The sequence below is a fragment of the Cupressus sempervirens genome, chromosome 3 (genome assembly GCF_028749045.1).
Source record: "Cupressus sempervirens isolate cs-2001-9-10 chromosome 3, ASM2874904v1, whole genome shotgun sequence".
Lineage (NCBI taxonomy): Eukaryota > Viridiplantae > Streptophyta > Pinopsida > Cupressales > Cupressaceae > Cupressus > Cupressus sempervirens.
In genome coordinates, this window is record NC_143120.1 from 572,711,892 (window position 1) to 572,783,980 (window position 72,089).

At 36.3% G+C, this 72,089-nt stretch overlaps 1 protein-coding gene across 1 annotated transcript; it reads right to left on the minus strand.

Annotated features, from left to right (window-relative positions):
* Positions 1–22,056: 22,056 nt before the first annotated feature.
* LOC149567718 (erythroid differentiation factor-like protein) lies at positions 22,057–41,155 on the minus strand. Its single transcript, XM_089820975.1, has 9 exons — positions 40,759–41,155; positions 40,557–40,648; positions 27,936–28,158; positions 27,235–27,838; positions 26,807–27,058; positions 26,453–26,644; positions 26,252–26,326; positions 23,533–26,100; positions 22,057–22,732 (listed from the first exon to the last, which is right to left on the minus strand). Exons 1-9 carry the CDS (start codon positions 40,953–40,955, stop codon positions 22,370–22,372), a joined length of 4,566 nt encoding a protein of 1,521 aa, XP_089677101.1. The 5' UTR covers positions 40,956–41,155; the 3' UTR covers positions 22,057–22,369.
* Positions 41,156–72,089: the final 30,934 nt, after the last annotated feature.

The following is a 72,089-nucleotide window of genomic DNA, read 5'->3' on the forward strand; positions in this document are numbered from 1 at the left end:
TCTTTTAAAATTCTACTTTCTTCTGAGCAGGTAGTTGACCTTTTGAGGTCTAATCTCTGAATCATCATTGGAATATCTTCATTTCTTCATGTCTTCATCATTTTGATACTTCATATCTACTTCAATTCATTTTTTCATGTCTAAAATCACCTTTCTACTCATTTTGACCTAATTTTTATGCTATATCCTTCAAGGTCAACTCTAGTCAAACTAAGTCATTTTATCAATTTCTTATAGTCATTCTTGGGTTCTAATCATCTATCTGTCATCTTGGACATTGCTTTATTCTATTTTTCTCATGTCTAGCCAGTTTTTGCATCCCCTTACCTCATTTCAATTTCGATCTCGATGGGGCAGAAATACTCTATTGCTGATTGTTGCAGCTATCTATTTCTTAGGAGCATTTGTTTGACCTTATCACTTGCTCTTGATCTATTCACTTTGCTAGGTGTTAAAATTCTTTTTGGATCCTAATATCATCTTCCTAATGTTCAGTACTACTGCTATCAAGCTGTGCATTTAGGACTTGCTATCTATTTCTGCATTTCATTCTTTAGAATCAGACGTCTATATCTATCATCGCCTACTTGGCTTTCTATTTTCTTTGACATAATGTGTTCCCAGATCGATCACGCATTAGTCAAAGAGGGGCAAATGTAATCACCTAAAAATGGTCATCTAGACTATTAGCCCTCTTTTCAACATTTTGGCTAAATTAATTTAATCATTTACCTAGACCAAATTGCTAATAATCAATTTATTTGATTATAACCTATAGTTTGACTATGCTATCCTAAGTTCATTATTTGATTAAAAGAACATGTCCCCTTTTAATTAAATAAAAGACCCCATTCTTCTAACCCACTTAAAGTGCACACATAAAGTCCTTTTTCTATTTTGCAATTAAAAGAAAAGGCTTTGTGACTTTTGTCTTATATGACAAGTCAACTTATATTCTATTGGTTGACTTGTGTGTGCACATGGATCACTCCTCTTTTTGAATTGCACCGTTGATCATCCACCATCTTCATCTTGATCTCTACCGTCCATACATCTTTAAAAGGGAGAGAGCTTTCTCCCTCAATCAATCCATATTTTGAATATTGTTATGCTGCAGGTTTTCTACCAGGTTTCTTTGGAGCTTTGTGGAGAACTTCTATTTCTTGTCTACATTCTCTCATACCATAGCATTTTAGCTTAGATTCATGTTGCATGTTAGTTTAGCTTCTATTTTGCAATAATCTATCTCACATAGCTTAATATTTGGATTGTAACACTCTCATCCATGCTTAGAATAGTTGCACTTTTCATATTCATTCTAGTTAAATCTTTAGTTGCATTTCATTCTTGAAGAATTCCTTGGGACATTTGCATTCTTGCATCTTGTCTTTGGAACCTCCCATTGCATGGCTTACTAGCAAGGAGAGTATCTCTAAGGCTCATCTGAGAGCCTTCTTATTCTTGAAATATACTCTCTTGCACTCCATGGATAGGGAGCTCTAAGCCGGCATCCAAACATTCCAACTCATGGAATCGTTTGGATAGAAGGGTTTAGAGTGTGACACAAATCAAGTGTACACCTATAAGCCCATTTATTCTATAAATCCCTTTTACCTGCAGGCAATTTGCATAAATCTCATGTTTGATTTTCTAGCGAATCCATTTCATCTTTCATTGCACACTCCCACTAAATCTTTGTATCCACTTGCACAACTTCATCATAACATTTAGGTTCACTAGCATTTGTTAATAAAATAGAATACAGAGAGGGAGAAAATATTTCTAGAGGTCTACTTAGCCTTGTTGATCGTCTAACATTCACTAGGATGTGTGGTATTTGTTTTTGCAATTGTTGCAGAGCATGAGGGACTGCTGGAGCATCTTCCTTTTGAGTATCATCCAACACTACATAAAAAAATTCTTTCTTCTCATGCTACTACAATAGGTCTTTGTACAAAATTTTCTCATTGAATATGACATCCTTGCTTCTTATAATTTTACAATTTTCAAAATCTCAAAGCTTGTAACCAAATAAATCAATGTCATATCCAACAAATACGTATTTCTTTGACTTAGCTTCCAACTTGGCTCTATTTTTAGAATCAATATGTGCAAATGGTTCACAACCAAAGGTTCTAAGAAAAGAATAACTCACCTTCTTACTAGTTCATGCCTCCTCTAAAATGCCATAGCCCAAAGGAGGAGAGGGATCTCAATTGATCAAATAGAAAGAAAAATTGATAGCCTCAACCCACATGTTTAAGGGCAACCCATCATGTAACCTCATGTTCCTTGCATGCTCCATTATTATCATGTTTGTGCGTTTAGCCACTCAATTTTCTTGTGGAGTCCTTGGAACAATTTTCTACCTATGAATACCATTAGTGAAGTAATAATCTTCAAATTCATAACTATAGTACTCACCATCATTATCAGATCTGAGAAACTTTAATCTCTTACCAGTCTCATTTTCAACCAAGCATTTCCATTTCTTAAAATTTTGAAATACACCAAATTTTTGTCTAAGAAAATAATCCCATACTTTTATAGTTGCATCATCAATAAATGTAACATAATAATGAGAGTCACCAAGGGAAGATACTTGAGTTGTTCTCCATACATCTGTATCGACAAGATCTAATTTCTCATTTTTCTTTTCCTTCCCACTCTTCACAAAAATAACTCTCTTTTGTTTTCGATATGCACAACTTTCACATAAATCTATATTGACACATTTTAGACTTGGTAAAACTTTCTTTGAATAAATTTATTTCATACCTTCCTCACTCATTTTCCCAAGTCTCTTGTGTCATAACGATGTATCAGAATCTACATCAATTATTTGTTATGCTTGCTCAACTGTAGAAATTATTGTTGAACATTCATTTTTCTCTAAAACAATTAAAGTAGAAGGAATAGTATGACCTATGCAAAGATATAAGGTGCCTACTTTCACACCTTTTGCTACTACAAGAGAAACTTTTGAAACCTTTCAATTTTTATTATTAAAAGTAACTACGCAACCCTCATCATTGAGTTGACCTACTAAAATTAAATTTCTACTTAGCCTTGGAACATGTCTTGCCTCATGTAGTAGCCAATAATTCTCATTCTACAACTTAATCTTAACTTTTCCCTTTCTAAAAATATGACAAGGTTCATTATCCCCAAATAAACAAACCAAAAATCCTCTTATATAAAATCAATTAAATAACCTCTATGGGGTGTAGCATGAAATGAAGCCCCAAAATCTAAAACCCAAGAATCATCCACACTTTCTAAAGAAAGAAGCAAAGCATCCTCTTCAGATTTGTTACTTACCACATTTGCCTCCTTTTTTCCATCTTGTTTGTCTCCTTCATTATTCTTTCGAGTCCACCAATCTTTCGTCTTATGCCCTGGTTTCCCATTGTACGAGCAATTTATTGGTCCTCTAGATTGAGACCTCTTCCCCTTTGATTTTCCTCTTGATTTCTCACAATTTCTCGAATTGTTTCCTCTCTTAGTCATTTTGCCTCTAATTTTTTAATTCAAAACACTTCCTATTGTAGATCCACCTAAGGTTTTCATACGAATTTCCTCACTCAAAATAACACCAATCTGATGAAGGGTGCTTTCCTTAATACCATAAACCATAACAAAAAATAAAGAAACAACAACAAATGTGAGAACAAAATATAGACTTCTTATTTGTGCCGCAAATGTAGAATTAAAAAAATTCACAAGTACAATATGCTAACCCACATGTGCACCTTTATTACAATAATGTACAAGACAAGCTACTAACTATCACCCAAAGTTGTTCTAGACAATGTTTGTGTCTTTCTTAAATAGGCAATTTTATGTCACCTGAGAAGTTTCTAGATAATGAAATTTAATACGTAGGGCCAATAGACCCTAACAATACATATAGAGTTGAACAATTACATCTTTGATAATTATTTTAGATATTTTCGGTAGCCCAACTTTGGAAGGCCATAACTCTCGAACCATTACTCTGATTGGCTATTATAACCACTTTTTGGAAATGTCAACTTCTGATCTATAGGCTCAATACCATGTGACCGCCCTTCCATAGATTTTTTGGACCTCATCCGGGCACTCTAAGGCCTCCAACAGTGAGCCTAAATTTTTTTCTACAAATTTTTCCACCAAAAATCTGTAATAACTTCTTTGATACTTAAGATGGAGAAATGAGATTTTTATGGTAGGCTTATAACTCTAAAATGAACCTTCATGTAGAAAATGAGAACATTCTAAGCTCGTATGACAAACTTACTAAAAATAGAAAGCTCCCATAAATAGTAACCACCCTATCTATTAGTCCTTATTAAACTAGAAAAGATTAAAAAGAAAATATTTTTGGGTGATGCAAGATTGCTCTTACACCCAGGATGCTCCTGCATCAGACACCCAAGGTAATTAGAGAAGTGACTCTATCACATCTTAGGTGTTCAGAGAAAAACCAAGACGGTTAACCTCTTCCCTTGCCAACCATGATGAATCCTCTACTAGCCTCCCTTTCCATTTGACTAGGTATTCCTCATAAGTTATATTTCTTTTACTTTTTCCAATACAATTGTCCAATATCTCCTCAATCTCCTTTGTAGCCAAACTAGCTATTGGAATACTCTACTACGCTTCTGCAACTTCATCTTCATCACCTCCTTCATAATACTCTATCAAATCTAAAATATTAAATAATGGTGAAATATTCAATTGAGTAGGAAACTCCACTTCATAAGAATTTCCAAAATCATGCCTTTTCATGATCTTGCATAGTCCAAACTTCTTCATCTTAAGCTTATTATATGTACCCACTAGAAAACACTCCTTTCTCAAATGAACCATGACTTTATCTCCAATCTAAAATTCCTTATACCTCCTTTTTCACATCTACCTTATCCTTGTAGTATTCATCTTTATGATGTGCTTCCTCACCTTCTCATGGATGTTCTTCAAATATTTAGCAAATTCTTCTACTTCAGCACTACTTATCTCTCCTTTATCCAACTGCCATTATTCAGAAACATTTCTGGGACTACTCTCATATACAATATAGAATGGTGATTTACTAGTACTCCTATTGATAGAATTATTATATGAAAATTTTGTCTGTGGTAAAATCAGATCCCATCCTTTTGGCTTGTCTCCAACCAAACATCTTAGGAAGTTTTCCAAACTGCGATTCACAACTTATGTATGTCCATCAATCTGTGGATGATGTGATGAACTGAACTTCAACTCTATTTTCAAATTCTTCCACAATCTATGCCAAAAATTCCCAACAAATTTAGTATCTCAATCTAAAACTATACTCTTGGGCAGACCATGTAGTCTCACCACTTCCCTGAAAAATAATTTTGCACATGAATAGCATCACTAGTTTTCTTGCAAGGAATAAAATGTGGCATCTTTGGAAACTTGTCAACCACCACAAAAATAGAATCATGCCCTCATTGTGTCCTCGATAATCCAAGAACAAAATCCATGCTGATATCCTCCCACAGTTTCTTTGGTACAGGTAATGGATGATACAACCTTGTATTCTGCTTCACTCCTTTTTCCATCTGACATACTCTAAAAATTTGTATAAAATTCTTCATATCTTGATGCAACTGTGACCAGTAATAATTCTCAACAACGAAAGCTATGGTTTTATCTCTACCAAAATATCTAGCTAATCCTCCATTATGCTTCTCCTTGATGAGATTCTCTCTCATTGAACTTCTGGGAATGCACAATTGGCTTCCTTTGAACAACATACTATCCTAGATCATGAAATCCAACCACTTTTTCCTATCATGTCTAACAAGTTCTATACAAGTCTTCCACGCTTCACCAAAATCAGGATCATCTGGATACAAAGTACTAAGTTCGTTGAACACAACCACCTCTATTTGCATTTCTGTCAACAAAATTTGTCTTCTACTAAGAGCATCTGCAACTTTGTTAGACTTTCCACTCTTGCATTTCAAAAAAAATGTATAACTCTACAAAAACTCAACCCACTTCAAATGCTTTTAGTTTAATTTTCCTTGACTAGTCAAATATTGCAAAGCTTGATGATCAGTATAAAAAAAAAACTCCTTAGGAAGAAGATAGTGTCTTCATTTCTTCAATGCTTGAACTATAGCATAAAATTCTTGATCATAAACAAAACATTTTCTTTTTGCATCATTCAACTTCTCACTGAAATAAGCAATAAATCTACCTTCTTGGCTTAAAACAACTCCTATTGTAGTACCACTAGCATCATAGTCCACTTGAAAAACCTTGTTAAAATCAGGAAGTGCTAAAATAGGTTGCTCAGTAACTTTATATTTCAGCATATTAAAACTCTTATCTGCTCCTACAGTCCACTTAAATTCTTTTATATCTCCTCTCATTGTTTTAGTCAAAGGTCCACAAATATTGCTAAAACCTCTTATGAACTTTTTGTAAAACTAGTTGGTTCATGAAAAGATCTTACCTTTTTCAAACTCCTTAGATTAGGCCATTCAATGATAGCTTTCACTTTCTATGGGTCCATTTTTAGACCTTCTTTTGAGGCTACAAATCCCAAGTACACCAACTCCTATACAAAATTACATTTCTTCAGGTTTATCAACAACTTTTCTTCCCTCAACTTATCAAACACCTTGCAAATATGGATTAAATTCTCCTCCAATGTCTTAATAAAGATCAAAATATCATCTAAGTAAACAATGACAAACTTACCCAAAAACTCCTTCAATACCTCATTCATAAGCCTTATAAAAGTGCTCGATGCATTGGTTAGCCCAAAAGGCATGACTAATGACTCATACAGTCATTCCCTTGTCTTGAAAGCAGTCTTCTACTCATCACCTTCTCTGATACGAACCTAATGGAACCTAATCTTTAGATCTATCTTTGTGAAATATTCAACTCTTCTCAAACAGTCTATAATATCATCCATACCTGGTAATGGAAATTTGTACTTGATTGTGATCTTATTGATAGCGCAAGAATCTATGCATGTCCTCCATTCTCCATTATTCTTTGGTGCTAATACAACTGGTACTACACATGGACTCAGACTCTCTCAAATCAACCCCTTCGGCAACAACTCATGAACTTGTCTATTCAACTCTTCACTTTCTGTTGATGTCTTTCTGTGCACTACCTTGTTTGGAAAACTAGCTCCAAGAACCAAAAACTAGGACCTCTCCTCTTTCAATATCTTCAAGATGAGATGATTTGGCATCTTTTTCAACATGTGCAACTCTAACTTGGCCTTTTGTTCTTTGATCTCCCCTTCTTTCATGTTGGGTACATTCAAGTACATTATTTGATACAATATCAAAAAACTCTCCCAACATATCTACAACTTTTGTAGGCACCTCCTCTACTTCTTCTTTACTATATTTTGGAATTATAGCAAAACACATATGCTCATACTTCATACCTTTGAGAAACTCTTTTACATCAACAAAACATATTATGGTAGCACTACATACATTTTCTTCTTTATACTTCAAAAGCTTCAACTTATCACTCCATCCTTGGTCAGAGTCTAGGTATTTTCTTGCCCATCATGTATAGCATGCATGTCAAACTTCCACAACCTACCCAACAACATATGAAAAATATAGGTATGCTATCACATAATATCTCATCCTGGTAGCTTCCAATCTTGAACTTCACTATGCACTACTCACTAACCATGACCTTATTGTCATCTTCCACCCAAGCAATACAGTATGGACGTGGGTGTTTCTATCTCTTCAGCTTCACTTTCATGACCATCATTTTTGACACTAGATTTCCAGTACTTCCACCATCAATTATTACATCATAGCACTTATCTTCACATCTACACCTTGTGTGAAACAAGCTCCTTCTTTGATCAAGTTCATGCTCACCACTCAGCAGGACTGTTCTATTAACTAGGACCTCTCCTCTTTTAATATCTTCAAGATGAGATGATTTGGCATCTTTGTCAACATGTGCAACTCTAACTTGGCCTTTTGTTCTTCGATCTCTCCTTCTTTCATGTTGGATACATTCAAATGTTCTATTCCCTTCTTCATAGTGAAATCATTTCCCACAAAAGCCTCCTCTTCTAGATCCTTGTCCTCTGCCCCTTCCTCTCTGATCTCTATTATTCTGATCATGGAAACAGTTGAAATTTTTTCCCCTCTACTTCTGATTACTGCTTCTAGCCTCATCCTTGTTCTTTTGATCATCATTACAACCTCCATAAGATCATCCACCAAATCTTTCACCGTGACCTCTTCCATTATTCTTGTTATCAAACTTCTTGCTTAGTTTCTCCTCAACCCTTAGGGAAAACTGGTATGCCTCTTCAATACTGTTCACTTGAACAAGACTCATCTCATATTAAATGCTTGGCCATAACCCATTAAGATAATGAGCAACTTTCTCCTTATCAACTTCTGCATGGACGGTTCTAATGAGAACTTGGTAGACCTCTTCAGTATACTCTTGAACAGATTTTCCTTCTTGCTTCAACCCTTGCATTTTCTTCAATAGATCAAGCTCATAATCTACAAGAATGAACTGTCGCTTCATTTTAGCTACTATTTGATCCCATCTAGTGATTTTGTCCTTCCCTCTTTTATTTCGATCCAATTGGATTTCCTGCCACTAGATCTTTGCAGGACCCTTCAGTTTGGCCTTCGCAAACTTGACCCTATCTAGATCTTCAATATCTTCATATTCAAAGTACTCTTCCAATTTATTGATCCAGTCAATCAATTCCTCTAAGTTGAAATTTCTCCAAAATGTGGGAACATCAAACTTAGGTCTTTTTCCAATACTAAAAATGGCCCTAAAAAGCTTAGCCTCCTCTTAGTTAAGAACTTCCTCTACTACGTCTGGGTCCACATTTCCTTCTTCTTCTCTTTCATCCTCACTTTCATCATCTCCTATGGAAAGATTCATTCCTGTGTGAATTTTTTCTTGCATTGCTTACATTTTCCTCTAGAGGGTTCTAAAATCTTCAAGTGTAACACCATCAACTCTTCCACCACACTCTCTTCGTGGAGACATTTCTGCGCTTCTACTAAAACCTTAGTGTAAACTACCTAACAATTAGTTATCAGTCTACACGCTCATCCCAAACCACGATCTTGGTGCAAACTGCCTCATAGTCAACGATCTATCCACACACTTAGGAACTCTATCTCTAATACCACTTGATGAAGGGAACTCCCCTTAATACCATAAACCATAATAGAAAATAAAGAAACAACAGAAAATGTGAACAAAATATGGACTTCCTATTTGTGTCACAAATGTGAAATTACAGAATTCACAAGTACAATATGCTAACCCACATGGGCACCTTCATTACAATAATCTGTAAGACAAACTGCGAACTATCACCTAGAGCTATTCTAGATAATGTTTGGGCCTTTCTTAAATAGGCAACTTTATGCCACCCGAGAAGGTTGTAGACAATGAAACTTAAAACCTAGGGCCGACAGACCCTAACAATACATATAAAGTCAGCCAAATACATCTTTGATGATTATTTTAGATATTTCAGGTAACCCAACTTTGGAAGGTTGTAACTCTCAAACTGTTACTCTGATTGGCTATTTAACCACTTTCTAGAAATGCCAGCTTCTAATCTACAGGCTTGGAACCATGCAAGTGCCCTTTCATCAAGTTTTCAAACCTCATCCAAACACTCTAAGGCCTCCAATGGTGAGCTTAGAGATTTTCTACAAAAAATTTCATTGAAAAATTGCAATAACTTCTTTGATACTTAAGGTGGAGAAATGAGATTTTTATAGTAGGCTTATAACTCAAATGAATCTTCATGTAGAAAATGAGAACATTCCAAACTCATATGACAAACTTACTAAAAATAGCAAGCTCCCATAAATAGTAACCACCCTATCTACTAGTCCTTATTAAAATAAAAAAGACTAACAAGAAAATATTTTTGGGTGATGCAAGATTGCTCTTACACCTAGGATGCTCCTGCATCACAATCACATCATCAAATTTTAGAGCATTAGATCCAGAAACATAATTACTCATAGTCATTACCAAGTCATTCTAGTTTTTTGACAAAGAACACAAAATTAAGAGAGCCCTAATTTCTTCATCAAAATTGACATTCACAGAAAATAATTGACTAATAATTGTATTAAATCCATTTAAATTATCTACAATAGATCCACCTTCTATCATCTTCATATTTAATAAATGCTTCATAAGAAATACCTTATTTGAAGCGGAGGGCTTTTCATACAATTTCACTAGGGTTTGCATCGACTCTTTCATCATCTTCACTTTTGTAATGTTAAATGTCATTGATGATACCAAACATAATCGAATACTTCCGAGTGTCTTTCTGTCTAAAATCTCCCAGACCTCATCTATCATAGTTCCTTATTTCTTGGCTTTTCCTTCCAATGGCTTCCATAAATCTTTTTGATAAAGAAAGTCCTCCATTTGCATTTTCTATAACTGAAAATTCTTCCCATTAAACTTCTCAACCTTCAACTTATCCTCGTCTGACATTGCTCCCACTGAACCATGAGACTCTCACTCAACCATGAGACCTTCCTGTAAAGGATAGCTGAAAAAATGATAGCCTGGGCTTAAAAAAATTACGACCGTCTAGCTTTGATACCACTTGTGAGGATTAACCATGGATAAAAATAACAGTTACATGAAAATATAACCAATATTAGAAAATAATAAATTGAATAGAATGAGAACATAAGGATTTAACGTGGTTCACCCAATCTTTGGGCTGCGTCCACCAACAACAAATCCAATATTATTATTATCCAATGATTACAATCTGCAATCCCTTACAGCTCAATACTGTTGCAAGAAACTACAATATAATCATACATTGTGAAATCCCTGACCCTAAGCCATTTTATACAAACTTTTTCAGCTTACAAAATTAGGGCTAGAATAAGTCATCCAATAGAAAAATAGCGGTCGATGCCTTTTACAACATGGAGCACATGATGCTACCCCTTGACCCTAGCTTAGGGGCATTGCCCCCAAACCCCCACAGAAATAATATAGGGGGGAAATTACATTGAATAAACCTTTAAGTTTGATTAGGCTCCACTTCACAACATCTAATGGTGCAAGTGTCACATGTTAGTGCTCCTATGTTTTGCCTTCAACTTCCAAAGGTTGTAGCTTTTGCATAGACTATTTGATTGACCTTGTTAAATCGTGTTAGAAAGATCTCGATTAGCTCAAAAACATGGAGAACCTTTCATCAACAATTGACACCATCAATTTCAATCAATTTTTGTAATCCGCATAAGTCAGGGTTTAAGGCTTAGCATTCATCACTATTATTTTCATCCATCAATTTTAGCACTTACTATTAAAGGCTTATAACCTACAACTCAAGATGTGAGGATTGAAACTAATTATATGGTTCAAGGCCTAATCTTCAAGGTCTAGGGTTCACAACTCATGATTAATGTTTATCATTCAACCTTTAGTATCCAAAGTGAACATTCAAGATTTAGTGTCAAGGTTCAACATTTTCAATTCAATGTTTATAATTGAATACCCAAATTACAAGGTTTAATGTTAGTTTTCAAAGGTTCGGGTTTCAGGTTCAACTCAAGATTAGCAAGGGCTCAACATTCAATATTTACCATTTGGTTTTATGTTTCATGCTAATCATAGAATGTTCCAATTAAATTGTTTTTTTGTGTAGTGTGTTCAATATGACTTATTGTCCAAGATTTAGGACTTAAATTTCAACATTTAATACTTGGGGTTTAGAACTCAAGGTTTCATATGTTAGGGAGCTTAGAATTCAGCATTCTAGCACATGGATTGAGGGTTCCAATGTCAAATGTTCAAGGTTTCTATTAAAGGTTCCACTTTCATTGATCTTGTTTTAAAGCTGACCAAAATTTGAAGTTAGGATTTTAAGGTCAATTTTTCTAAGTCAAAAATCTAAGGATATTGCTTTATATTTCAAATTCTATAGTAGAGTTCATTATTCACTATTTATGGAAACTCACTTCAGCTATCGTAATTGAAATCCCTGCTAATAAATTATTGATTTCTTAGGACTGCTTGCAGATATAATTGCATTGTCATTTCGGTATATGCTTTTCAAATGCATCAATCTCCTCTTCTATATATTGTAAATGACACATGGAAAGACTTGTCTCCTCATGAAACATGTCTATCCATCATAATTAATAAAATAAAAAATTATATAATATCTCATGTATTAAATATATATAATTAATACACACACACACACACACAAATATATATATAATCTCACACTTATATATGTAATATTTATATTTATACTATAGCCTCATAGGTTTAACCAACTAAAGCTACCAAACATCAACACTTCCTCTTAGCTAGGGAGGATAAACAAGAATATGAACATATTACCTCAATGTAAAAAATGTTTTTTGGAATGTCAACTCATTTGACTTCCTAGTTTATTAAATACCAACTCATTTGACATTTGAAAGTCAACTCATTTGACTTTGAATATCAACTCATTTGATATTTAATTGTCAACTCGTTTGACATTCACTAGGTACTTAAATGTTCATAAGGTATGTGCACTCGCATTCTCATAATGCATATAGCATATAAATATCCACCATGCAAAATATGATCTATCATGATCTGCATAGACATCATAAGGTATCCATCATAATAGATTAAGTTATTGTTAGATCGTCACCTTTCAATAACTTTTGCAAATACAAGTGACATTATTTTGAAGTCATCACTTCCTCATGATGTACACAGGGGGTAGGCTCATTAAATTTATATAGTTGCCACACATAAGCGCTTTTGAACTCTCTCTAAAAATCAATCATTTGAGCTCCTCAAACAAAGTTTCCTTTAATGAAGTGTGATACTCCCTCTGAATCAGATATGATCAAGATCTACAAAGATCAATTGAAACATATCCTCTATCTACTCTGATGTGTTAGACTCCCTCCTTTCATAGTTGTCTCTAATGAAATGTTAGGCTCCCTCTGAATCAAAAAATTCCCTCTTCCTACAGTAAAATTCTCGAAGGAATAGATCAAGGCACACAACTCTTATAGTATATATAGAAATACAAATAAGAGAATGAGAATAATGATCAAATAATTGTAATACTTAAGAAATAAATACTTATATGTAGACATCCATCATTGATATCACTAACGTGACAATTATACATATAATACTGAATTTCTTTCACCTTTTAAGATATTATATTGATCTCATAAAATATCAATCATTTCTTAAATAAACATTGTTTATATAACATTTTTTTTTAAATCATGTTATTCTACACACACATATACATATATATAGTTATCAACTATACTTTTAATTATAATATCTATATCATATTAAAAATATGAATGAATATTTATGAAATGTTCATTATCAATAAAAGTATATTGATAACTTAACTAAATATTAAAAAATAACAATCTAGTTCTTCACCTTTTAAAAATAGAATAGCATAGTTAGTCAATATCAAAATAACAAATTAATCTATCATACCTCGATTTTACCTCATTATCCCAATGAGTTTGTTACATTAAAATCTATCTTGTTGATGAAGGGTCCCTTTATGCCCACACTGCATGTGAGATCGATGATGTGGGCTCCTCCCATATTGTTTCCACACCGCATGTTTGTTGTTTTCAATCCTTTCGATCACATCTATGGGTTTGGGTCATGCCTTATAATAGCTTATGTGTTCCCTTTCACTGATTCAGATTCTACTTCCTTTCTATTTCCTCTACATTCGCTATACAACTTGTATGAGCTTGTTCAGTCGTTATATATCTCTCATTCTATCTATTTAGAATATTGTAAATAGATTCTAGGGTATGCTCCATGTGAGCTTCCATTATTGAAGACCTTGAACGCTTCTGGGACAAGCCTCCAAAAAAATAGGCTATGTGTATTTATTTTTGTTCACCCTAAAATATCATTTGTGAATCGGTCTAACACCCTCTTAGTATGATAGTATGTTCATTATCAATCTTGGTGTGCAAGTTTTACTACGCTTTTCCTATGGTCAACTTGACTTAGAGTGGAATTGTCATTGCACCAAAAGATCGATCTGTCAATGCCCGATACAACCACTCAAATTATAGTACACAAGAGGCAGTTAAGCCCTTGTCATGAATCCTAAGGGAAGCGCTAAACAAATTTCTAACAATCTCCCCCTCAATGTTACCCGAGTGTCTGAGGATTCAAACCTGTGACCAAGCTTTGATACCAATTGTTAGAAATAAGGAATACTGAAATGGGGGTTGAATCAATATTCTACAAACTTTTTTCATCAACTAGATATTATTAATTACTTTGAACCATGCATAAGAAAGTAAACAAGTACTGTTGAACAGTAATAATAACCATGCATAAAGAGAACTCATAACACCAAATTTTGTTAACTAGGGAAACCTTGGCCAAGGGAAAACCCCAGTGGAGATGATACCCACTAGATGATATACAGCTATATAGAGGATGGACCCTATTAGGAGTCAATGAGAAAATTCAATATATAGAGTCCCTTTTTGGAGACTTTGAATCCATATTAGGAGATTCCAACCCTGTTAGGAGTTGTAGTACACTAGATGCAAGAAGAGTTCACTACCCAAACATGCACTTCCAATTACAAGAAGAGCTCACTATCCAAACAAGTAACTAAACTTTAAGTTCCTCAAATACAGATGTATAGATGTTGTAACCTCTTCTAGGTTGATCTCTGACCTTAGCTCGATCTCGGATCACAAAATCAGGTTCTCAAAAACTTTGCATATATCGCTTCACAAAAAGTTTGCATATCACTTTAATATCAAAATGCACATTTAATCTCACAAGATATCCTTTGTATAAATACCATGTCTTTTCACAAATTGCTGCTAGATCAACTAAGACCACAATATACTTTTCCAACTTAGAGTAAACATCTAGGGTGTCGGCCCTAATTGGTCAAGTAATTATTTTGTAAATAAAATAATTCCTTTACCTTTGATTTTGTTGTTCTATTTATTGGTAAATCATGAATATCTCTTTTCCATATTGTTTGTACTGATGTCTGAGGTTAACACATCATCATCAACATGTATAACATCTCCATCTATCTTTGTTTGTCATAATATGATGTCATAAATATTTTACGTATAAAACAATGTACTGTTGTAAACCAATTTCATACTTGGACAATTTTCTAAGTACCAAGAGCTAAGTATCTTTATTTCTAAGGTTTTATACAAGTATGTACATCATGTGTTGCCATTAATGACAACAATTACATCACTACATATAGCCAATTGTCAACAATCCCCCCCTTTGGCATTGATGGGAACAAGTACGAAAAATTGGCTAAGTGAAAAACCTTAACAAAACTTACAGTACTTATCATCTATCACATTACATATACTTCATTTTACAAATGCTCAATTGCTCAATTGCTCCCCCTTTGGATATGATTGCTACATACATAAATTACTACACAATTGGCTTCTACAACTTCTCCTCTTTTTCTTCCTCTCTCCTCTTTTCATCTTCTTTCTGCTTCTTTTCCTCTTCAGGCAATTTCAGCTTGGCTTCTTCAATCTTCTTCTTTTCTTCCTCTAGTTGTATTTTCTCTTCCTCAATCACTTTCAACTGATCTTGAATATCTTTGAAAAGGGGGTCAGGCTGATCATAACTTACGAAAGGATTATCATCAATGTTAACTATGACACTAGTTTGATCAATTTGTATATTATCACCACTTATTGATACTTCTAAAGTTTTTTTTGTAGTGGTAGGAATTGTCTCTACCTCCATCATCATTATATTTATAGTTGTAACAATTTCACTTCTTATCACATTCTTATCACCACCTATAAATAAAAGTTGGTATGAATAGAAGAATAATAGAAAGATCAAGTTGGTATGGATAGATAGTTGAGTACTTTCACTAGCAAGGTTAAAGGGAGATAATACATGCAACTAATCTTAGAAGCATAAGATATTAAGTCTAGAAGAAATTATGCAAGTTTCGGTGAAGATTGTTCTCAGATATAGTTTACAGAAACATGTTATGGTAAACTTGTTATATCTCTTAGCATAGTTGTTATTCTGATAGCCGAAGTTAAAGATGTGTAGAAGACATGTTAGAGATGACATAGCTAGGCTTGTTCGTCATAATGTTACACATATGGAAATTTATTCAAGTTACAAGGTGAAAGATTAATGTTATCACTAAGTGTAATGTATTCTTAATGTGGTCCTATAATAATTAATTGAGAAGGTTTAACAGCCGACTCAGGGAATTATTTTATGAATTCTATATAAAGGAAGGGCATTTTCATTTATCATGTATGGATGGAAGTGAATGATTGTAAGCAACGCGGAGAGTGGAATGTGAAGTTAAGAAGAGCAGAGAAAAGTTGGAGAAAATTTTATTGCCAAAGTTTTATTGTGAGATCCAAGGTTTGATATTTGGATCTGAGGTTCGTGACCTAGTCTACAAGGTTTGACAATGACTAGTCCAGTTGACACGATAGAGGAAAGAAGTTTAAGTACAATACAGACAATTATTCTATAAGGAATAGTTGAGAGATCATTTGGACAATGAGTTTAGTGGGCTTGCCCCACAAGTTGTTTGGACAGTGGGTCCTATCTTCCACAACTCTTAACAGGGATTCAAAGTCTCCTAACAAGGACTCATATGTACTAAATGTTGTAATAGACTTCTAACAAGGTCCATCCTCTAAAAAGGAATATCTATATTAGTACATCATCTTGTGGGTATCATTCCCATTGAAGTTTTCCCTTTGATCAAGGGTTTCCCTAGTTAACATATCTGGTGTAATTGTGTATGTGCATCTTAGTATGGTTGTTGTTTACTTTAGTTGAATGGTTAATATTATTTAAGGTTGATAAATGTTTTAATTATTGGATAACTAATTCACCCCCCTCCCCCAATTATCTTGGTGGACTATTATTTCTAACAATTGGTATCGGAGCACTATTGTTTGTCTGGACTAAATGTTGATGCTTCATGTATAGGGGACTATCTGTGATGGACAAAGTCATCTAAGATTCTTGTTGGATGTTATTTTGAATAGTTTCTTTGGACACTCGAGCTAGTCAGAGAGATTGATGGTTGTTGAAACCTTTGACATTGATGTCAATGGGGGAGAAATTACAACATGAAAAATAGTTTGATATATAGTACATTGAAGGGAGAGATTGCAACATGATATAGAGCACATTGAGGTATATCAATGGGGGAGAATGATTGATGAAGAGGATTTGAAAAGAAAGCTTAACGGTCTTTTACAATTGGTATTTTTGGAACTAGATATTTTTTGTCTATGTTGCCATCAATGCCAAAGCAAGAGATTTTTGGAAGCATGAATGTTGATGATACTTCTATGGGGGAGTATAGTAGTAACATGATTAAATCATTATCATGATGATATGTTACATTCATGACTGTGTTTTTCATTGATATCAACATAGCTAAAAAGCATCTAGTTCCAAAAATACCAACTATAAAAGATTAATAACCTTTCTTTTCAAATCCTCTTCATTGATCATTCTGCCCCATTGATATACCTCAATGTGCTCTATATCATGTTGCAATCTCTCCCATTAGTGTACTCTATATCAAACTATTTTTCATTGTGGTCACAGGTTCGGGGTAATGCTAAAGGAGGGATTGTTGGACTAACCACCAACGTTCCCTCGAGATTCGTGACATGGCTTAATAGCCACTTGTGTTCTATAAGTCTAGTGGTTGTATCAGGCATTAACAGGGCAATCTTTTGGTGCAACGGCAACCCTAGCTTGTAACAAGATTCGAAGCATGAATGTTGATGATACTTCTATGGGGGAGTATTGTAGTAACATGATTAGATCATTGTAATGATGATATGTTACATTCATGACTGTGTTTGTCATTGATGTCAACATAGTATTTTTTTGTGGTATCTGATAGAAAAATAGTGGAAAGAACAAGTTGTTACGGACAGATCGTTGAGTACTTTCACTAGTGAGGTTAAAGGGAGATAATACTAAGTGTCTAGTATATGCAGCTAGCCTCAAAAGCATAAGATATTAAGTTTGGAAGAAGTTATGCAAGTTTTGGTGAAGATTGTTTTGAGATAGAGTTTACAGAAGCATGTTCTGGTAAATTTGTTATATCTCTTAGCAGAGTTGTTACTCTAAGAAGCCAAAGTTAAAGATGTGTAGAAGACATGTTGGAGATGACGAAGCTAAGCTCACTCGTCATAATGTTACACGTTTGGAAAGCTATTCAAGTTACAAGGTGAAAGATTAATGTTATCACTAAATGTAATGTGGTCCTATAATAATTAATTGAGAAGGTGTAACAGCCGACTCAGGGAATTGTTTTATGGATTCAATATAAAGGAAGGACATTTTCCTTTATAATGTATGGATGGAAGGGAATGATTATAAGCGACACGAAGAGTGGAATGCAAAGTTAAGCAAAGCAAAGTGAAATTGGAGAAAACTTCATTGCCGAGGTTTTATTGTGAGATCCAAGATTTGATATTTGGATTCGAGGTTCGTGACCTGGTCTACAAGGTCTGATAATGATTGGTCTAGTTGACAGGACAGAGGAAAGAAGTTAAAGTATAGTACGGGCAATTATTCTGCAAGGAATAGTTGAGAGATCATTTGGACAGTGAGTTCAGTGGTTTTACCCCAGAAGCTATTTGGACAGTGGGTCCTTTTGTCTTCCACAACTCCTAACAGGGATTCAGAGTCTCCTATCAGGGACTCATATGTACTAAATGTTGTAATAGACTCCTAACAGGATCCATCCTCTAACAAGGAATATTTATATTAGTACATCATCTTGTGGGCATCATTTCCACCAAGGTTTTCCCTCTGATCAAGGGTTTCCCTAGTTAACATATTTGATGTAATTGTGTATGTGCATCTTAGTATGGTTATTGTTTACTTTGGTTGAATGGTTGAGATTATTTAAGGTTAATACATGTTTTAATTATTGGATAACTGATTCACGCCCCCCCCCCCCCCCCAGTTATCTTGGTGGACTATTGTTTTTAGCAGTGTCTTCCCTTCCTTCGATACAAGGATTTATGTATACCAACTAGGGGGGTCTGACATTTGAAATATTGTCAATATATATACCCAAATTGACTAAAACATAAAGCAAGACAAGAATATATGCAGCCCCAATGGTGTCCACCTCACATCCATTGGGCATCGACATTATTTCCAATACCAAAATGTTAAAATCACTCCCCCAAACATGACAAACTCCTATCGTCAATGCACATCTCTACAACATGGGTCCAAATAAATTTGAGGTGCCCAACTTTCACCAAGAAGTAAGTCTTTAATACTTTTTACCAAGTTTCACAGCGAAGCTTGCACCCACAATCGCAACCGCTACATTCACTGGAATGAGATATTTATAATCACTCGAGTCTGTGGATTACTCTAGCTTCATGTTTGACGTTGCAGTCGATTCTTCAACCACATCACAAACTGGCTCTTCCTCACTAGACACCGTAGTCGAATCTAGGAACACATATATAGCATACCCAAAATAGTTCTTTCATCACAAATCCTTCTTCTTTGCCCCTTCAAGCTCTATAAGCATTTGAAGTGTTTTTCATTCTATTCATCTGCAAGTAGGCTTTGATACCATGTTGATTTCTTAGGACTGCTTGTAGATGTAATTGCATTGCCATTTCAATATATGATTTTCAAATGCATCAATCTTCTCATATATATTGCAAATGACACATGGAGAGACATGTCTCCTCATGAGACATGTCTATTCATTATAGTTAATAAAATAACAAATTATATAATATCTCATATATTAAATATATATAATTTACACACACACACACATTTAATATGTGTGTGTGTGATATATATATATATAGCCTCATAGGTTTAACCGATTGAAGCTACAAAACATCAACATAAATACACATTCTAAAGTGTTTAAATGTTTTATTTGCGGTTATAGAACACTTTCCAAATAAGTACACAATGTTCAATATTTTTTTAGAATACATTCCAAAACATTTTGACCCCAAATGTATGATATACACGCTCAATAGTATTTATATAGCTCTATTGTAAGCCAAGAAATATCATCAAACTACGAGCATGTTCTCATGCAGCTCCTAGGCCAATGAAAAATGAGAAAGAAAAAAAATTTGATGAAGGCGTATAGGTTTTCAACATAAGCAATTGCTTATTATTTTAAGCCCCACTTTTCTCACATATAACTTATTTTCAATTCCTAAACTCCACTAATGTAGAGAAAAATTCCAATTTTCCCCTTTCTTGAAATTTAAAATTTGCATGGGAACACTTTAAGAAGTCGCATTGGAACATGAGGTAAGTCATTATAAAGTCTAGGGTTCCTACGAGGGGGGTTTGGGCTCTATTTTTTAAGAAAAAGAAGTCCCGTGATATTATTTTAGGAGGCAATAAAACTATCTAGAATCTTTTCCTCCAAAATAAGAGCCCATGTTTTTGAGCCCTCTTAACTTCAATGTGTGAAAATAGAGGGGGCAGGGGCTGGGGGGACGGGGGGGGGGGAACAACTCCACCAACTTAGAAGAATTTTGTGCCATGTCTCAACAAAGAAAAGAATTTTTTTAAAGAAAAAAAAAAAAAAAATTATTTAAGATCATAAATTTGAATTCTTTCAAACTTGCTTAAGTTTAGGAACTCATATTTTTAAGCTGTAATAGACTTTATGATTCATGGGACCACTTGGCTTTAAACATTCCAAAAAAAATCTCAACAGTGACTGCTCTATTTTTTAGGAGCCCCCCTCCATGGGATCCCAGCCTTATTTCTCAGCCATCTTGCATTGCAGGGGTTTGTGTTCTTTCTTTTTCTCTATTTTTCTTTGGTATATTACATATTGTGGCCATAAAATAAACAATTAAGGGGTTTGCTAGTAAAAACTTTTAAATTAAGCTAATAATTGCACATGCAAAAGGGCTTTCGTACACAATTTTTTCAGCCAACATTTACACATAAGAAGATAATTTTTACCCATCTTTACAAAACTTCCAACTATCTACACACCTAATATAAGCTTAAAGATTCTTTCACCCACCATCAAGGGGGTGTTTTAGCTACATTCAAAAGCTCGCAGACAGGAAATTAACTACATATATCATCCTAATGGAGCAGCAACCCCAAATCGCTACTGCATTACGTAGCAATCACCATAAAACAAAGAAATGAAGCAATCTAGAATCCACCGTGGGGCATTCCTGGCCGTGGCACTTTCCAAATAAGTGCACATAACAATAAATACCAGCGACAACGCAAGCTCCATGTTGCTTAAGTGCCTTTTCACTGTTAATTTCATTTTTGCCTAAAAAATAAATACCAGCGACATCGCAAGCTCTATGTGCTTAAGTACCTTCTCACTGTTAACTTCCTTTTAGCCTAAAAACTCATATGAATCAACCTACAATTTTCTTCCCGGATGCCACAAGCTGTGGGTCTTTAATAACCCACACAAAACCCTGCCAAATCCTTCCTTATAGTCCAAATCCGAACTGTCTTTCTTCCAACAAATCTCATCTTCATAAATGTCTCTTACTTCCTGACTGATTTTTGAAGTCTTATTTATTCACCTACTGTATTCTTCCCTGCTTCCACACAGCAAGAGCCCAAAAAAAAAAAAAAAAATCTCGACCTTGAGTATATCTTAATCAAAGCAATACTGTATAACAGATGTAAAGCCTCGTACATTCAGTTAATAAACCTGTAGCTATAGGAAAAATATAATGATAAGTGCCTCCATTCATTATTTCAAAATAAAATACAGCAGACAGGGTCATGATTCCGGAATGCATGGAATCTCCTAAATAGTAAATAGAGTTTGCATAGAAACATGACTCAATCCAATATATGAAACTCATAAATAAAGTAGGAAGCCTCATTTCTAAAACATCTAATTGAAACATCTATAACAACGGATAGTATCATCTTCCTGAAAGATCATTTATAAAATCCATCTATCAAGAGAATCCACTCAAATGCAAATCACAAATATATCAATATATTCTAAATCATTATTGCACCTCACCTTCACTTATTTTGAGTGGTTAAATCAATATCAAACACACATGTACTTTGCTTATAGAACAGCAATCAGAAGTCTAGTTCAACACAACATGGTAACAACAAGATCAAGCATCACATGCTCGTGAAGATCATCCATATGCTTTTCTTGCTTAGTATTTTGTTCCCAAAGCCCCTTAAGAAGACACTACAATTAAAGCAAAAGATACAAGGATACAATTTTCCGGCTAAACAGCATATATTAATGACACTAATTACAATCAAATTTTCATGATGCCCAAATGTCATACATAGAACATAAATCAGGCACAACATCAGACTTCAAGGATATTCTATACAATTCTCTAAGCTTCCCTATATCTGTAACTCTACTCCCCATACTTTGCACCTCCCCACGTGAATTTCTTTTAGTACTCCTCATTGATCTAGATTGAACAAATGAAGCTGAACCAGAATGCTTGCTTGCACTATTTGCAGCTGCCAGCATTGTCTTCAGTAAACTCTGCAATTGCTGGGAAAAGTTTTCAATAACTCTGCCATATCCAACAGATTTTTCTCCAAGGAAATTTTTAGTTCCAGCATCAAATGCATTTTTGCTTTCCAGTAGGGAAGATAATGCTGATTCTAGCATCTGCCACAGCACATATATCTTTTAGTCAAAGAGAATATCATCTTCCTTTCAAATACTCAAAGTCCATCTTTAAGAACGCACTGTAGCTAACTATCTTTGTGATAGTTAGAAGACTGCTAAATGTAAGTGACAGGTTTAGGTGATATTCACTTCTACAAGAATCCAACGGCTGAGGAAAAAAACTATAAAAAATGGCAGCTACTGTTCATAGAAACAGAGAAAAATATGAAACATACACCATTTTCCACTTGTGACCAAATGCTGACTCAGAAATACTAAGTGAAACCATCAGACCCACAATTAATGATCATAAATGCTCTCAAGAATCAAACAGAAATAACACTGATAGTAATCCAAAAGTCAGGAGAAACAGGCCAAATCCAAAAAATAGAAGTGACCGACATTGATGCAGTCCATACTGGAACACTGAAGGAAATCCCTTGTGAGCAACAGAAAGATTTGCCTAACTTGTAGCAAGTAAAAATGATAATTGGAAATTACAAAATAAACATAATCAGACAAATCTTACCAGATTTGAGTCGTAGTATGTTGACTGCGAAAGAAACAACTCTGACAGAAGAATACTAAGTGAAACCACTAGACCAACAATTAATGACCATAAATGCTCTCAAGGCTCAAACAGAAATAAAACTGAGTAAACCAAAAATCAGGAGAAACAGGCCAAATCCAAAAAATAAAAGTGACCGTGACATTGATGAACAGAAAGATTTGTCTAAGTTGTAGCAAGTAAAAATGATAATTGGAAATTTACAAAATAAACATGATCAGACAAATCTTACCAGATTTGAGTGGTAGTATCTTGACTGGGAAAGAAACAAGTCTGATCTCTCCATCAGAATTTGTAAAAACATGTCTGGATGTGTCTCTGCACAGTAATAGTCTTTAGCCTTCTGCCAATGTAGCTCCGCAAGAGAAGCATAGCGCTTTGCTTGTTGAAAACTAGCATTTTCACACTTTTCAGAAACAAGTTCTTTGCAATCAAGGTTCAAAGCCTTAAGACAGCAGTCCTTCTGGTATGACGCAAGTTGAAAGTGTGCAAAAGCAGCTTCTTGTACTCGCAATGTACCCATTGATTCATACAACACCAAAGCTTCTCGAATTGCATCATTGGCTGAGATCTCATGTTTTCTCTGAAGAGATCTCCTTGTTTTCTCATTAGTCAAAACAGTGGACTCTGTTGGTGGTTTTTTCCGGTTCATATTTCCAAGTAAATTTGCAGAGATATCTTCTCTTGCAAGAAGCATTCCAAGTCTCAAATATGTATGGGCATATTGTGTGTTGACTTCATGCCACAGTCTGTTTGTCATACTATCCCCTTCTCGCTCGACAGCATTGAGTTCAAATTGTGCTGCACCATAAAACTTCAAAGCTTCCCCGTACTGGAATTTCACATCATCTAGTGTCTGCCTATAAGTTTTCTGAAGGATGCCACACTGTTTATAGTTATCTATCTCAGATGCCAAAGATTCTGCAAGTGCCCTTCTACCATGCCCCAGATTACAATTAATTAATACAATATTGGTAAAATCTTTTACTTCTCTAAACACTTCAATAGCTGTTGCAAAAGCAGTTTCGGCACTTTTGAGATCTTTGCTTGCAAGCCTCCACCGTCCCAATTCATTGCACACCCAGCCTTTCTTCCTGGTAGCCAACTGAAAATCCTGTACATATGCACAATGGCCATAGAGAGCATCCCTGGCTTCATCATAACAATCAGCAGCAGCTAAAAGATCAGTTTCCATATCTCCTTTAGGTCCTTTCAAAAAACTGAAAATGTCTTTAGGTTTTCCAATACATGTATCACTGTTTTTGGATTTCAAACTCCTAGAAACTGCTGTGAGTTGACGCAATGTTTTCTGAGTCCTTTCTACATCTTTAGATTCTACCGATCCTCTGAAATTTTCTTTCTCATTATTGGAACCATCATCAGGCCCTTGAACGGCAATCCTACTTTTCTTAGAATCACTCCTTTCAGAACTGCAGTTATTAGGACTGCCAGAAATACATTGATCAGAATCACTCTCTGAACTCTCTAAATTAGTTGACAATGCATGCTTTGAGCTTTCTTTCTTGCTTTGCTTTCTATTATGAATCACTGGCCGTCCATCACTGCTACTGCTGCTTGCACTGTTTCCACTGATTACCCTATCACTCTGGCAACTACAGTTTGTCAAACTACAAACATTACAGTTGCGCTTTGACTGCGCTAACTTCTTCTTTAATCGTTTTACTTCTCTCATAACTTCTGAAGCCATTTTCAACTCGTCCCTAGAATCTTTCTCTTGATGACCATCTGGTAATTTCTCCCCCAGCGATCTCTGGTATTCCACATAGATGTCCCCAATAAGGATCCATGCCTGACCCCAAAATAAACCTTTCCAAGAAAATGGCCCATATGCAGTATTATTTTCATTGTTTTTGAATACCTCTTGACCACCATCACAAAGTGGATCAATTGTTTTACTTGGTTCTACTTGTTCTTGATTGCAAAGTTCAGAACAGCTTTTCTTCCCAATTGATGCATGCTCAACTTCTTCAAAACTTGAAGGCATGGACCCATACAATGAGCAACCCATCTCTCCAACCTTGAGTGCCCGATGAAGTTGGCCATCATCTTTGTATGCTTGTCCAAGAGAGAGATAAGACTCTCCTAGCAATAAAACAAGCTGCCAAAGCTTTCGGTCTATTCGAGACCCTGCTAGCCATTCCCGTAAGTCACAAACTTCAATGCAGTCAATATCACCACAAACACATATAGGAAGCTGTTGCACTTGTTGAGATCTACCCGATGTTCCATTATACTCTTCAGTTACCTTCAATTCAGTGTCTTGAAGTTGCCGTTGCCACCTAAGAGACTTGATGGCTTGTGAAACATGATGCACAGCAGCTAGTTTCGCAGATATAGGATCAGTAACAGTCTCAAATAGCTGTGGAGAAGCTTCTCCAATTTGACATACAGTCAAATTGTCTTCATTATTAGAAAAAGGTGTAATTGCGACATCTCTAGCTAGAGGCTCTAGATCTCTGACTTCCGTTGCAGTAAAATCACTTCCAGCTTCCACACTGATAGTTGGCTCCGAAGCCTGCGAAAATGTGTTATGAACATTTTCAGAAGCATTATCAGATAAATTAAAAGGTAGCATTTCAGCTTCCCTCATGTTTCCAGATGAATGTTCGTGGATAATTGGCTCAGAGGATGCTGACGATAGTTCCAGGGATGACATCTTTTCAACATCAACTACAGATGATTTATTCTCCAAAAGGAAAATATCCATTGTTGAGCCCAACTCTTCATAGCACTTCAATATAAGTCTGGCTACCTGTTCATGAGCACATGCACGTACCATCTGCACTCACAAAATGGCATTGCGCTTTAAAAAACTCAACTCTCATGAACTGTGGTCACTAATTTTTGTTTAGAGGGCAATTTCATTTCATACTCAAAATGAAAAAATGTTCAGAATTCTCAAGCACAAGGGGACCTTCAAATGTACATACCAAATGCTCCTGCTCATCCAAAAACTCCAGACATTTTTTGAAAAGCTTAGCACATCTAGATCTGTCATTCGGAACCTGTGACAAACAGAAAATTATTAGCAGAACAACAAGAATATGTCCATCTCTAAGCTAGGAAGACCCCTTTAAATTTGTGGAAAATGACACAGTTAGCAGTGAAACATAAAAAGATGCTTCTAATACCTCTGAAAGAGACAACCTATGTGCCACCCTATACAAAAGAATCCCCAGTGGTAGTGAGTAGTCCCTAATTCCTCTATCTTTGGAAGACGGAAGTGAGCTACAGCTTTTTCCATCTTTATCAGATGAGCAACTTTTAGATAGCACAGAAAGATCAAAAAGCTGTATCAAATCCTCTCCAGCATTCTTATAGAGCTGAAAGAGCAGAGACAACATTAATATTGTTACCACTAAAATGACAAAAAGACACAAATATCATTAAGTTCTAGAATCTAAGTTATAAGAATATTCAAACATGACTAAAATGCATGTTACATTCTTCTAATACCTAATCAAATTTCAAAAAAATATACCTACCCAGTATGATCCAGGATCCTGTTTGCAGTTATCTTGCAAAAATTTCAAGACAGAAAGACCGTTTTGCTGTACTACTTGAGGATGAAATACAGCAGTTCCATCTTCTGCAATTCCTTTCAATAAAAAAATATCATCAGTCTTCAGAAGCTCATAGCCTTGAACTACACCATTGTGATGATAACAAATAGCCAGCTCAGGTACACTCGCCATCACATTATCAAGCCAGGCATCAAGCCACATCAAAGGAGTCACCTGTGAGCCTCCCAAGTAAGTCAATTCAATCCTTATAATTCTTAAAAAGCACCCAGCTACCTAGTCAATCCAATGCTTAAATTCTTTTTGAAAGCAAAAGAAAATCAATCAGATAACACATGTGCTCACAAAAGCAGGATTCACAATCATGCATACGGCTGAAAGTTCCCTCCTACCTGGCGCTCCACCTCCCACAGATGCAAGCTCACAGCAACATGCTTTTCATTGCTGAACACCAGAAGGTCACTTCCTAGAAGCATCCGCAAGTTGTGAAATTGCCAAAATAAAACTCTCAGAAAACCTTCCTTGCTAAGTCGCCAACGTTTTTCTGAGTCCTGAACATAGTTAGGACTGCGTTGCTTTTCACCAAAATGCCTGCCTTGCTTGAGAGAATCAAGTCTACTCTTTTGTCTGCACCCATGCATATTACCCCAAGGAATACTGTCTCTATTTGTCTGTGAAGATCCTTGGGAATGTAGATGAAAATCTTCGGTAGCAGTATCTGGCTCCTCATCATTTACAAAATGCCATGAAGAATGTGACTGTGGATTGATGCAAGAAGATAAGCAATCCCCTTCCATAAACCCTGTATCAAACTGCCCTGGAGAAATAGTAGAATTAGCTGCATCATCTGGTACTGTAGAATTTTCTGATGGAGGGCAATCACAAGCTTCCGCCCGCACTGAGTGCATAGCAAAGTTTAAGAAAAGAGATTGGTCTACAGCCTTCGATTGATTCTTCTTTCTTCTCACAAGCTTTTCTCCCTCTTCTACATCTGGTCTGTATGCTCAATAGAAACGGATACAAGAAATTAAGAAATATAAGAAAAACATCTAAACATAAGCCACTGCAAGTGTCTCAGCAAATAAATCAATACCCGGTATTAAGTATAAGAGTTTGCCCAACACGATGAACTGCTACAGATAATCTAGCTTTGGAGTAAGGTATTTTAAAAATCTGCTTCAATATTTCAACAGGGGCCACAACATCTATCTCATCCCCATAAGCTGCTAGACCACTAACTGCAAGGGCCTCGCACTTCCTTGCAAGGGGCTGGTTAAAAGGGTTGCCACTGCAAGCATTGTATATGCCATGTAGATCTGCAAAACAAGAACCTTTGATTACACAACAAATCCTACAAAAATCATACAAAGCTAAATATTTCCAAAAGAGTGGTATATACTATTAAGATAATATCTTATACTTTCTATAATAGTCAACTACTTGTCTATAGTCCGTCTTTCAGTCTAGATAGGAATGTTTCCTATCCCGTCTCTTTTTTCTTCAGTCCAGATAGGAATGTTTCCTATCCTGTCTCTAGTTTTGTTTCTAATTCCGTCTTCAGTCTACGTTGTTTCTTTTAGAAACAACGTCTTTGTAATTCTTTATAAGGAACACATTTGTTCCTCTGTTTATCAATCAATCATCCGGAAATCCGTTAATCTGCCAACTCTTCTTGAATCTTGTAACATATACTGCAATTCAGTCAATGTTTATAGAACATCATAGATATTGAAAGTTCTCTGAACAAAGTAATAAATTAATGCAAAGTAGGCTAATAGTAGTGCTGGGTGAATATGCTACATGAACTTGTGCATGAATCTTAATGGTTTAGAAGTCCAAAGATGCCGCTATTGTCATCTGCATACGCATAGATATTAGAAGCAATAATGCCCACATACCCAAAAAAATTACCCCTACCTTGTATCGATGCTATAATAGACTCTATGGTCATAAATGAGAACTCTTCTGGATGGTCTCTCTAGATTATACAGATCCAACTTGCATAAGATCAACTAAAGATTACCTTCATTACATGTAAGGCAACTATTGCTATTACACATTTGTTGTAGCTCAATCATAAGTCAGATCCTCTGTACACCGCCTTGTAAAATCCAAGTTGTCAAAGGACCGTTTTCACAATCTATGCATAATTTCTTCAGATATCTAACAAATACACATTCAGAGTAGACCCTAATATGGCTATAAGCACTTCTTTGGAGTTGCATCCAAAAAAATCAGAGTTTAGTCCACAGGCAAGGGATTAATCTAGATCCCTCAATAATCAAAAACATTATTGACATGCAACTATGAACAACAATTCCCCAGATATGATCACTTATAGGAAAGCTTGGGCCGGTTAATAGATTTGTCCCTGAATTTGCCTGTTGTATTCATACCATCGCCTCCCCTCTTACGAAGGGGACAAATCTTGTATGGAACAACAATGCAAAAGGGTGTTGGATTCAATGAATAAGTCCATACTTAAATCTCCTAGCCTGTAACCATCTTCCTCTAAATATCCTCTAAATTTATAAATATCTACAACTTTTCTACCAATACCACAACAAGATGACAATTCTCTCACATTACAAGTAAATTAATTCCCACTGTGAATGCTATAGCGAAGAAGGTGATTAACTAAACAAGTGCTTTGCTACCAAAAAGCTTAGAAATTACACTTGATCATCAATTATTTCAAAAGGTCTTCCTCTTAAAGTTGATATTAGGAAATAGATGTCTCTTCTCATGGAATTTGAAGTAGAAGTCATTAACCAAAAAGTCATTGATAGGCAAACTATAGTTGAAAAATAATGAAGCAACAACAATTTCTACAGCGAAAAATAAAATTCCTTAATAGACAAGCAACCATTCTTATAGAAAGACATAGAAGATACATTACCTGATGAACGTGTGTTTAATTCATAGAAAGCAATCATCAAGGTGTTTCACTTGAAGGATATTTTCATAGCCATACATCCAAAGATGAAAACCAAATGACCAAATACAACACATCGACAATAGTAGACCATACAAGAAATCATTGAGGAACTACGGCAAGACAAATGGACCTAAAGAAATCAAATGCCAAGGAGAGAGGTTGGAGCATGATATATAACAATTTGCCTTAGTTTTAATGTAACCAAAAATATGGTCGAATTTTTGTAGACAATAAGGTCTTAATAATATCAACCTATGTTCCCCCAAGTTTCCAGGATGAGAACGACGAGGTCTGGCAAGACGGGTTTCCAAGACGAGGACGACAAGGTATGGTAGGACGAGTTTCTAGGACAGCCAATTTTTTGGCAATTTTGGGGACGGGGTGGATGGCAAACGGGGGCGACTATATATATAGGGAAATTTGCAAATTTACATGTTATTCATATGAAACTAAACACAAAGCATGTCATTTAAACATTATAGAACATTAACATACACCATTTGAATGCCATCTAGGAAATAATAACCGATTTTAGTACTCAATTGTCAATATGTGAACAAAAATATTTAAATATATGTTAAGCAGTGAAAAATATCATAAAAATCTGGAAATCTAAATATGCACATAGGCTAGAGGGTTGCCATAAAGTTTCAATCATCATGTTCAAGTTCAATATAGAAAAATGAAGTAAACTGTTGCTCCTATTCTGTCTCTGCCACCATGGAAGCAAAAAAATCAGCTCCTCTTCTTGCAAAATGAAAACCCCAACAAGTTGCAACACACTCCAACTTCAAGCAAGACCAAACAAATGTCAAAAGAACCACAATGTGGTCATTTTGGACCTTTTAGGGCATTTGAAGGGGCGGGGCCTGCTGGACGACCAAGTAGGGACAAACAAAATAAAGTTTTTTGTTTTAAATTTTTTTTTAAGCTTCACAAAAAATGGGGACGGCTAGCCATACTGGTATGATCGGGGGACTTTGGATGTCCCCTTTTTGTATCAGGGACGGCTGGCCATCCCCTTTTTTCTTCCAGAAGTCCCCAAGTACCGAGGATATCTCCTACATTTTTTGCCTAATTGGGGACGGCGGGGGGACATCCCATACCCATCCCCCCATCCCGAGGACGTCCCCATCTTGGAAACCTTGGCTTTTCAGGTGGGACACATCCCCGAGGTACGTAGATATCAACCAATGAAAATGTAGAATATATCTTAGTGGAAACAGTACAAAAATAATATATATAGGATATCAAGATGGATAATGTATAGGATACAGTTAGGAACAGTAAAGCCAGGGAGATATAAGGTACACAAGTAGAGTTAAGCCAAGGCCTTTAAGTAAAGCAATATGAATGAGGATAAACTAAATAAAATAACTGGCAATAAGGAAAAATGTATAAGCAAAGAATGAGCATATCAAAACTACAAAGGTTAAAAGAGGTAATGTAAAGAGATGTTTACCCAGGTTGACTTGTAGGTGCATTAACAGAGACTTAGTTAAGCACTTGTGAGGAGGCAGTTGTACATGAGGTCAAGAAAAATAGAAGAAGCCCTAGTAGAGCACAGCAAGGGAATATCAAGACTTTTCTTGCACTAGAGGTGAATTTTCTATTTTTGAATCTAAGATCCTTGAGTCGCAAGCTCTCTTCCTTGGTAAAGTAGCCTAGACCTCTAAGAATAAACTAGGAGCATATGTGTGGAAACAAAGAAAATGGTAATTTCCTACTTCTAGAATGGCAATGGGAAGCCTCTCTATAGTTGTGTAGACCTACAAACCAATTTCGAAAATAGCTATCACTAACCATTTTCAAGGATGTTAAAGATATATTGTGAATGTCACTATCCATGGCATAATGTGTCATCTAGGAAGAACAAAAAGTGCTCATCACTCTACATATATAGTGATGTTGGACACAACAATAAAAATTCCTTAAAAAAAGCTTGCAAGGGATGTAAAAGGGGTCCAACGACAATATCTACGTGATAGAAGAATAAAACAATGACATTGGGAGGCTCTCAAAACAAAAGAATATCAAGTTTTCATAGCAAAAGGGAGGGATCTAAGATAAAGGCAACCATATAAAGTCTTAAAGATGATGGCCCGCAACATCCCTCAAAAAATACTTAAGTCGGCCAACAAGCATTAAGGAAACATAAGGTTAGTTAGCTCACATTCAAGAGAGCATGTGAACTCAAGAAGGCTCATCACTCACTATATAATAAGAAGTTATGGTGCTTCATAAATCCATACATCAAAAGTGAATGGAAATAACTAAATTGAATGAATGAAATGATGGAATCTGCATACCTTGACTCACCTTTTAGCTAAAGAGTGCTCATGGCAAAGGAAAGTAGTGGTAGTGAAACCCTAGAGATGCAAAAATACATGGACAAATGAAATGATAATGTACATATATAAAGTGTGTAATATTCCCATTTTTACACCTTCCTGTCGTGTGTGTTGGCTCAGTTCTCGGGGTACCCTTGGCATTTGGTAATGGTTGGAGTTCAATTGGTGCTCTATTTCAACAGAGGGCTCTTTATAGTGTTCTAGATTTTTCGGTTCATACTCTAGTCCTTGGAGTAAACTGCTATTTATAGTAAGTGCTCGTTTTGGCACCAGCCTTTCTAGGTTTTTCTGGGTGTGTTCTCCTTAGTCCTTAGAGAACCCTACTATTTGAAGTCAAAGCCCATTTCAGCACCAACCATCACCCTTCAACATCAGTTATGTTTCAGCATAATCTACTTATATTTCCCAATGTCTGGGTGAGTTTTCTGTAAGGTGGTTGATGATATTATAATATCTGCACTAAAGTAATGAAATGATGTTTTATTATTCACTTAGTATTCAAATATTAGAAGGTATTATTTTGTTCCCAAAGTTGAATGCCTAGGAGATTTGGGGCATTTAAGCTGTCTTAAAATATTACGGGGGCATTTCTGAGAGAAATTAGAAGATTTGAATTTTAAAATGCCCCAATTCCCTCAAAACTCTATAAATTGGAGTTTCGTTCTTGTTTCTCTCATTCAGATTTGCACATTCAAGGATATTCTCAGAATGGACAGAGGAATTCTTCTCTGAGTTGTTGCGAATAAAACCCCAATTCAATCTTACTAATTTCAGTGGCACAGAATAGAAAGCTATTTTAATACTGTAAACATTCTATGATGGTTTCTTGAGAATTACTTGACAGCCCATTCCTTTCAATTAAGGAAGGCAGCCTATACATATTGCTGTTGTCTTCGTCAAATCTTTATTATATGAGCAACACTATACTAGATTGTTATGTTTATCCTTTCCTACCACATTTTCATTGTAGCCTTGGTAATCTCTTACCTGGAGATAACCATATACATTAATGATGATCTCAATGCAAGAGATCCCAAGGCTGCAAAAATTCAAGGGTAAAGAACGATTGTTTGTTTAAACCTTTAAAGTTTAGCTATATACCAAAAGATTCTATTTTGATACATATAAATGTTTAGTGACCATTTACACTCATAACAAAACTAGCAACTTGATCTTAGTTGGTGATGAAAGTTCTTTGGACAGGTGCACCTTGGCAGCATAAAGATTGCCACATACCATTCAGAAGAAGACTTGCTGCTTCTATGTTCATCATCTTGTATAATGTAACCCAACTTCAAAATTTTATAAAATATTGCCTACGAGCAATAATATGAAATGGCTAAGCAGCTGACGGAATGGATCTTTATTAAAATTTATTAATTTTAAAAAAATTATAAAACAGTTATAGTTTAATTTTAATAATAACAAATAAATGTTTAATCACAGCCATTTGGTCGGCTGGATAGACGCATCCGCAATAATAATGCAAGCAGTAATCTGCACTTTTTAATCTGGACATGTAAAACTAATACTAGTCCAGGGCAATTTTTTATTTGTACTCTGATATCAGGACTGAATAAGTCTCAGGCTACAATTGGGGTTTCCTTACCCCATTCTTTTTCCCCAATGCCCGCACTTGAACGGGGTGTAATTTGTCAAAATGTTGTAATAATAATTAAAGAATTAAGGCTACGGCCTATTAGGCTATTACCTATCAAAAAAACAAAATAAAAGAAAAAAGGGTTATTGATCAATTTAAAATCTCCCCACTAGGACAAAAAGATGACCTCCTCATTTTCAAACTTTTTGTCAACGTATTAGAACACATAAATATACCACTTAAGAAGGAACAAGGGCGACTGATTACCTAGGTATTTAACCATTTCTGGGAAGTACCTTATTCCCATCCGCTTTTATTAAACCAATGGGGTGGACAATCAATCCAACTCATAATCACAGATTTCTAAACAAAAAGCCTTGATCCAAAAGCAACCCAAAACAACTTAAGTCTGATCATCCTATTGGAGAAGTTCATTTCATCCAGATAAGTAAAGAGGGAGGCACCTCCCTCTTTACTTATCTGAATGAAATCAACTTCTCTAATAGATAATACATTGCTTCAACAGATAAAACAACCAGGAAGGGAGTTAGACAACAAGCTTTATGATGGGTCTCTAAAGAGCAAAGAGGTCAGAGATAACTCCAATAGCTGCCACATGTACAAAGAAATCATTAGAGTTGCAATCATTCTACAGCTCAAACTCCCTAAGCTCTCATCACCAATGTGATAAGGCCACTCAATTTTGTCATAATCTTTTTCAAAGTCAACTGATGCCATACAAACATTATATCCAATGGCTTTTGGCCATTCCACCCCTTCCCATCTTGTAATCAAATTTTCCAATTTGCATCCAAAGCCTATTTGAGACCAAGAAATGAGAAAAAGCTCTCCAATCTAACAACAATAATTTTGATAATGGTTGGAGTTCAGTTGTGGCTCTAGTTGATGACCATTGCACAACACTCTTTGTACCATTCTAGGCATTTTGAGTTCACAATTCTTGGAGAAAACTGCTATTTATAGTAAGTGTTCATTTTTTAAAAGTCTTTTTAGTTTTTTTTGGGTTTCTTCTCCTCGGTCCTTACAGAAGCCTACTATGTATAGCCAATGTTTGTTTCAGCGTCATTTATCATTCTTCAACAGCAGTTATGTTTTGCTAATTAAGTCACCACTTTCATTATTGACTTTGTGAACAATATAGTATTCACCATATTGGTCTCCCTTGACTGTCCTCAAATGAAACATTTTCACCTTTATATGCCCTTTTCCCCTTTACGTCTTCCAATGTGGGGGAGAGTGACCCCTCTTCATCATGGCTTCCCTTTGCAATGGTCATAATCTTTCACATTTACCACTCTTCAAAAGAGTCACAACCCTTTACCATTTCTACCCTTTATTTTTCATTTTGGAGTCGCTTCCTTATTTTCTTCTTATGCCTTTTCCTCTTCCTTTATTTCTTTCTTGACTTGCCCCTTCCCTTTTCCTTCCTCTCCCCCTTTCAAATGTTCTCCTCCTTTGAATATCTCATGTTCGAGGGAGTCACAAATTTTCATTTTATGCCTTTCAACCCTTCCTTAACTAAATTTTAATTATGTTACACTATATTTTGTTTTTATTTTTTTATAATTTAAATGTTATTTTTATTCTCTAATATTTTTAATTTATTATTATCATTTATAATTAAATCATATTTCAAGATGGGAACATTATAGTCTAGTTAGAAGAAAGCACTCGAATGATACTCTCCCTCTTGCAATGACTCACCGAGACTTGTGAAACAGAGGAAGATTCCAAATGTGATAGTTTCTAACTTTCTATAACACATTCACGTGTAATTGTAAACATATTGCTATAAAGTAATGGATGCATGAAATGAGTGAGAAAAAGAATGTTATATATTTATATGTTGAAATGTTCCATATCGATTCATTGTATTGAATGTAATTCCATTTTTATGTTGATCATGTGAAATAAATTATATTTGGATGGACAAAATTTCTCTTTATTTTCTTGGCATATAAATTTATTTTTCTGGTGAAACCTAAAGTAATCACAAATGTTCAAGTTAAGGTGGTTTATGTTGTTATAGAGACTATGCCTCCTTATGAGTGTGCTCAAGCTACACAAGATTTAGTGTGCTTTGCACAATGAGAGATGCCATTTTGGGAACTCATACGATTAATGCTAACAGAAATCCACAATTCATATAGATGTCTTTTATGCTTTTGGATTCAACTATGTAGAAAAAGAATTTATACCATCAATGTTTTAGGTCACACTATTTGATCCATCATCAGGATGAAAGAGCTCTTTCCCCCTGATGATGGATCACATAGTGTGAACCAAATGATGAAGTTATAAAAAAAATTAACCACCAAATCCAGAAGCATAACAGACAACTCATAACATGGCTTTTCACAACATTTATCAATTTGTTTCTTCTTGCCTTTGTCCTTGATTCGCCAATAATGCTGTGGCTTTAGAGTCCCTTGCAGAAGACTTCACATTTTATTGTTGCTTCTACACAAACAAATTCTACTTCTACATGTTCCAAGTGATTTATTGCGTGAGCTTGTTCTTGCATGAAGAAACTTCTACCTGAGCATCACTTTAGCTTCAATCGTGAATGCATCATGAAATGATTAACCCCAACACACCTCACGTTATTAACTCCATCTTTACATTGAAGAAGGTAATAACAAGTGTTATCCAAAAATGTGTTTCCACCCTAAATACACCCATTTCGGAAATAGAAACGGTTTTGGGGGGTGGGGGTGGGGGACGGCCAGAAATGTTTCCAAGCCATCTCTGATGAAGCAAAATTTTCAGAAACCATCTTGGAAACTCGGGGATAGTCAACGAAATTTTTAGAAACTTCTGACTGTCCCAGGGATGACTTGGGACAGCCAAGCCATCCCCTAACCATCCCGAGGACTGCTGCCCATTTCCGGCAGCAAGAGGCAAGAAGTAAGATAATTTCAATAAAACATTTGCAAACATTTCTCATTTTCTTTTGGACCCCATACCTCAAGGAAATCCTAGGTATATAAATATGTTACTAGTAATTACTAATACCAGTTTTTAAGCATATAATCAAAAATATCAAATCATGTAGTCCTTGCAAGTTGTATATAGATTGGCCTAAGTGAACAGAATTATGTCCAAGGGAATAATCATTTTCTCTTGCTGCTGTGAGAATGTGGACAGAGTTGTATGTGATTTTTGGAAGTCTTCGATGGAAATCTGCAGACTGAGTGTAAATCTGAGCAATATTTAGTACTCTGAAACAAAATCTTAGGGGCAGAAACATATTATCTTTGTTTTCATTGTTAACTTTGAGGTTTAAGACTTTGAGTCTTCTGACATTATATGATGCATTGATAGGATGATAATTGAATCTTAATATACGATATGATACTTCAAGGCTTTGATTTCTCATTTTGTTGAAACTTGCAGCCTTTGCACATTTTGATATAAGATATGATATTTTTCATTGTTTCAATTAATTATATCTATGACTGAACGAAATTGAAATTTGAACTCTCATTTGCTTCATTTGATGCTATCCCGTGTTATTATTCTATGATAATTTGATTTGAATCATTTGATACTATGTTCTATGATGATTCGATCAAAGATCATTGATTTTAAATTTATAAATGTTATTATGTTGATAAGATGAATGTTAGAATGTTATATAATTCATTAATATATTTAAAATTTCAATTTACACACACACACACACATATTAATGTGTATATATATTGCCTACTCCGGGAAAAAAAATGTCCCAAAGCCAATTTCCCCATCCCCCGTCGTGGAAACTGGAGTAACAACCCAATTATATACTTCAGCAATTTGTGCTGCTCGAGAGTGTTTTAATGCAGGTGCACATAGTAGTCAAAGAACTGATTGGTATAGTTGCTCCTTATGCTGATGCAACTAACAAAATTCCATACTCGTCCACACTGTATCTAAAGGGGTTGTATTCCTCCCATAAAGTGCTGACAAAGGAATCCCATGTTCAAATTGGATCATGATCCCTCCTGCACTACATGTTTAGCATACGCCAATAATGAAACACTACAATGGAAATCTTCATCATTGAGAATTGGTTGACAAAAAGTACACTTCCAATTGTCACACCAAGCTGTCTAACATTTCAATGTCGATCTTACCTTTTAACATTGGTTTGTCCAAGTTGACTTGTACCTTGAAAGGGCTTGGGGTTGCACACGAACATTGAAGTTCAGTATCAGTCCAAGTTGCCACATTAGTTTCCAAAATTTGAAGAGTTTTTGGCATCATGCTTCTAGGACTTCGTTCAACATCCTGCAAATATCCAGAGACACTTCTAATGTTTTCTTTGCATCAGCCATTTTACTTTTGCTACATAGTTTATTTGACAACTTGGAAGATGAGCGGAGCAAACAACCTGCCTAATACTGTTATGTACACTTTTGTATTTGCATGTGAGAAACACTAATTTGATACCAATTAATTGGATCCTCGATGGTCTAATGGTAAATCCTATCTTGAGAAGAATGAATTTATGAAATACACCAAGGAAAAAAAAAACTACTAACCCAACAAAATTAGAAAAAAGCAACCGAAAGACTTTAGCAAATAAACATACTACTTAATTCTATTCACAATCATAAATGAATAGGGCACAATAGATGTTAAAGATTGTGTTGTATTAAATGGCAATACAGATAACTAAACAGAGATTAACACCTCAAACTAGTTCGCCCACAACTATTCAATGATGTGTCCTCTCACGAATGCAAAGAGATGAAAAACTTTGTAAATGAATTGCTAATGCAAACAGGAAGAAGTTGTAACAGCCTGTCTTGAACAACTAACCTTCTACTAGCTAGCGATTAGGATTCCTAACAATTAGCAATTTTTCCATGTTTGATGTCCATGCATAAAAATCTACTTAAGTTGTTGAATATGCATGTGAAGCTATGCATACTCATGTGAAGTTGTACATGATGAACAATGTGTAATGGCACATGATGATAGCAAGAGTTGCACGCATGGCCCATGTATTGTGGAGAAAGCTTAAGTTCCAAAGAATAACAATCCTCGTGTAATGTTCAAAGGCTTGACAACTATGCTCTAATCATTCCATGTGTGTGTGTGTGCGGTGTGCACGTGCATGTGTGTGTGAGCATGTGTCTGCATGCATGTGCATGTGTATGTGAAACTGTGTGCATGTGACAACTATGGTCTAATCAAAACGTGTATGTGGATGCACATGTGTATGTGTATGTGTGTAACAACTATACACTTATCGTGTGTGAGAGTGCAAGTAAATTTATGCTTGTGTCTGCGGCTTTTTTTGTGTTTTTGCATATGTAGCATGTGTGTGTATTTACATATTTACTTCCTGAACCTGACTTCCAAAAAAATTGGGAATGCTGGAGTCCAAATCTTTTAACAATCCAGAATAAATATGATTTCCAATCTTGTAACCATGTTAAAATCCCAAATGTTTTTATAATCCAGACAAAAATCCTAATTTCCAATTTATAACCATGTTGAAAGCCCAAAATGAGAATTATAGCGCGCGGAAAAGAAGAATGCAACAATAAATAATATTGGTTGTGTTTGTGAATCAGTCTAAGTAGTCTTCAAGATATAGAATCTAAGGGTTTTTTTGGTTATGGAAAGTAAGAAGAATGATTGCGAACTGGGATTGCATGCATCCTTCAAACATATTATTATAATTAAAGTTAAAATAAGGGATCGAGCTAGCTTTAAAATTATTAATATGACTGAAGTCGCTTAGATTTAGGTAAGGGATCAAGCTTGCTTTAGAGTGGGACTAGAGATGTCAAACTTTAAGAAGATGTCATTGACAATTATGTTGAGTGCTGTATTTCGTCAATAAATGTGAGGTTCTGTATAACATTCATGCAACAACACAACAACCTCACATCCTTACGAATTCAATCTAGTAAGGGTCCGCAAAAAGTGCTATGCTTTAGGCGAACTCTCCGATTCTTTCCAGATCCAAGGTTCTGTACAACCTTCAATAAATGTGAGGTTCTGTACAACTTTCATGCAACAACACAACAGCCTCACATCCTTACAAATTCAATCTAGTAAGGGTCCCCAAAAAGTGCTATGCTTTAGGCGAACTCTCGGATTCTTTCCAGATCCAAGGTATACATCCATTTCCAACCTGCTTGAGTGGCCATTAGTCCGTGTAGAAGCGAAGAATGGCCGTGTGTGCACTTCTATTTCACATAACATAAAGTCCCCGGAATGCTGGAAAGACACCAAAAGACCCATGAATGCCTCCATGTGATGTTGGCACTACATGATCTGGAGAAATCATGAAGATTCAAATCCCGTTGGTAGTTGATTGTTTGACCTAATGTAAAACTTATGATCAATTAGGCAAAGTTGAAATTGTGAGTTATCTTGTCGTCATTGAGAATAGATAGAAAATGGTCCCATGATTGCTTGCAAAATAACACCACTTCGATTGACAATACCGACGACGCCAAGATGCCATAACAAAAATCAGGTGCTGCTTCGCGACTTACATGAACAACACGGCAAGGTTAAATGTTCTTGATAGGTATGCCAATGAACAATTGGGCTTCCATTCTTTGCAGGGTTGGGATGATTCTTATTGTTATTGAGCATCATCTAGTGTCTAACATCTGCTGGAGAATTTGTGTGCAGTTGAGCTTATAACTTGGGTATAGCAATTAGTGTGGTTTAAATCCTAAGCAACTCAAGATAAATTGAATTGCATATATATATATATATATATATATATATATGGAAGCTTAAGCCCCTAAATATCACAAAGTCCCCTGAATTCGGAATAAACAGCATAAGTACCTCCTCCTCCTCCGGTGGGAAAAATTCCAAGTGAAGGAAGGGTGTTGAGATCCGTCTCCGTGGGTAGCATTCTGTAACGAGGCGCTCTAACGCTGCAACAGCAACAGCGACAAGCATGATCAAATATAAGTAAAAGAAAAGGCGCTGAAAAAGAATCTGGTATCGAAATTGAGATGAAAAGAAAGGGAAAGGGAAAGAGTACCATTGAGTGTGAGGTGCAGAGAGGAGAGTGTGTTGAGGAAGGGCAAAAGTGACAGGAAGAGTGCCACAAATGAATCCCACCTGCCGGTGCTGGTGCACCTCCAAACTGCCCACGCATTCAGCCTCCACCATGTCCAAATCCCTATCTTTGCCCTTCCCCTTCCCCTTGCCCTTCCTTCCCCTATCCAACGCGGACATGTTACAACCCTCCACCTTGCAGCTGTTGCCCTTTTTCTCTCCTCTCTACTAATCCCCTTCACCTGCTCATTCCATTCTTGATAATTTTCCCAAACCAGAATCTTGACAGGCAAAGCTCCTCAATGCCGACAGTGTTTCTAATTATTTTATTGTTCCCTTCGGTTGTTGAACTATTATCTTCTACACGTCTACAATACGATGTGCTTCAGCTCACTCCGAACTTCCCAAATTAGAAGTGCTCCTTAAACATGTACAATCTCATAAATGGAAACAAATTGAAAATCATCTTACCATTACTAATCTTAAAATCAAATTAATAATTTCATATGAGATTTTTTTAATTTTTGGAAAAAAAATATGAATAAATAATGTTGGTTCAAGTTAGTGGTTGAGGAGAGATTAGTCCATAAAAAGAAGATGTGGATGAGGGAAAACAAAGAATGGTTGAATAAATGGGACATTGACATACCAAAATATTTCGACACCAATAAAAAGATAAAAAGACTTGTGCTGGAATAATTCAGGGCTAACATGTGGACAAAGAAAATGGGGAGGAAAAAACCCACGATGTAAAAGAGTTCAATCTCACTTGGGCTCATGAGGATAAAGAATACTTACGAGTGGAAAGCAAAAGTATAGCTAGATTGATAGTGGCACAATTGAGAATTGAATTTCATCATTTGTAGTACGAGATGGGTATATAGATAGTTCCCAAGGAGGTTTGAGAAGAAAGATTGTGTATTTTCTGCAACAAAGGGTGTGTTGAGCAATGACACTTTATTTTTTTAGTGCTTCCTACTAGGATATTCTTGAGCAGTATGAGAATAACTTAAAGGAAGGTCGTACACATTAACTTTTTGACAAAGGAAGACCACACAAAACCACTAGTTTTCTGATAAAGATTCTTAATAGGAGGGTTAATATTGAAAATAAAATAAAAATGGTCTAGGTTTTTTATGTATGGTCCCTTGCATTAGTTGGTCTCGTAGATGTCATTAAAATTCCTTCATTCATTCATTCAATGTCATGTGCTTTAGCTCACACCACAATTTCCAAACTTAGGATTCCTAATGTAAAATGGTTTACTCTTTCTCTCTTGAAGTAAATCAAATAAAAAATACAGCACAACTCAATTTGAATTAAAGTGATATTACACTTTGAGAATATAGGTTGAATAATTAAATGTGAACGGTTGTGTTACTATGCGATAGCATCCATAGTTAATGGTAATTGATGTTAACAAAAATAACTTTTCAAATATGTTTAAAATAGAATTCTTGAAAAGGAATTTTACAATTTGAAGTGTTTGGCAATGTAACATCGATTTCCCAATATTTACTAGTGTCGTGGTGACTTGAAAATCCAAGGGAGTGTTATCATTTTCTTGATAAAAATATTCTAAATAGGGTAATAAAAAGCCTACAACCTCAATATGTAGTGGAACTATGTAGCTATGGAAAGGGTTACATAAATTAATCAAGATGGTGGAGAAAACTGAAATAAAGACCTTGATACATGGAATAGGGGCAAAGAAATAGTTGAGGTGAACCTATGGGAAAGAATATGACAAGAATCAAGGCAAGGGGAAGGAAATTTAGTACATGGGTGAATGTGTAAAGGAGAAGAATTGATGATTTAGTGTCTTACAATATTAAAATATGTAGATTGAAGATATTTTGAGATGGCAATGACAAGATCATACATAGGGAGATTGTGTTGAAGGGAGGAGAAATTTTTAAAAAGCCACCTAAAGGAAAGAGATTTTGTGGGTTAGAAGATTAGATAAAGAGATGTAGGCATGGAATATGAAGGCAAACAATGTAAAATAAAGATGGTGTAGCTTAGCTAAATAGAGAAGATAAAAATTGAAGGAAATATGTTTTCATTTTGGAATAAATGGATGTAAAACTCAATAGAATGTTTTATTTTGCTTGCAAATATTTGAATTTTTGGTATGATATTTAATTTATATTATGGCAATAAAGATTGATAGCTTCTTTAGAGTTTATATTTTGTGGTTAGTGAATTTAATTTTGAGTTGAGTGTTGGTATTGTGTGATTGGGCTTATCATGGACAATATTTTGCATCAATGCTATCAGAGCTAGAAGATTTTGAGTGTGTGGATAGATTTTCCATAGAAAAGTAGTTTACAAAAAGATTGAGCTTGTGGGTGTACCCTGTTAAAATGGAAGCACTTTATTTTGAGACCTTTCAGCCATCCTTAGTTCATTCTCTCTCTTCTCTCTCTCTCTCTCTCTCTCTCTCTCTCTCTCTCTCTCTCTCTCTCTCTCTCTCTCTCTCTCTCTCTCTCTGACATCTCTCATCTTCCAAAATGGCCCTTTGGATGTTAATTTATCATCTTTTTGGTCATTTCTCTCGACTATTTTAATTTTTCCTGAGTCTTTATGCACCCTCCTCAAGGCCTCCAAGGATCCTTTTTTGGGAACCCCCTCTAGAAGAGATCAACTTGGTCAACCTATTATGGAAGAGTTCAACCTCTTCCGCAAGGATTTATAAATGTGGGGCCCAAGGTACCTTGGGTTTGCCAATTATTTACTCTTGCTCTTTGGTCAGCCTACTTTATTTTTTTATCCCATAAACTGGTATAGAAAGAGAATTGGGCTCTTCATTTTCATTCATCATCATCATTCTACTAGAAACCAAGAGAAAGAATGTGCACGTTCAAGAGACTTCAATCAAGAATTTTCAAGCACTTGCCAAGAACAAGCATTTCCTTCTTGCGTCAAGCTTCTTCCTTCAAGGTGGTAGTAGAGTTTGGCTTCTAAGGAAGAGATCTATCATCCAAATCATTCAAGCTTTTCATCATTCATTGTGACATGCCAAATACATTCCTATTCATAAGGTTTTGACTTTTATGGTTTCCTTTTGGTTTCTTTGAGTCAAGGATATTATATTTGCATAATTTAACACATATCAAACTCATTTGTTTCTACAAAGGTAATTGTATCTTTCATTTGATATATTCAATCCTACTACACGTTAACATTTCCTATATTAGTATTTTTGCATCTCAATTTCAAGGTTGATTCCTCAATATTGGGCTTGACCAAGCTAAGCCCTCATCAAACCAAAATAAAAACCAAGTTTTATTGTGTAGGAGTAGGATACTCGAATTATGGCCAAAAATCAAGAAACTACTCATCAATACACTTTTGAAGAAGTTGGATTGACTTTTCTACTATCTCTCAGGAACATGTCCATCTTCCCATAAAGTGTTTGGACACTTTTGTTAGAATTAATGAGACAGAAATAAAAATTACATGCAAATATCTCCAATATTGAAAAATAATAATGCACATAGAAGAGAATGCAAGACACAAAGATTTAATATGATTCACCCAATCCCTGGGCTACGCCCACCAAACAACAAGGCCAATATTTTTATTATTCGGTGATTACAACCTAATTACAATCTGTAATCCCTTACAACTCAATACCATTGCAAGAAGCTACTATCTCATCACACACTGTGAAATCCCTAACCCTAAACCATTTTATACAGGATTTTTCCCACTTACAAAATTAGGGCTAGGATAATTACATGTCAACCCCTGGATAAATAGCTGATAAAGTAGCCGCCAAAATAAATTCTCAAGGGCTAGCCCCAGAACCCCTTACTGTATTAGGGACTACCACCTCCAAACCCCCACTAATTTATTGGCTTTTTTGTTTCTAAGGGCCGACTTGTTGTAATTATTCTAGCCCTAATTTTGTAAGTAGCAAAAATCTTGTATAAAATGGCTTAGGGTTAGGGATTTCATAGTGTGCAATGAGATAGTAGCTTCTTACAGTGGTATTGAGTTATGAGGGATTACAAATTGAAATCAAGTTGTAATCACGAGATAATAAAAATATTGAACCCTGCCGAGGAATTATGGTGAGTGTACAATACTTCCCTGATCAGTCACCACAAACTAGCAATCTCCCACTTGGGGGTTGATCATGCTCCACACTAGACAACAATCTCCTACTTGGAGACTAATCCTATAGCAATATCGCTACTCCATGAAGCTCCCACTAGATCGAACCACCCTGGACTCAATTGTTCCTCTATTCTATTCAATCTAGAAGACCAACTAAAGTTGAAGAGGAGTTCAGTTTCTCCTTTGCCACTACCTTTGTAAACATATATGTTGGATTATCATTTGTATGTATCTTGTCCCTCTTTGATTGTCCATCATCCAAAAAATGACCAAATGAAATGGTACTGTAGTTGTATGTGCATTGTATTTGAATGCAGAGTTGAATTCTTGGCAAGATTAATAACACTCTAACTATCTATATACAGGTAATTGTCCCTATGTGGATGTCCTAATTCCTCCATGAAGCATTGAAGCCATATCATCTCCTTGGTTGCCACTATAGCAACAAAATACTCTACCTCTATGGTAGTTAATGTTAGAAATAGGGAATACTAAGAGTGGAGAGGGGGGGTGGGGGTGGGGGTGAATTAGCATTTCACAAACTTTTTCCCAACTATGGATATCATTAATAATCTTTAAACATGCATATGTAATCAAACTAAAAAGTAAATATAACAACATAATGCAACTCGTAATTGTCCCTAGGTGGATGTCCTAATTCCTCCATGAAGAATTGAAGCCATATCATCTCCTTGGCTACTATTGTAGTAGCAACATACTCTGCCTCTATGGTGGATAATGTTATAAATAGGGAATACTTTGGAGAGGGGGAGGGGGGGAATCAATATTTCACAAACTTTTCCCCAACTAAGGATATCATTAACAATCTTTAAACATGCATATGTAATCAAACTAAAAAGTAAATATAACAACAACATAATGTAACTCATAACACCATTATTTGTTAACTAGGGAAACCATGGCCAAGGAAAAACCTTGGTGGGGAAGGTACCCACAAAATGATCCACTAATCAAAAGTATCTTGTGAAATATATTGACCCTATTAGGAGTCTATCACATTTTTATAGTGTATTTGTCCTTGTTAGAGGACTAGGCCTTGTTGGAAGCCTCAATCTTGTTAGGAGTTGGTGTTACAATTACAAAAGTAGCAAGATGATCCCTATGCTTAAACATGCATATGCAATGATATATTATGTACACAAAAGGTATAGATACAAAAACCTCTTAATAGCATTGATAACTTAGTTTTAGATGAGTCATTTGTCTTCTTTTCTACTTGTATTTGTGTGCTCATAGGTGTCTTATCTTTAAGAAATGTTTGATTGAAGTTCTCTACATAATCTTTCACATTCTCTTGTTGTATATCATTGATATTTTCATTTCTTCTCATATTGTTGCTTAAATTCCTTATATAGTTAGGTGTCCTTGCATTTTGTGATCTCATATTATTTGAGCTCATATTGTTTCCAAAATCATTAAATCATTAAATCTTGTTGTATGCCCAAGGTTGTTGTAATTATGATAGGCTATGACATTGTTTCCATATCTAGGTCTTGATTGATTTATCTATAATCTAAAATCTCTAGAAATATGTCCAAAGTTGTTACACTTATAACACATAACTCCATTTATTATGAAATTAGTTGCACCAATAGGTCTACTAGCTCCAAGGTTAGTACCTTGATACATTTTATTATTAAATTTGGGTTTCCTACATTCATTAGCTCTATGTCCATAAGCATAACAATTAGAACAATAACCAGAGATAAGGTTAGTATACTTAACTATATAGTTCTTCTTCATGTGACCAATTTCATTACATGCAAAGCATTTTCCATTAAATTGTCTCCTTAATTATTTAAGTTGTTCAGATTGTTTAGGTAGTTCCTTGTTTAGATCTTCTTCTTCTTGTTTAGGTTGTTGAATCACTAGATATGATTCATCAGTAACTTCAAATTTCTTAGATGATTATCCTTCATAGTAGCCAATATCAGTTGTATCACCTTTAGGTCTTTGTATCATGATCTACTTGTCAAGCTTTTCAGTGCTAGAATACAACTTTTGAAGATGTTTCTTTGTCTATGTAAGCTCTACCGTTACAATAGTGTTGTACTTCTTAAGTGTGCAAATTGTAGCTTTGTAGATTCAAGTTCAAATGTCACCATGGCAAGTTTGGATTTTAGATATGCATTCTTAGATCCCAAATCTTATTGACTTTTATTCTCGTTTTCCATCAAACTCATCTTAAGATTTGTGATCTCAAGTTCATGCTTTAGAATATCATTCTCCTTCTTTAGCTTGTAAAATGCATCACTATCCTTGATATGATCATGTGAGTCTTTCTTCTTGGATTTCATTGATTAAATCTTCTCTTTCAACTTCTAAATGTAATCTTGTGCTTCTCTAAGTTTGATCTTCATCTTGTCTCTTTTTATTGTGATTACATAAAGTTCCTTGAGAGCTTCATCTAGGTTCTTCTATAATTGATCCATATCCATAGGTCTCTTACTCAAGCTATTAGGCCTTCTCTGAGTAACTAAGCTCTATATAATGTATCTATCCTTGTTAGAGGACTAGGCCTTGATAGAATTCTCAACCTTGTTAAAAGTTGGTGTTACAATTACAAAAATAGCAAGATGAGCTCACTGCTCAAACATGCATATACCATGATATATTTTGTACACAAAAGGTATAGATACAAAAATCTCGTGACAGTGTTGATATCTAATTTTCCTTGACATCTCTATTTACACAACTTCGTATATAGTATCCTTTCTCTACTCTAACACAAAGTTTACATCATATAATTATCAAAAAATAATGGCATGGTCATCTGATGGGGAGGATCCTAACTCAAGGCCCTAATATCCTCTATGACTCTTCTAGGATTCTTTCTAAGCCTTCTTAGGGTTCTCTACCTAACCCTAACTTAAGAGGAATATCTCCTCAATTCCCCTTCTCCATTGATCCTCACCTATCAATCAAATACTCCTTCATACCCTTCATACTCCTTTGAAATCAATAAGCTAAGAACTTCAACTAACAACTTAAGGCCAACTCCAAGGTCATGTGGTGTGGAAGGGCTTCTTCACATGTCAATTCAACAGTTTCTAGGATCACCATGATCACAAGATGTATGGTTTTTCTAATGATCTCTTCAATCCCTTTGTAATAGGGCTAGGAGCGTTTTGTACCAATTAGCCCTTGTATTTGGGTTTTTAGACAATAACTCTAAGAACTTCCTAAAAAGGTCCTAAGTATTTTGCATTTTTTGTTATGCTTTTCAGAGTTCTTCAATATTTTATAGGTCTCTAATCCCCAGTGTGTATGTACAATACTTTCCCCAAATATAGCCTATTAATGAGGGTTTCATTCCTTCTATGACTGCATGTTGACATTACAATCATGTTTGTTATTAGTTACATATACTTATTTAGATTGCAAGTATCTATCGAGCGTATTGTACAATTAACAAAGTTAACCAAGCATTTCAAACTCTATCAAGCTCTACAATTGCTACTGAGTCCAAGGGATAGCATTCAGTTTGCGTCGAGTAGTTTCTACCATGTCAGTGATCAACAGTGTAAATTGAGCTTTGTAAGGTTTACCAAGTTCCTTAGAGCAAACTGACTTGTGTAGTGCTTACTAAGTTCATAGTTGCAATGATGTGAGTCTAGTGTTAACTAAGCCACTTAGTGTTAACCAAGTGACTCAATTTATACCAAGCTCATAGTGATAACATTTACTAAGCTATACAATCATAATCAAGTGACTCAATTTATATGTCGAGTTTCACAATATTCATTGAGTCACCAGTGTAGACCGAATTCAAACTACTTGGAAGCGATCAGTATGGATGAAGCTTCTACATCTACCGAGTGCATGACGATGCCAAGTATCAAAACCTCACCGAGCTAGTCTTTAGAACTCAAGTTCTTGCAGTTGGGCCGACTTTGTGTTCTTTTGTGTAAACTTGTATTGTAGCTAACTTTGTGGTTTATAATTTGGATTAATATATTGTATCACATCCAATGAGATAGTATGAAGTAATGTAACAAGTAGAAAAGGAAGAAGTGTGAATTAAAAAGGCTACGATAGTATAAGGAACAACAAAGATTTATCTATCACAACAAGGTGATCATTACACTCAAAGGTATCTTATTCAACAAACCAAGTTGCAGAACAGAGATCGGTTACTATATCATTCTAATAGGTGGATCAGTTAAATCCTTTCACAAGGTAGACTTAATAGTCTTTTGTAAATCTCTTTATCGAGTGCATAATTCATTGTATGTTTGTAAATCCTTTTGCAAGGTGGACCTAGCAATCCTTATTGCTCCTAACAGGGCAAATCATCATAAGTGATCATTGCAAGCCTTAACATGCCAACTTTATACTACAGTACTAAAGCTTGTGGGTATCATCCCCACCCTAGTTTTACTTTCTACTTGGAAGGTTTCTAGGTCACCAAATTGTGTGTCAAAGTGTTATGAATGTTTTATTACTTTCAATTATTTATGCATGCAATTAGATCAAAATACACATGAAGGATTGATTGCTAATAAAGGATTAAAGTTTTATTGGTTACTGATTCACCCCTCCCCTCTCAGTAACTTAGCCTATCGTATATATTTCAAATAATTGGTATCAGAGCTTTATGGTTCTTAGGAAAGAAGTTTAACAACTTGAGCAAATATTAAAGGCTATGGAGGTATTCAGACTTGACAAGGCTATTGATAATGAGAAACTAGATTTGGAATTGGCTATTGGAAAACTCAAGAAAGCAAACGAGAAACTCTTGCAATCTCTAAAAAGAAGAAAAGATCTTGCAATCTAGATGAATGACCAAATATACATTCAAGAAAGAATTGAAGACACTCATTCAAAAATCAATTCAGATGAAGCTAATAATGCAATCAAAGAATTATTGGAAAAGAATAGTTCACTTTAAAAAGAAGTAAGGAAACTGAGAAGAGAGCACAAAATTTAGTGAGTAAGAATATGTGAAGTCATGGAAAAGAAAAACAAGAGAAAATAAGAGATAGAAGGAAAGAACAATGAAATTCAACATCTACCCCTTCAATAAATAGACTTCATTGATTAGCTCACCAATGCAAATGAAGAAATCATGAATCTAAGATCAGAAAATGAAAGATTGTAGGGTGATCTAAATACTAAAAAACAAACCAATGAGAGGATGATGAAATCTCAAGCAAACATGAATCAATTGAATGAGAAAAGCCATTACACAAAAAGGAAAAGCTAGAATTGGATATATAGAAGAAGGTGAATCATCCAAGCAAGGAGCTCAAAAGAACTTAAGACCTACTTGTAGTCATTGTGGTAAGATTGGATATACATCAAAAAAATGTTGGAGCAATGGGAAAGCTAAATTCAATGGAAAATGCTACAATTGCAATCAGCATGGACATAGAGCTAATGAATGCAAAGACAAACCTAAATTTGAAGGCAAATGTCACAAATGTAAGAAGCATGGGCACAAATCCTCAGAATGCAAAACTAAGATATTGAACCCAGTAGAATAGATTGTAAAAACTATATTTGGTTGAGACTATAACACTTGGTGAAGATTTCATTACTATGGAGATTCTGGACACATTGGAATGAATTGTGTAAAACATCACACGAGGATAGGAGACTCCACCAGAAGTTGGTTTATTATTACAGAACTTGGTCATCTTGCCAAAAACTATATGAATACTGGAAGAATTGAAGATGAAAAGAAGGAAAAAGCTAATAACATCATAAATCAAATGAGATAGCAATGGATTCCAAAATCTTCTAAGAATGCAAGTCTGAGCAATGATGAGCATGTCACTCGAGAATTGGGTGACTCCAACATTTCCACTTGATCTCTCAAGGAGAACTGGAACTAGGATTCTGAAGAAGACATCTCACATCAGTTCTAGCTAGCAGAATGAAAGATCCATATCAACATTCAAGATGCAAAGGGATCACCGAGTATTCAAAAGATTACAGTCCTTACCGAGCAAGGTCGGGTTGCAAGACCCTGCCAAGCAAGGTCGAGAGTAACTGAGCTTTGTGTGGTTACCAAGTCATGGATGACTCTGCCAAGATTTTAATGCAAGTGAAGTGGATGACAGTCTGTCATCTGAGTGAATAATTGTACCAGGAATTTATGGAAAATTTTGATGAAAAAGGGCAAAATCAAAGTCATTTCTCATCGTAAATTTTCAAGATCTATTTGTGCAAAGCGAATATTAGAGCATTCAAGTGATTTGGGTGAGTTATTGAAGATTTTCGTGTTGTTGAAAAAACTACCGAGAAAAGATGGCATCCACTAGTAGCAAATCTAAGAAAGCTTTAGATATGTTAGTTTTTGAAAAAAGAGGGGTAAAAACTTTATTGAATAAGAGATCAAATCAATACAAAACAGAACAAGGCCTAAACCCTAGGAAACACTAGAAACCACAGAAAAACCGTAGAGGCAAAATCAACTCTCCTTGATTCCACTTACATCCTCTGACAACGTTCTCTCCAAGTCCTAACGTAACTCACCTGGCAGCTGCTCCCACTCATCAATCCACCAACCATCTACATTTCCAGATGCCCACTTTGCCAAACTATCAGCTGCCCTATTCCACTCCCTTGGAATATGGGTATAAGACATTGAATCCATCATAGAACTAACTTGTAAAATCTGTTGCACTATCAAAGACAACTCCCAACTAACATCCGAACACTTCCTCTCAAGTAGAAGATTCACAAGAACCTGAGAGTCAGATTCACAAATCACCTTGTGCCACCCCAAAGCATATGCCCTCTACAAAGCATAAAGAATAGCCAAACCTTCCATTCTATTAACAGTTTGCATCCCTTTATTGACTGAGAATATAAAAACCATCCTTCTAGAAGAGTCCCTGCCAATCCCACCTATACCAGCAGGCCCTGGGTTTCCCCTAGATGAACCATCAGTATTAACTTTCAAAATGCCATCCGGAGGGGACATCCACTTCCCTATCCTTTGGACTTTATGTTTCCCCCTTCTGCCTCTCCTAACACAGGCCGAGTTTGGAGAAATTCCTTGAATTCCAAACCTATCAATCATTACAGCATCATCCCTCTCGAGAGGCATCACCACCTCACTTTTAGCTAAGACTGTGTCCTGAATCATTCCCAGAATTCTACTCCAAACCTGCTGAATCCCCAAAGCTTCTCCTCAAAATATTCTCCAATTTCGTTCCAGCCAGACTTGCCAAAGCAAAAAGGTAGGACCAGTATGCCAAACATCCTACAAAAAGGAAGCCAGGGATGGGGGCCTCCCCAGTCTCAACCAAAACTTCGTCAGAGAGGAGGCATGAATGCACGGGCGTTTCCAAACCTCCCACCAGAAATGCCATAACTATAGAGTGAAAGAGCACTGGAAGAATAAATGCATAGAGTCTTCTTCCCCACTACTACATAGGATACATCTCGATGGGCTAGAAAAACCCCTCTTTCGAATATTGTCCCATGTCAGGCACCTGTTCCAAGCCAAGGTCCAAATAAAGCAGTTACATTTTGGCCAAGAAAACTGATTCCAAACTTTCTTCCACCAATGAACCTCCCCTCCCACCAGCTGCTGGGAGAGCAACTCCTGATAATTAGAGGAAACAGTATAAACGCCCTTGGGATTAGGGGACCAGGCCAACACATCCACACCCCTAAGGGCATTACAGTCCCACCTCAAAAGAATGAACTAGAGCTCAGCCCGCTCCGCTTCTAAACCAAAAATAGGCCACTCCTCCGGATTCTTCCACCTTACCTCCACCAGCTAACCCTGAGGGGAAAAGGATTTAAAGTAGCACACTCTAGACCATCCAGCATCACAGAAACTCTGAGCGAACCTGTGCAAATGAGGATACTGAACAACCAAGGGAGGATACCCATCCCAAGCATCATGCCAAAATTGAGCCTTTGAGCCACTCTTGCAGATCCAGTGTAAGCCACCCTTAATGAGCACCGCTCCTTTCTTTAGAGTACTCCAAATCACAGAGCCTTTCCCACACAAGCCATACTAAGGAATATCATTATGGGGGATCCCTAGAAGGTACTTTAGAGACAAAATCCTAGCCCAGACCTATTCCTTTTCCACACACCAACGCCAATACAATTTAGCAGCCAGAGCAGTACCAGTCAGCACTGATTGTCGTAAGCCAAGACCACCAAACCATTTTGGACTACAGACAACCTCCCATTTGACAAGACTCCACTTGGTTGAATATAGATTACCAGCCCATAAAAATTTTCTTGCTAAGGAATCCAATTCCCTAACAAAGCTCAACGACGCCACCTGAACCATACTCCTATAGAGAGGAAGAGCTTGAACCACAGATTGAATCAGTTGGACCCGTCTCGCAAAGGATAGCCAGCGGTGAGTCCAATGAGTAACTTTGGCCCGGAACTTATCAAGAATAACCTGCCATGATTCCTTAGAATGCCTACCACCAGAGATAGGAATGCCGAGGTAGAACATCGGAAGACTTCCAATTTGGAATCTGAGAATATGAGCGATTCTCCTTTGAATAGAAGGTGGAGTATTAAAGAAATAAATGGAAGATTTGTCCTCATTAATCATCTGATCTGAAGCAGCAAGATAAACATCCAACACTCTGCGTATATTAGAAGCCTCCTGAATGGTAGCCATACCCATCAAGGCTATATCATCCACAAATTGTAGGTGAGATTGCACAAGGAGACCTCCACCCCATTGCCACCCCTGAATAAAGCCCCCTTCCACATTATTATTTATCAACCGGCCCAGACCTTCTGCCAAAAGAAGAAACAAATAAGGAGATAGGGGATTGCCTTGCCATAAACCCCGAGAAGCACCAAAGAGATTAGAGTGTTCCCCATTAATCAAGACTGAGAAAGAAGTCAAATTCACACAACTCAAAACCCACCAAATCCATTCCTCCTCAAAACCAAAGGCACCCAGAATCCTTTGGAGAAATGACCAACGAACTCTATCATATGCCTTAGCCATGTCCAACTTAATGAACATAGCCTTGTCTTTAGAATTGGCCATAGAGTGAATAGTCTCAGTCACCACAACCACCCCATCCAGGATTTGGCGCCCCTTCACAAAGCCACTCTGTTCTTCAGAAATTAACTTGGGAAGCCACTTTTTTAACCTGTTAGTTATCCGCTTAGATATAATTTTATAAAAAAAATTGCATAGAGAGATAGGGCGAAATTGACTAATCCGATCAGCCCCTTCCTCCTTGGGGATGATAGCAAGGAAAGTAGAATTCAGAGCCTAGAGCATTTGCTTGTTTCTCTGGGATTCCTGAACAACTACTAGTAAATCTATCTTGATAATATCCCAAAATTCCTAGAAGAACTCCATCGGAAAGCCGTCTGGACTTGGAGCTTTTCCTTTCTTCATTTGGAAAATAGTCCCCTCTAATAACTCCAAAGAGATGGCACTCATAAGATGCTCTTTCATTTCCAAAGAGACTAAAGAAGGAATACAAGAAAGGACCTAGGCCTCTTCAACCGAGTCCCCTTGTGAAACCTCCCTAAATAAAGACTCAAAATACTGTACAGCTTCGCTGAAAATATCCTGAGAAGAAGAGAGTGTCTCTCCCCTAGCATTCACCAAGGTTGATATATGTAATCACCTAAAAATGGTCATCTAGACTATTAGCCCCCTTTTCAACATTTTGGCTAAATTAATTTAATCACTTACCTAAGCCAAATTGCTAATAATCAATTTATTTGATTATAACCTATAGTTTGACTATGCTATCCTAAGTTCATTATTTGATTAAAAGAACATGTCCCCTTTTAATTAAATAAAAGACCCCATTCTTCTAACCCACTTAAAGTGCACACATAAAGTCTTTTTTCTATTTTGCAATTAAAAGAAAAGGCTTTGTGACTTTTGTCTTATATGACAAGTCAACTTATATTCTATTGGTTGATTTGTGTGTGCACATGGATCACTCCTCTTTTCAAATTCAACCATTGATCATCCACCATCTTCATCTTGATCTCCACCGTCCGTACATCTTTAAAAGGAAGAGAGCTTTCCCCCTCAATCCATCCTCATTTTGAATATTGTTATGCTGCAGATTTTCTAATAGGTTTCTTTGGAGCTTTGTGGAGAACTTCTATTTCTTGTCTACATTCTCTCATACCATAGCATTTTAGCTTAGATTCATTTGCATGTTAGTTTAGCTTCTATTTTGCAATAATCTATCTCACATAGCTTAATATTTGGATTGTAACACTCTCATCCATGCTTAGAATAGCTGCACTTTTCATATTCATTCTAGTTTAATCTTTAGTTGCATTGCATTCTTGAGGAACTCCTTGGGACATTTGCATTCTTGCATCTTGTCTTTGGAACCTCCCATTGCATGGTTTACTAGCAAGAAGAGTATTCCTAAAGCTCATCTTAGAGCCCTTGAACTTGAAATACACTCTCTTGCACTCCATGGATAGGGAGCTCTAAGCCGACATCCAAGCATTCCAACTCATGGAATCGTTTGGATAGAAGGGTTTAGAGTGAGACACTTTCGAGTGTACATTTTTGGCGCCCACCGTGGGGCTTGAATCAAGTTCTAGCTCCATTTGCTTTCATTTTTTATTTCTAATTTTTTACAGCAGCATATTGGATCTAATCAAGTGCTTTTGTAGAATTATCACTTTGGTTTTAAGGCCAACCCATAAGTAGATTGATTTGAAGGCCAAAAATCTAGTTGGTTTAAAGATTTGATTATATCTTTTAAACCGCTTAGATTCTGATTCTAAAATTTTTTGTGGACGTTGGGTATGTGTTCAAAATGATTTAGTTCAATTTTCAGAGAATTTTGACGTGATTTGCGAAAGTTATAATATTTTCTTGTTTTTTCATAAAAAGTCGTTTTTGATCGCACTTCAGCGTTTTTTTCAAAAAAAATTACATTTCTAGAAAGAGTTTTCAATTCTAATGGGGGTTCTATTTTTGTGTTTTGAATTTTGAGGTCATATTAAGGATCAAAAACTCAATTTGATAAATTTGGCCTGTTTTGACAAAATCAATCTCTAGAGCGCAAATGAAGAGCTTTTTAAAAATTTCTTCCATTTTTGGAAAGCTCTCTGATTTTTAATAGGGGTCTTTTCTTTTCATTTTCATTTTTGGATACGAAATCATAGCAAAAAAGTTCAATCTTGTTGACTAGGTCAAAACCAAAGAGTAAAAATGAAAGCATTTGTGATTAACTTGCACTTTCTTTGCATGTACTTAGTTGGAAGATAAATTAGATTTTTGAAGCAACTCACCACTTTTTATTGTAGATTTTTATGTTATTTCACACTAACTTTTGTTGCTAACAAGTTGTGATTTCAGGTTGCCATCCTTATGAAAAAAAATTGAAACATTGCATAAAAAGAACGCATGTCAAAGCTTCAAATGCACAAGGGCTACTAATGATTGTTTGCAGGGCTGCCCAAAGCATAAAAACCCAAAATTTCTTACTTTTTTATTTTCATGTGTGGCATTGACTAATTGTTCTTTTTTTCATAGGCACATAAAACTTGTGATTGGAGTCTTTTGGTAATAGGAGAGTATGCTCTTCACCCTTGTGGTGAATCAGAAATCTTGACTTGCCATTTGGTTTCAAAAGCAAGGGGTAACTGAATCTTCTTGGCATGTTTGGGAGAAAATGATTGGAATAGGAGAGTATTCTCTTCACCCTTGTGGTGAATAAAAAATCTTGACTTCCAAAAGTTGATCCACTCTTTGTGTAGTTTAGAATCCTTTAGAGGGCCTGCTCTCGGACAACCTGAGAGGAACGACCCAAGTGGGGACAAGCAAATTACCTGGCTCTTCCAACTCACTATAAAATCAAGGCTATCAAGGACACAAAACTTTGGTAGACGTAGTGTTTATCTTCGTCTAGTGTGATTGCTTATGGGATTTCGACCATAGGGAGATCACTAGGCAAGAATGCTTAAGGTACTCTTGTGATCGCGAGATCGGTTACTCATCGCAAGGTGAGGTGTCCCGTAATTGGGAGCAAGAGGAACACTATGAACGGAAGCCCTATCTAAACACTCTAAGTTAGTAACTACCTTTTTTTTAGCCGCTCAACTTCTTGGTGCAAGGATCGATCCTAGTGGACTACCCGGATCACCCCAAGATTTACACTCACCATATGTGTTCCCTTGGTTATGCTTATGGCATTTCCATGACAAAGCCAATATCTCTTGTGGGCAACCACTTGGTGTGAGGTGAAGGAGCATCAAGCGTGGGCCAAGTTGTTGAGTAATGAACCATGACTTCTAGGTAGATATTGCTTGATGTGTTCTTGAATGTGGTATACTTGTGAAAATATTTTGAACATACACATGACGATAATTCTAGGGAATTCTTTTGAGACGTCACATATGCTTGTATCATGCAAGGTTGCTTTGTCCCTTGCTTGATTGTTTGAAGAATACTCCATGTGTCACTATCTTGCTTGGAAAGAAATTGCTTTTGAACATCAAACTTGCTATGCTATCAATTATTGTCAAACTTTGTCAACCAAGTCAAAACATCAAATGCAAACATTTTCTTGTGTTGCTTGCTAAGGGGAGTCTCATCATTTGACTTTGATTTGCTATGTCTCTTGTTTTTTAACATGCTTAAAGTGGCTCTTTGGTCTTAGTGCTCTTGGTCTTTCTATCTTCATGGTCTATGTCCACTTGCTAGTTATCTTTTTTGCTGAAATGGTTGCCTTTATTTCTTGACTACACTCTTGGGTTGGAGAGTTGTTCACTTGTCACCCCGCTTGCTCTATCTGTTTGGCTATTTGGGCATCTTGCTAGCTATTTACTTGAGTCATTCGTGTCGTAAGTTTCTTGGACATATTGTTTGACAAGTTGATTTAATCTCTCTCTACTATTTTGGCAAGTGAACACTCTACCTCCTATAGTTTCAACATCAAGTTATCTTCTAGGCTCTTTTATGCTTGGCTTTGCATCTAAAACTATGGGATCTAAACCTTGTGCTACCAAACTTCAACCAAATCTAGATGATCATGATATCCTCCATGTCACTAAAGAGTTTCAAGATCTATATGCACAATACAAAGAACTGGAAGAGACAAATGATCTTTCTTACCTTCATCTTTCTAAGCGCATGATAGAAATGAAGTCTAAACTTGAGAAAAGGTTAGAGGAGAAGATTGCATCATTACATGAATCTTCCTTAAGGTCTTTACATGCATGTGAGTCACCTTCTTTGAGGTCATCCTCTTCTTCTAGGTCTACATGCTCTACTTCAAGACATCAAATGTCTTCATCTTCTAGATCTAAAGACCTCTTTAGAGGTCAAGCAAGTGATACCTACTTTGAGCCTATTCCAAAATTTCATGATGGACCTATCTTTGACCAAGATAATGATGAAGACATGAATGCATTCTATTCACTTGGGAAACAACAAGAAGATCCTAGACATACTTCTAATAGAACTTTTGCTCCCTTGGAAGATTCTTATGATGACACTTTGCAAAAACTTCTTGGCAATAAGATCATCATGTTACCTAAGTCTAGCTCATATGGAAATCCATTCTTGGATACCTATTGTGCCTATCATCAATCTAATGACCATGCTACTTTTGATTGTATAGATCTGAAACATAAAATCCAAGATCTCATTGATGATGAGATTGTTGATCTTGGAACCTCTAGTGACTCATGTGGTGAAGATACTTCTCTTGAGCAAGATTACATTGATGAACCTATGTCTAGTAGTGGCTCCATTACATCTTCCACTTCTTCCAACACTCATGCATCTCCCAACACTTCAAAGCTTTCCAACATGCCTGCATCAAACAAAAAACCTAGTGCTTTCCATATGCAATATGTGTACCCTCAAGGGCTACCTCTAAAAGAAACTCAAGCTAACCTTCACTTGGTTGCAAACCTTTTCCATGCTACTAATCCTAAACATCCTCAACCTTCATGCATTGCTATGCCTAATCCAAGCACTACTCCATTCACTCTTCATTCTCCCTTGTCCTTAGAAGTGGCTCCATGTCAAGAGGACTCTCAAAAAGAAAAAGCTATAAATATCAAGAAAGATCAAGATCAAGCACCCTTTCATCTCTTTCAAGATTTTTCCCCTCCATATTCTATATCTTATCCACCTCCTAAGTATGATGAAGACACAACTTCCATTATCTCCCTTGAGCTTACTGAAAATTATGAGAAAAGTTCTCTTCATATGCTATCCAAGGCTACTTGTCAAGATCAAAGCATCCCCTCATGTTCTACTTCTCCATATCCACTTCAAAATTGTGCTCAAGCTTCAAGTGCTACTATTAAAAATGTTGTTCCTATCAAAGGTACTCATGAGTCTATTGATGGCTTTGACCATGTTGCTCATTCTAAAGATGTTGATATCCCTTCCCACTATGCCTTTGCATCTTCTAAATCTATCCTTGGTCCTTATCCATCAAAGCTAAAGCCTTCAAACCTTCCATCTATATTGGGACCTTATGTTCCTTCATCTCCTACACTTTCCACTCCTAGCTCTCCCATCATACCTCAAGATCAACAAAGACACTCATCCTTGATGACTTTTCACCCCTCTATTCATCTAAACCAGTCATATCATCCTTATTCATCCACAAATCCCAAGTCCTTTGGAAGTGAGAATAAACATAATAATCCATTGAAAAATAAAGATCACTATGTCCCATCTAATCGACATGTGAATGCTAAGAAGGAGAATGCACAAAAGAGACCGCAAAGGTCCACTATTAAAAAAGCTAAATCAAAGAAAATATGGGTTCCTAAATCCATCATTGAAGAAATGCAATCTCAAGCACCCAAAGAACAAGGAAAATCTAAAGCTATATGGATTCCCAAGTCTCTTTTAAAAGACTTGAAGATTGAAAATACTTCAAAGTTGACATTCAAGCTTCCAAAGGCTTCCATTCCATCTTCTTCCAAAAATCTTCCTAAAAATATTCCAAAGCCTTCCACTCCACTTTTTTCTAAATCTCTTCTACCACCTCATACATCTAATCCTCAATCTATTTCATCCATGATTCCTCCATTGTTCCAATACCCTTCAAGGTGTGTGTCAATGTTGATCTTGTCTAATATTTCAACTACCCTCATGAAATCCTCTAAAGCTTACACTTACTTTCTATACATGAACTCTTATCCTCAATATATTCTTCCTACTACCATTTCTCTTTCATCACCCTATCAACATCTTTGAGCATACCTTTCTATGGTCTTGGCTTATCATGACTTATCTTTTCTATAGGAGCACTATCTACATTCAAAAAGCTTGAGCTCTTTCTAAAAATTCAAAAAAAAAAAATTAAAAAAAATGAAAAAAATGAAAATGTGCCTTAGTGAAAACCACTTCTTGTGGCACCTTGGTAGCAAAAGTAAAGAGAAATAAATTTATCCTATGGTGAAAACTACTTCTTGTGGCACCTTGGATAAGTACCATGATGAAAACCTGGCAAACAAGCATCATGCGTAATTCTTCCATCATCCATCTATCCCCTCTTCTCTCTTTGATCTTGACAATGTTGAGCTATCTTTGCATATTGGCTATCTTATCCACTAGATTTTCTATTGTGCTCTCTCATTCACTCATAGCCTCTATCTTGAGCTTTATTCTTATTTCTCTATCCCATTGCTATACTATCTAGTTGACCCCTTGATCTTGATCATAATAAATGAAACATGGTTCTCATAGGTCTCTTGACATGGCTACTCTTTTGGACTACACACTTCATGCTATCTCACTTGTTGGCTTCATTACTTATTCTACATGCTATCTTTCTCATTACTTCCATTGCTTATCCAAAACATGCTTCATATGACTATTTCACCTCTTTCCCTAGCTTGGGTACTCTTGAGGAGTCAGTCCTTGAGGATCACTTTCACTTGCTTCATACTCTTTTTTCATCCATCTTTGCTTATCCACTGGCTCGTTGCTCCATCATATCCTATATCTTGCTAGACATTGGGAGAAAATGATGTGATCTTGCTTGAGAACTAGTGATCTCTAAACCTTCTAAAAAATTCCAAAAAAAATCATATATGATGCTGAAAAAATCCTAAAAATAAGAAAATGTCTTGAAAAAATTATCATCTTAGTGAAAACCTAGCAATAGGTGCTTTGATGTATCACCAAAAAAAATCAAAAATAAAAAAAATACAAAAAAATTGAAAAAAGTCCTAAAAAAATCTGTCAAGTGGTGAAAACTTGGAAATAGGCACTACTTGAAACCCTCGTACCTATGTCTATCAGTCTCAATCATCCACTTCGCTACACATTTCCTAGCTTGGAATTGTTTCTTGTCCTCGTCTTGGGGGCACAACTGCTTAGCCTATTGAGGTATTCTTATGGATTAGGGTTTCTTTGACAACTCACAAAATAGTGTTTCTCAACACTTCCCCCACTTTGACATCAAGTGTTTTTTAACACTTTACAGATAGTTTACCTACGGTCTCCGATGTCGCGATATCTCACTATCAGAATCAAGTCTGGAAGAAATGGCCAAGTGACTTACACACACGCACTTTAACACTTAAATGACTGAGCTATGCTGACATTTATCTACTTTGTGTGCTGTCTATGATGATTTTTTTGCCAGGCGTTCCCTCCCTAATAGTCTTTCAAGGATGTCATTGACTAGAAGACTGGGGGCATGGGACATATTTTCTTGATTTCTGCTTGTGGGTATACTTTTGTTTGTCTATAGTGTTGTAAGCATTTATGCTTGACCTATTCAACACTTTGACTTATAAATGTATCATCCTTGACTGTTTTGCAAGATCGCACTCAGGGTTTATCCTGGCGCTTATGCCTTGATACAGGTGTAATCTTGCTAAATTAAACTTAGGGAATCTAATCGTGTAGTTATCTTGACTTACATGTCTCTGATGCTTAGATTGTATTTCCACATACCTATCTAATATCGATCATATTCATATCCTTATAGTTATACTAGTGATGGTTGTATGATCTCATGATGTCCCTAATAAATGCTCAATGATGAAATTAAGAGTCTAAATGTTATGCACTTCTTTCTGGTAAACCACTTTGCATATTAGCTTGCATTTTAGGTTCATTTTCTAGCTTAGTCTTGCATTCTTGCATATGGGGAGAGCTCTCTTTCTTCATCTTTTTGTGGACATATCATCTAACTCCTTTCATATATTTCTTTACTTTCTTCTTGTTCATGTCTTTTTACCTTCTTAATCTTTCGCTTCATCTCTTTTCTATCTTATCATCACATTATATAAAGTTTTGACCTCTTAAATAATTTCAACATCTTGGATTCATTTTCGGGATCGAAATCCAAATTCGAGTTCATCTTGATGGTCAAAATTGTCTTTTAAAATTCTACTTTCTTCTGAGCAGTTAGCTGACCTTTTGAGGTCTAATCTCTGAATCATCACTGGGGCATCTTCATTTCTTCATTTCTTCATCATTTCCATACTTCATATCTACTTAAATTCACTATTTCATGTCTAAAATCACCTTTCTACTCATTTCGACCTTATTTTTATGCTATATCCTTCAAGGTCAACTCTAGTCAAACTGGGGCATTTTATCAGTTTCTTATAGTCATTCTTGGGTTCTAATCATCTATCTGTCATCTTGGACATTGCTATATTCTAATTTTCTCATTTCTAGCCAGTTTTTGCATCCCCTTACCTCATTTCAATTTCGATCCCGAGGGGGCATAAATACTCTATCACTGCTTAGGAGCATTTGTTTGATCTTCTCACTTGCTCTCACTCTATCTTCTTTTCTAAGTGTTAGCATTCTTCTTGGATCCTAACATCATCTTCCTAGTGTTCAGTACTACTGCTATCAGGCTGTGCATTCAGGACTTGCTATCTATGTCTGCATTTCACTCTTCGGAATTAGACATCTATATCTATCATCGCCTATTTGGCTTCGATTTTCTTTGACATAATGTGTTCCCAAATCGATCACGCATTAGTCAAAGAGGGGCAAATGTAATCACCTAAAAATGGTCATCTAGACTATTAGCCCCCTTTTCAACATTTTGGCTAAATTAATTTAATCACTTACCTAAGCCAAATTGCTAATAATCAATTTATTTGATTATAACCTATAGTTTGACTATGCTATCCTAAGTTCATTATTTGATTAAAAGAACATGTCCCCTTTTAATTAAATAAAAGACCCCATTCTTCTAACCCACTTAAAGTGCACACATAAAGTCTTTTTTCTATTTTGCAATTAAAAGAAAAGGCTTTGTGACTTTTGTCTTATATGACAAGTCAACTTATATTCTATTGGTTGATTTGTGTGTGCACATGGATCACTCCTCTTTTCAAATTCAACCATTGATCATCCACCATCTTCATCTTGATCTCCACCGTCCGTACATCTTTAAAAGGAAGAGAGCTTTCCCCCTCAATCCATCCTCATTTTGAATATTGTTATGCTGCAGATTTTCTAATAGGTTTCTTTGGAGCTTTGTGGAGAACTTCTATTTCTTGTCTACATTCTCTCATACCATAGCATTTTAGCTTAGATTCATTTGCATGTTAGTTTAGCTTCTATTTTGCAATAATCTATCTCACATAGCTTAATATTTGGATTGTAACACTCTCATCCATGCTTAGAATAGCTGCACTTTTCATATTCATTCTAGTTTAATCTTTAGTTGCATTGCATTCTTGAGGAACTCCTTGGGACATTTGCATTCTTGCATCTTGTCTTTGGAACCTCCCATTGCATGGTTTACGAGCAAGAAGAGTATCTCTAAGGCTCATCTGAGAGCTTTCTTATTCTTGAAATATACTCTCTTGCACTCCATGGATAGGGAGCTCTAAGCCGGCATCCAAGCATTCCAACTCATGGAATCGTTTGGATAGAATGGTTTAGAGTGAGACACTTTCGAGTGTACAATATAGAGTTACCATGTTGTTTGGCCTTAACTGAATTGAAGAAGAAAGAAGTATTCTTATCACCTTCTTAAAGCCATACAATACGAGCTTTTTGTTTCCAATAGATTTCCTCTCTCAGTTCCCACTCTTCCAAAGTTTTCAAAACCCTAGCTTCCTCCTGCAACAAATAATCTGACACCCCCTCTTCCCTTAACAACCTGGTAATATCATTCAACTCAGCCTAGGCCGCATATTTCTCTTGGAAAATATTACCAAAGCAATACCTATTCCATCTTTTAAGTTGAAATTTAACATATTGTAGGAGTTTAGCAAAGATATACATTGTTGTACCAAAGGCAGGTCTACCATCCTTCCACCACTCAACAACATAGCCATATAGGTCAGGGTCCCTTAACCACATAAGCTGGAATTTAAAAGGTAGCTTCTGAGGCAACCGGTTGGAGGAAATAACTAACTTAATGGGCCAGTGATCCAACCCTCTCTAATATAAAATCTTAGACCTAGATGACCATAATCCACCCACCCAAAAATAGGACACCATAAAGCGATCTAGTCTTTTCGCAATGCAATTATCTCCTATTCTTCTATCATTCCAGGTGAACTGGCCATTACTAGGCTTGATATCAATGAGATTGAGTGCCAAAATTTTATCCCGAAGAAGCACAGAGGAGGGCTCAAGTCTTGCGATACCCCCCCATTTTTCAGAGAGATCTAGAATAGCATTAAAATCTCTAGCAATAATCCATGGCAGATAAGGAAATAACCCATGAACAAAATGAATATTATTCCATGTAAGGATCTTACCTTGGAGCTCAACAGGGGCATAGACGTTGGAGAGAATAACAAACTCTCCTGATTTGTAGCATAGAGAGACCAAGGAAATAGAAGATCTAAAGGATATCCACCACATAGGCTGGATCTTTCGAGGGTTCCAGAGGCAAGCTACCCCCCTTGAAGATCCTTGCGCTCCAATGCACTAACATTGACCATTCTTCCACAATTTAGGAGCTATACTCATCATACTCTCAACAGAAACTTTGGTCTCCTGAAGAAAAAGAACATCAGGAGAATGAATTCTGATCAAATCTCAAACAACTTTTTGTCTAGGGCCGCTGTTCAAGCCCCTTGCATTCCATGAAATAATGATCGTTTTTGGGAAGCCGAGAAATGAGAATCCAAGGTCTTGACAGCTCCTGACTCCACCAGATTCTCACCAATCATCTTAATCTTCTCCATGTCCTTCTTATGCCCACTTTTACCACTTTTCTCAAAAACCCCCTTCTTGCCATCCTTCTGAAGAATACCCAAGTGAGGAGAAGACTTGCCACGCTTATCCATATCCAAAACTACACTCCTTGTAGGAAGGGCCGCGCCCCCTGCTTCTTGATCCCAACCAACATTTAACCCCATAGACACCTGAGCCCCTGCCTGCCCATCAGTGACCATAGGCATAGCAGGTTCAACTTGTGGAACAAGAGGAGGGTTGAAAGAGACAATCTCCTAATCAGGCTCCACAACCAATTGAGCCAAGCTACTAGATCCCAGAATAACTTCTTGCTGCCCCAGCTCATCTAGGACTTCAAATGTATTAAAGGTATCCTCCTTCTATCTCTCCATCAAAGTCCTCTTTTGACCTCTATTACGGTTGCGAGCCTTGACCTGCACAAAGCCCTCAACATCCTTTTGCTCTCCTGAATTTAGCTTCTTCCCTTTATCAACCCCAAGATTGTGATGAGGAGGGGGCGAAGGTTGATGATCAACCGGCTTGGCCTTCGGGCACCTACGCAGCAGGTGGCCATATTCATGACAAAGTCAGCACCGGAAGGGAAGGGTCTCATAATCGAGTTGCTACACCTAAGAATGTGAGCCCGCGCACAATTCAACTTCATCTGGAAATGGTCTACTCAAATCAAGCTCCACACAGATTCGAGCAAAAGTCATAACCCTTTTCCCAAGGGTTTGGGTTGAGGACCCAACCGGTTTCCCCAACATCGAAGCGAGCATATGGAAAACATCTTCTCGACAACACTCTATTGGAAATCTGGGTAGCCGAACCCACACTGGAACCCGATTCAAAAGCTCCTCAGAGGGGTTATAGCCTACATGCCATGGCTTAACAAATAGTCCCACCTGGTTGTAAAAATAGGGCCCACCCTCAAAAACCCTACTACGATCTGCCATGCAGGTGAATGTAACCATGAAAAAGTTGTTTGCAAGCAACGTGACATCCATTTCACCCTCTGGCTCCCAGACTCTCTGAGCCTAGTTTTCTAGAAATTGAAGGGATACTCTTAAACCCAAAAATTTATAGTACAACGAATTTTTTGAATAGTATTCCACATCCTCAGCAATAAACTCGTAAGGGATTACCAATTTAGGTCTTTCTTTGCACCGCTCCAAGCACCCGTTAATCTTTGTGATCCGGGAACTGCTAGACGGATTTGATGCTATAACTCCTGAACTCCGAGAAAAAAGGGCATTATCAAACACCCTTGCCCCTTGATTTGGTGGATACATGTCCTCCGCATCATGCAAAACAATGTCAGGTGAGACCCCTGATGGCTCACCCCTCGTCATTCTACCCCCGGCTTGGAGAAAACATAGTAGGGGACCACGAACTAGGCGTCGCACACCCCACCATCCTCACAGCTCACAGACCGACCCAAGACCAAAGAACAACTTGTAAAAAATGGCACAAAAGACTAGGCACCCACCCTCATGACAACTGGAACACCTTCCTCTGCAGACGCACACACAGAAGACTCAAAATGGAGCTAGGGCACGGTAGCCCTAAATCCATCGCGTTCGTCCGTTAATATTCAAATGATAATAATCATTCTCAAATATTTTAGTTCAAGGCATGGAGTGGAAGGCACTAGACTTTAAGCTGAGTCATGTCATTGTAGAAACCCTAGATCCAAGCGGAGCTCAATCGCAAATTCCATCAAAGGTAGTGTTAATCAATGATATTCATTTACATTTTAAGTGTGCTATTCAAGATGTTGGAACTTGGAAATGGATGAATCATTAAGAGAATTATGCAGGAATGGTGTGTTGAAATCAAAGCATCAACATCTTGAGGCGAAGGGTTTAACTCATAGTCTACATATGCCATGGGATTTTCAAATGAAATGGGTAAGATTCATTCTTAGTCATGTGCATAATGGTCAGTTGTGGTTGGAACAACCTATCTTGATAACCAAGAAGATGATCTATAGGATCACTAGTCTTCCTATGTTGGAAAAATCAAAATCAATGAAAACCCTTGCTGAGTGGGATGGAAGGGGAATGAAGATCAGTCATGTTACCAACATGGAACTAAAGTTCAGGATACATATCATTACACACAAGATATATAGTTTGAGCAGACTTAATAGCATGTCATGTGAAGTAGTAGATCTAGCATACAAAGTGGTCAAGAAAAACCTGTCACTTGACCTTGCTAAGTTGATGCTTATCCAGTTCAATAAGAATATGGAAAGTATAAGAACTTCAAAGAACAATCCTTGTAACTTTGGTTCACTCCTAACTTGTCTATTTTTCTATGTGCAAAAGTTTTTCCCATCTAAAGGTACAATAGTATGGAGGAAGGATGTACCTATTCTTTATTAGATTAATGAATATATAGCTGAAATGGGAGAAAAATTTGTGAGTATTAAGGACAATTGCTTTGATGCATTCAAATATAAGATGAATAAAAAATTCAAGATTCTAAATAAACTTGTTGATGATTACAAAGATGATGTTTGTTTAATGGTTGATAGTGACAAAGTATATATTCAGGCAGTTAGACCAAGAATTGTACGGGTCAAACCTCTAGGCTATGAGGTAAACATAGATGAAACTGAGGACATTATTGAGGCACTGATTAATGAGCCTATGGACCCTAAAGCTACATACTTTAGAAACTATGATGAACCAAAGGCTAGAATTGAACTTTAGATAAAACTCCCTCAGGCAGTCAACAAAGGGAAGAAGAAAATTGCTAAATTGAAAACCAACACCACTCTTCTGTTGATTGAAGGAAAAGGAGATGATATTGAGGATGAAGAAGAAGAAGATGAAGAGAAATCAGAGGAAGAAGAGCCATCGAAGAAGAAGGGTAAGGTTATAATAACCAAACCTCCTAAAACTATTGTGTTTACAAGGAGATTATCTAGGAAGAAACTGGATAAAGAAGGAGGAGATATAATCTTTAAAAAGCCTCCACCCACCTTCCAAGAAAGGTTGAAAGATATAGAGTTAGGATCAGGCATACCAAACTTCAAAACACTAAAATATGAGACTAGGACTATAGAGGAGCAAAAGAAAATAGAAGATGTGATAATATATAAAATGGGTAAGTGGAAGTATTCTCCAGACCAGCTTGCTCAGTAGATTCTAAGTGATCTAATGGAGAAGATCAAGCTAAGATGGGAGAATGCCATGAAAACTACTAAGGACATATATGAGTAGACCCTGAGGCAACCTATTCCAAGCTTAAGTGATAAGGTAAAAGAATCTTTGAAGAAGAATGAAGAAAAGCTTACCTTGAGATTCAACACTTGCCTTATATTGTTGAATGACATTGAACATGTGGTAAGGAATGCTACCAACACACAGAAGAACATTTATGTTCTTCACAAGAAAAGTGATTTTTTTGTCAATGTTAGTGACAAGGATGATGACGAGCATGAAAAAGACGAGGAAATTGATGATGTAGAAGTTACACATTATGACAATGTAGATGATGAGGAAGAGGAATAGGGACAGAAAGCTACCGAGGAAGACTTACTAGAAGTTCAAGACATTGAGGAGACCGACCCAATGAAAATTGCAGTAGTGGTCACAACCTCACTTCCTCATTCTCCAAGCCAAACATTGAAAACATGAAGCCCAAAGAAAGCTACTGTAGAATTGATTGGGTCAAACACTGTAAGCACACACACTCAATCAGTTTTTGCACCTGCCCAACTTAGTAATTCAATGACAGAAGTGACAAGTGTGTGTGAGAAATGTTAGTATGCTAATAGAAACCAAATTTAAATAAAGCTTCTACAAACTAAACAAAATTCATAAACTTCAAGATAGACTAAGATGAGCTCTCAATTGAGAATATGAGCCATTAATGGGCTCTCTCAATAAGAAGCTCTCTTGTTGAGTGGCTTTGTCTAAATAGATAGGATGTATGCTCAAGCTTATGCTTCAAAAAGGGCTTCAAATGGAGTTGGAATTTGGGTGTGAGTGTATGGTTTTGATGTAAAATGGCTTCTTAAAATGGAATTATGACTTTACTTCATGGATTGTGTTATTTTGCAAAGGGGAAGGATCCAATTTATAGGCAAGAGGCTTGAGGGATTGAGGGCTAAGATGCAAGGATGGGAAAAAGCTCATGGAGGGCTCAGATTACATGAGAGGAGAGTACATGGATTGTGCTTCCTTATAGCCAATCAGGGAGTGACACATGTCACAGGGTGAGAGGATGGAGGAAAGGGGAAGGATGAGTCAACAAAGGAGGCTCAAGGGATAAAATCTTCATAAAGACCCTCATAATGTCTTGTAAGAGCAATAAAAGGGCTTGGAAGAGTCATTTATGGCCTAGTGGGCTTCATAAAGTTTTATGGTTGAGATATTTTGAGGGAGATGAGAGCAATTTCGACTTGGACTTGATTAGGAAGGTTTTAAGCTTGCTTAGGCTTGTGCAAATGATTAGAGGATGGATTAGGATGGTTTAGGATTAGCTTAGGGATAGGCAAGTGGATGGCATTTAATGAGGGTGGGTGAAGGAGGAGATATTTGTTAACTTTGGCTTGGGTTAGTAAGTCTTAACCCATTTTTAGGGAATGTGACAAGGTTAGGAGGGGATTAGGATTAGGTTTAAAGACATCTTCTAGAAGAGTCTAGACTTTGGATGAGGATAAAGACTTTCTAGAATAGTCTAGAATTTCCTAGGATGAGGATGAAGACTTTCTAGAAGAGTCTAGAACTTCTTAGGATGAGGATAAATTAGATTTTTAGGAAATAAATAAAGTTTTATTTATTTCAAGGGTTTGGGTTGAGGAGATATTTATTAAAACTTATTTAATAAACATGAGGATTAATATTTAATCTTAATTAAATATTTTGAGTTGGGATTAGGGGTAGGAAATGATGGGATTAGCCTTTAATCAAAATTAAAGAAGGATTAGAAGATTTTGGAAGAGGTTAGTGGTCTTAAGGAAATTGGCCAAGTTTTGGGCAAAAAATAATTTTTTTATTTATTTTGGGTTTTTTGGTCAATTTATTAATTAAATAATTAATAAATAAGGAAATAATATTTAAATAAGATTTAAACATTTTTGGGAGGGATTCCTTAATTAAATATTTTTAATTAAGATAAAGGAATTTAATGGCATAAAAATAAATAAATAAATAAAATAATTAATTAATTAATAAATGATGAAGTCATCAAAAAAATTTCAGAAAATAAAAATACTTTATTTTCTAAAGGTTTTTAGGTGTCTACATTTTGCCCCTCTTTGATGTGATGCCGCAAGTGGCATGGCATCAAAGATAAGAAAATAAGATGCCCAAGGCTAGAGCAGAAGAGGAGAGAATGGACTGTGAGATGCCCCCTCAAGAAGGTGGTAGGGAGAGAAAGCAAGGCTCGATGGCTTCTTGAAAAGTACAAGAATCTAGAATGAGCAAGGAAACTCATATTGGCAAAGAGAAGGGGCTGAATTAGCTCAAACTCTCACTATGGGAGAATGATAAAGGGAGAATCAGAGGCACAAGAGGAAGCAAGCTTAAGATTTTAGGGAAGGTGGAGGATGAAGGAGCAAAGTGTTATAAAAAGGAATCCAAGATAGGGAGATGGATGAGGGGATTAAAAAAGCTGATGCAACAGGATTTCAAAGAGTCAGATTGGCAGAAAATGGGTTTCGGAGATCCCTAGGACTAGGATTGTGGATCTCAAAAGATGAGGCTTGGTGGATTGATTTGGATTGGTGGATCCCTAAGACTAGGATTGTGGATCCCTAAAGCTAAAGGTGAGAAGTGATTCAAAGAGATATTGATGCATAAGCTAGGGTAGGAGAGACGAATGTTGGATATGGATGGGGGATAATGAAGATGAAGGAAAACCATTGAAGCTTTTTGGGCGGGGGGATACTTCAAAGAAAAGTACCATCATGTAGTTGAGCACTAGATTTGCTATAGGACTGTTGGTTAATTGCCAAGGTTACCAAGAACATCAAGGCCTTTTCACCAACTGTCCAGAGGACTAACGAACTGACCTAAAACAAACACGCAAGGATTGCCCCAGTATCACAAATGAATCCCAGAGGAAGCAGTGTGGAAATGACACTGGGTAACCCACAAGCAGAAAAGAAAACAAGCAAAAGATATGATCAAGACCTTACGCTCTGATTGCCCCATTTGTAGTATACCATGATATGGAAGATCATGGCAACCTTGAGGAGGGAACAAGGAGATTGCTTGGAAAAGATATTTCAAGACCCCACAGGGAAGAGTCCAAATCAAAAGAAAGCAAAAATCCAAAAGAGAAATGTTTGCCAACGAGATGGGTAGGACGAGGTACTAACGGACCAAGATCAGACATGAGGAAAGCTATATCCTGCAAGGACCTATCAGAGAGCACCTAAGCTGGTGGATTTGGATGAGTGATGTGTCTGGCAAGCTGAACTAAGAAAGATAACACTTTGGTGACAGGAAATCCAGCTAAAGGATGCATTGGAATAGCTAACCAAGATGTGTGATGGGTGCAAGATGCTGATCAAGGATGAACTAACACGAACACTGGATAGATACAATGGTACTAAGCTAAAGAGGATGTACAAGCTGATGGACCAAGATATGTTACAAATGTACAAGTTTGTTCATGTTTTGGTTTTTGTGAGATGGAAATGTTTGTGAAGGATGGGATGTCTATAATAGGTGATAGGTGGATAGGTAGATGGTTTGCGAAAAGCTTAAGTGAAAATGGGGTTTTGTGTGTGCACGTGATAGTATACAAGCTAGGATATAAGATTATTTATAGGCCGGAATATGGTACAAACTTTGGACAAGATTCAAATATACAAGGTATGGTACAAGATTTACAAGGTATAATACAAGCTTTGGTACAAGATTTTACAAGCTGAGGTACAAGATTTTACAAGTTGTACAGGAGGTATTTACAAGCTCCATTAGATTTTGGATATTTGGTTGGAACACCAAGGGAACAAGCAGGTATTTTATGGGATGGTGGGTGAATGGATGAGGGATAGGATAGTGATAGATAATGGATTAGTCTTAGTACACAAGGTGCCTGAATTACCAGGTTTTCACCAAGGT

Bases quoted from the DNA above. Each gene is read 5' to 3' on its own strand.
- LOC149567718 (XM_089820975.1), bottom strand. From the start codon at position 40,955: ATGTCCGCGTTGGATAGGGGAAGGAAGGGCAAGGGGAAGGGGAAGGGC. The intron at 27,839-27,935 runs GTATTGATTTAT...TTGAGCATACAG, and splicing joins ACTCTTATACTTAATACCGG to ACCAGATGTAGAAGAGGGAG. The intron at 27,059-27,234 runs GTAGGAGGGAAC...GGAGGCTCACAG, and splicing joins TGTGGGAGGTGGAGCGCCAG to GTGACTCCTTTGATGTGGCT.